Genomic DNA, 72,089 nt, shown 5'->3' with positions numbered 1-72,089 from the left:
CAGATTATACACCACCACTAGGGGGAGATCACTACATACAGATTATACACCACCACTAGGGGGAGATCACTACATACAGATTATACACCACCACTAGGGGGAAATCACTACATACAGATTATGCACCACCACTAGGGGGAGCTCGCTACATACAGATTATACACCACCACTAGGGGGAGCTCACTACATACAGATTATACACCACCACTAGGGGGAGATCACTACATACAGATTATTCACAACCACTAGGAGGAGATCACTACATACAGATTATACAGCCACCACTAGGGGGAGCTCACTACATACAGATTATACACCACCACTAGGGGGAGATCACTACATACAGATTATACACCACCACTAGGGGGAGATCACTGCATACAGATTATACACCACCTATAGGGGGAGCTCATTACATACAGATTTTACACCACCACTAGGGGGAGATCACTGCATACAGATTATACACCACCACTAGGGGGAGCTCATTACATACAGATTATACACCACCACTAGGAGGAGATCACTATATACAGATTATACACCACCACTAGGGGGAGCTCACTACATACAGATTATACACCACCACTAGGGGGAGCTCACTACATACAGATTATACAGCCACCACTAGGTAGAGCTCAATACATACAGATTATACACCACCACTAGGGGGAGCTCACTACATACAGATTATACACCACCACTAGGGGGAGCTCACTACATACAAATTATACGCCACCACAAGGGGGAGCTCACTACATACAGATTATACACCACCACTAGGGGGAGCTCACTACATACAGATTATACACCACCACTAGGGGGAGCTCACTACATACAGATTATACACCACCACTAGGGGGAGATCACTACATACAGATTATACACCACCACTAGGGGGAGATCATTGCATACAGATTATACACCACCACTAGGGAGAGCTCATTGCATACAGATTATACACCACCACTAGGGGGAGATCACTATATACAGATTATACACCACCACTAGGGGGAGCTTACTACATACAGATTATACACCAACACTAGGAGGAGCTCACTACATACAGATTATACAGCCACCACTAGGGGGAGCTCACTACATACAGATTATACATCACCACTAGTGAGAGATCACTACAAACAGATTATACACCACCACTAGGGGGAGATCACTAGATATAGATTATACACCACCACTAGGGGGAGCTCACTACATACAGATTATGCATCCACCACTAGGGGGAGTTTACTACATACAGATTATACACCACCACTACAGGGAGATCACTACATACATATAATACTTTACCGCTAGGGGGAGCTCACTACATACAGATTATACATCACCACTAGGGAGAGATCACTACAAACAGATTCTACACCACCACTAGGGGGAGCTCACTACATACAGATCATACACCACCACTACAGGGAGATCACTACATACATATAATACATCACCGCTAGGGGGAGGTCACTACATACAGATTATACATCACCACTAGGGAGAGATCACTACAAACAGATTATACACCACCACTAGGGGGAGATCACTACATACAGATTATACACCACCTCTAGGGGGAGATCACTACATACAGATTATACACCACCACTAGGGGGAGATCACTACATACAGATTATACACCACCACTAGGGGGAAATCACTACATACAGATTATGCACCACCACTAGGGGGAGCTCGCTACATACAGATTATACACCACCACTAGGGGGAGCTCACTACATACAGATTATACACCACCACTAGGGGGAGATCAGTACATACAGATTATACACCACCACTAGGGGGAGCTCGCTACATACAGATTATACACCACCACTAGGAGGAGCTCACTATATACAGATTATACACCACCACTAGGAGGAGATCACTACATACAGATTATACACCACCACTAGGGGGAGATCACTACATACAGATTATACACCACCACTAGGGGGAGATCAGTACATACAGATTATACACCACCACTAGGGGGAGATCACTACATACACATTATACACCACCACTAGGGGGAGCTCACTACATACAGATTATACACCACCACTAGGAGGAGATCACTACATACAGATTATACACCACCACTAGGAGGAGATCACTACATACAGATTATACACCACCACTAGGGGGAGCTCACGCCATACAGATTATACACCACCACTAGGGGGAGATCACTACATACAGATTATACACAACCACTAGGGGGAGATCACTACATACAGATTATACAGCCACCACTAGGGGGAGATCACTACATAGAGATTATACACCACCACTAGGGGGAGATCACTACATACAGATTATACACCACCACTAGGAGGAGCTCACTACATATAGATTATACATCACCACTAGGAGGAGATCACTACATACAGATTATACACCACCACTAGGAGGAGATCACTACATACACATTGTACACCACCACTAGGGGGAGCTCACTACATACAGATTATACACCACCACTAGGGGGAGCTCGCTATATACAGATTATACACCACCACTAGGGGGAGATCACTACATACAGATTATACACCACCACTAGGGGGAGATCACTACATACAGATTATACACCACCACTAGGGGGAGATCACTACATACAGATTATACACCACCACTAGGAGAAGCTCACTATATACAGATTATACACCACCACTAGGAGGAGATCACTACATACAGATTATACACCACCACTAGGGGGAGATCACTACATACAGATTATACACCACCACTAGGAGGAGATCACTACATACAGATTATACACCACCACTAGGGGGAGCTCACGCCATACAGATTATACACCACCACTAGGGGGAGATCACTACATACAGATTATACACAACCACTAGGGGGAGATCACTACAAACAGATTATACAGCCACCACTAGGGGGAGATCACTACATAGAGATTATACACCACCACTAGGGGGAGATGACTACATACAGATTATACACCACCACTAGGAGGAGCTCACTACATATAGATTATACATCACCACTAGGAGGAGATCACTACATACAGATTATACACCACCACTAGGAGGAGATCACTACATACACATTGTACACCACAACTAGGGGGAGCTCACTACATACAGATTATACACCACCACTAGGAGGAGATCACTACATACACATTGTACACCACAACTAGGGGGAGCTCACTACATACAGATTATACACCACCACTAGGGGGAGCTCGCTACATACAGATTATACACCACCACTAGGGGGAGATCACTACATACAGATTATACACCACCACTAGGGGGAGATCACTACATACAGATTATACACCACCACTAGGGGGAGATCACTACATACAGATTATGCACCACCACTAAGGGGAAATCACTACATACAGATTATGCACCACCACTAGGGGGAGCTCGCTACATACAGATTATACACCACCACTAGGGGGAGCTCACTACATACAGATTATACACCACCACTAGGGGGAGATCACTACATACAGATTATACACCACCACTAGGGGGAGATCACTACATACAGATTATACAGCCACCACTAGGGGGAGCTCACTACATACAGATTATACACCACCACTAGGGGGAGATCACTACATACAGATTATACACCACCACTAGGGGGAGATCACTGCATACAGATTATACACCACCTATAGGGGGAGCTCATTACATACAGATTTTACACCACCACTAGGGGGAGATCACTGCATACAGATTATACACCACCACTAGGAGGAGATCACTATATACAGATTATACACCACCACTAGGGGGAGCTCACTACATACAGATTATACACCACCACTAGGGGGAGCTCACTACATACAGATTATACAGCCACCACTAGGGGGAGCTCAATACATACAGATTATACACCACCACTAGGGGGAGCTCACTACATACAGATTATACACCACCACTAGGGGGAGCTCACTACATACAAATTATACGCCACCACAAGGGGGAGCTCACTACATACAGATTATACACCACCACTAGGGGGAGCTCACTACATACAGATTATACACCACCACTAGGGGGAGCTCACTACATACAGATTATACACCACCACTAGGGGGAGATCACTACATACAGATTATACACCACCACTAGGGGGAGATCATTGCATACAGATTATACACCACCACTAGGGAGAGCTCATTGCATACAGATTATACACCACCACTAGGGGGAGATCACTATATACAGATTATACACCACCACTAGGGGGAGCTTACTACAAACAGATTATACACCACCACTAGGAGGAGCTCACTACATACAGATTATACAGCCACCACTAGGGGGAGCTCACTACATACAGATTATACATCACCACTAGTGAGAGATCACTACAAACAGATTATACACCACCACTAGGGGGAGATCACTAGATATAGATTATACACCACCACTAGGGGGAGCTCACTACATACAGATTATGCATCCACCACTAGGGGGAGTTTACTACATACAGATTATACACCACCACTACAGGGAGATCACTACATACATATAATACATCACCGCTAGGGGGAGCTCACTACATACAGATTATACATCACCACTAGGGAGAGATCACTACAAACAGATTATACACCACCACTAGGGGGAGCTCACTACATACAGATTATACAATCACCACTAGGGGGAGCTCACTACATACAGATTATACAGCCACCACTAGGGGGAGCTCGCTACATACGGATTATACACCACCACTAGGGGGAGCTCGCTACATACAGATTATACACCACCACTAAGGGGATCTCACTACATACAGATTATACACCACCACTAAGGGGATCTCACTACATACAGATTATACATCACCACTAGGAGGAGATCACTACATGCAGATTATACACCACCACTAGGGGGAGATCACTACATACGGGTTATACAGCCACCACTAGGGGGAGCTCGCTACATACAGATTATACACCACCACTAGGGGGAGCTCGCTACATACAGATTATACACCACCACTAGGGGGAGCTCGCTACATACAGATTATACACCACCACTAGGGGGAGCTCGCTACATACAGATTATACACCACCACTAGGGGGAGATCACTACATACACATTATACAGCACCACTAGGGGGAGCTCACTACATACAGATTATACACCACCACTAGGAGGAGATCACTACATATATATTATACACCACCACTAGGGGGAGCTCACTACATACAGATTATACACCACCACTAGGAGGAGATCACTACATACAGATTATACACCACCAGTAGGGGAAGCTCACTACAAACAGATTATACACCACCACTAGGGGGAGATCACTAATTACAGATTATACACCACCACTAGGGGGAGCTCGCTACATACAGATTATACACCACCACTAGGGGGAACTCGCTACATACAGATTATACACCACCACTAGGAGAAGCTCACTATATACAGATTATACACCACCACTAGGAGGAGATCACTACATACAGATTATACACCACCACTAGGGGGAGATCACTACATACAGATTATACACCACCACTAGGAGGAGATCACTACATACAGATTATACACCACCACTAGGGGGAGCTCACGCCATACAGATTATACACCACCACTAGGGGGAGATCACTACATACAGATTATACACAACCACTAGGGGGAGATCACTACATACAGATTATACAGCCACCACTAGGGGGAGATCACTACATAGAGATTATACACCACCACTAGGGGGAGATGACTACATACAGATTATACACCACCACTAGGAGGAGCTCACTACATATAGATTATACATCACCACTAGGAGGAGATCACTACATACAGATTATACACCACCACTAGGAGGAGATCACTACATACACATTGTACACCACAACTAGGGGGAGCTCACTACATACAGATTATACACCACCACTAGGAGGAGATCACTACATACACATTGTACACCACAACTAGGGGGAGCTCACTACATACAGATTATACACCACCACTAGGGGGAGCTCGCTACATACAGATTATACACCACCACTAGGGGGAGATCACTACATACAGATTATACACCACCACTAGGGGGAGATCACTACATACAGATTATACACCACCACTAGGGGGAGATCACTACATACAGATTATGCACCACCACTAAGGGGAAATCACTACATACAGATTATGCACCACCACTAGGGGGAGCTCGCTACATACAGATTATACACCACCACTAGGGGGAGCTCACTACATACAGATTATACACCACCACTAGGGGGAGATCACTACATACAGATTATACACCACCACTAGGGGGAGATCACTACATACAGATTAAACAGCCACCACTAGGGGGAGCTCACTACATACAGATTATACACCACCACTAGGGGGAGATCACTACATACAGATTATACACCACCACTAGGGGGAGATCACTGCATACAGATTATACACCACCTATAGGGGGAGCTCATTACATACAGATTTTACACCACCACTAGGGGGAGATCACTGCATACAGATTATACACCACCACTAGGGGGAGCTCATTACATACAGATTATACACCACCACTAGGAGGAGATCACTATATACAGATTATACACCACCACTAGGGGGAGCTCACTACATACAGATTATACACCACCACTAGGGGGAGCTCACTACATACAGATTATACAGCCACCACTAGGGGGAGCTCAATACATACAGATTATACACCACCACTAGGGGGAGCTCACTACATACAGATTATACACCACCACTAGGGGGAGCTCACTACATACAAATTATACGCCACCACAAGGGGGAGCTCACTACATACAGATTATACACCACCACTAGGGGGAGCTCACTACATACAGATTATACACCACCACTAGGGGGAGCTCACTACATACAGATTATACACCACCACTAGGGGGAGATCACTACATACAGATTATACACCACCACTAGGGGGAGATCATTGCATACAGATTATACACCACCACTAGGGAGAGCTCATTGCATACAGATTATACACCACCACTAGGGGGAGATCACTATATACAGATTATACACCACCACTAGGGCGAGCTTACTACAAACAGATTATACACCACCACTAGGAGGAGCTCACTACATACAGATTATACAGCCACCACTAGGGGGAGCTCACTACATACAGATTATACATCACCACTAGTGAGAGATCACTACAAACAGATTATACACCACCACTAGGGGGAGATCACTAGATATAGATTATACACCACCACTAGGGGGAGCTCACTACATACAGATTATGCATCCACCACTAGGGGGAGTTTACTACATACAGATTATACACCACCACTACAGGGAGATCACTACATACATATAATACATCACCGCTAGGGGGAGCTCACTACATATAGATTATACATCACCACTAGGGAGAGATCACTACAAACAGATTATACACCACCACTAGGGGGAGCTCACTACATACAGATTATACACCACCACTAGGAGGAGATCACTACATACAGATTATACACCACCACTAGGAGGAGATCACTACATACAGATTATACACCACCACTAGGGGGAGCTCACGCCATACAGATTATACACCACCACTAGGGGGAAATCACTACATACAGATTATACACAACCACTAGGGGGAGATCACTACATACAGATTATACAGCCACCACTAGGGGGAGATCACTACATAGAGATTATACACCACCACTAGGGGGAGATCACTACATACAGATTATACACCACCACTAGGAGGAGCTCACTACATATAGATTATACATCACCACTAGGAGGAGATCACTACATATAGATTTTACACCACCACTAGGAGGAGATCACTACATACACATTGTACACCACCACTAGGGGGAGCTCACTACATACAGATTATACACCACCACTAGGGGGAGCTCGCTACATACAGATTATACACCACCACTAGGGGGAGATCACTACATACAGATTATACACCACCACTAGGGGGAGATCACTACATACAGATTATACACCACCACTAGGGGGAGATCACTACATACAGATTATACACCACCACTAGGGGGAGATCACTACATACAGATTATACACCACCACTAGGGGGAAATCACTACATACAGATTATGCACCACCACTAGGGGGAGCTCGCTACATACAGATTATACACCACCACTACGGGGAGCTCACTACATACAGATTATACACCACCACTAGGGGGAGATCACTACATACAGATTATACACCACCACTAGGAGGAGATCACTACATACAGATTATACAGCCACCACTAGGGGGAGCTCACTACATACAGATTATACACCACCACTAGGGGGAGATCACTACATACATATTATACACCACCACTAGGGGGAGATCACTGCATACAGATTATACACCACCTATAGGGGGAGCTCATTACATACAGATTTTACACCACCACTAGGGGGAGATCACTGCATACAGATTATACACCACCACTAGGGGGAGCTCATTACATACAGATTATACACCACCACTAGGAGGAGATCACTATATACAGATTATACACCACCACTAGGGGGAGCTCACTACATACAGATTATACACCACCACTAGGGGGAGCTCACTACATACAGATTATACAGCCACCACTAGGTAGAGCTCAATACATACAGATTATACACCACCACTAGGGGGAGCTCACTACATACAGATTATACACCACCACTAGGGGGAGCTCACTACATATAGATTATACATCACCACTAGGGAGAGATCACTACAAACAGATTATACACCACCACTAGGGGGAGCTCACTACATACAGATTATACACCACCACTAGGAGGAGATCACTACATACAGATTATACACCACCACTAGGAGGAGATCACTACATACAGATTATACACCACCACTAGGGGGAGCTCACGCCATACAGATTATACACCACCACTAGGGGGAGATCACTACATACAGATTATACACCACCACTAGGGGGAAATCACTACATACAGATTATGCACCACCACTAGGGGGAGCTCGCTACATACAGATTATACACCACCACTACGGGGAGCTCACTACATACAGATTATACACCACCACTAGGGGGAGATCACTACATACAGATTATACACCACCACTAGGAGGAGATCACTACATACAGATTATACAGCCACCACTAGGGGGAGCTCACTACATACAGATTATACACCACCACTAGGGGGAGATCACTACATACATATTATACACCACCACTAGGGGGAGATCACTGCATACAGATTATACACCACCTATAGGGGGAGCTCATTACATACAGATTTTACACCACCACTAGGGGGAGATCACTGCATACAGATTATACACCACCACTAGGGGGAGCTCATTACATACAGATTATACACCACCACTAGGAGGAGATCACTATATACAGATTATACACCACCACTAGGGGGAGCTCACTACATACAGATTATACACCACCACTAGGGGGAGCTCACTACATACAGATTATACAGCCACCACTAGGTAGAGCTCAATACATACAGATTATACACCACCACTAGGGGGAGCTCACTACATACAGATTATACACCACCACTAGGGGGAGCTCACTACATACAAATTATACGCCACCACAAGGGGGAGCTCACTACATACAGATTATACACCACCACTAGGGGGAGCTCACTACATACAGATTATACACCACCACTAGGGGGAGCTCACTACATACAGATTATACACCACCACTAGGGGGAGATCACTACATACAGATTATACACCACCACTAGGGGGAGATCATTGCATACAGATTATACACCACCACTAGGGAGAGCTCATTGCATACAGATTATACACCACCACTAGGGGGAGATCACTATATACAGATTATACACCACCACTAGGGGGAGCTTACTACATACAGATTATACACCAACACTAGGAGGAGCTCACTACATACAGATTATACAGCCACCACTAGGGGGAGATCACTACATAGAGATTATACACCACCACTAGGGGGAGATCACTACATACAGATTATACACCACCACTAGGAGGAGCTCACTACATATAGATTATACATCACCACTAGGAGGAGATCACTACATATAGATTTTACACCACCACTAGGAGGAGATCACTACATACACATTGTACACCACCACTAGGGGGAGCTCACTACATACAGATTATACACCACCACTAGGGGGAGCTCGCTACATACAGATTATACACCACCACTAGGGGGAGATCACTACATACAGATTATACACCACCACTAGGGGGAGATCACTACATACAGATTATACACCACCACTAGGGGGAGATCACTACATACAGATTATACACCACCACTAGGGGGAGATCACTACATACAGATTATACACCACCACTAGGGGGAAATCACTACATACAGATTATGCACCACCACTAGGGGGAGCTCGCTACATACAGATTATACACCACCACTACGGGGAGCTCACTACATACAGATTATACACCACCACTAGGGGGAGATCACTACATACAGATTATACACCACCACTAGGAGGAGATCACTACATACAGATTATACAGCCACCACTAGGGGGAGCTCACTACATACAGATTATACACCACCACTAGGGGGAGATCACTACATACATATTATACACCACCACTAGGGGGAGATCACTGCATACAGATTATACACCACCTATAGGGGGAGCTCATTACATACAGATTTTACACCACCACTAGGGGGAGATCACTGCATACAGATTATACACCACCACTAGGGGGAGCTCATTACATACAGATTATACACCACCACTAGGAGGAGATCACTATATACAGATTATACACCACCACTAGGGGGAGCTCACTACATACAGATTATACACCACCACTAGGGGGAGCTCACTACATACAGATTATACAGCCACCACTAGGTAGAGCTCAATACATACAGATTATACACCACCACTAGGGGGAGCTCACTACATACAGATTATACACCACCACTAGGGGGAGCTCACTACATACAAATTATACGCCACCACAAGGGGGAGCTCACTACATACAGATTATACACCACCACTAGGGGGAGCTCACTACATACAGATTATACACCACCACTAGGGGGAGCTCACTACATACAGATTATACACCACCACTAGGGGGAGATCACTACATACAGATTATACACCACCACTAGGGGGAGATCATTGCATACAGATTATACACCACCACTAGGGAGAGCTCATTGCATACAGATTATACACCACCACTAGGGGGAGATCACTATATACAGATTATACACCACCACTAGGGGGAGCTTACTACATACAGATTATACACCAACACTAGGAGGAGCTCACTACATACAGATTATACAGCCACCACTAGGGGGAGCTCACTACATACAGATTATACATCACCACTAGTGAGAGATCACTACAAACAGATTATACACCACCACTAGGGGGAGATCACTAGATATAGATTATACACCACCACTAGGGGGAGCTCACTACATACAGATTATGCATCCACCACTAGGGGGAGTTTACTACATACAGATTATACACCACCACTACAGGGAGATCACTACATACATATAATACATCACCGCTAGGGGGAGCTCACTACATACAGATTATACATCACCACTAGGGAGAGATCACTACAAACAGATTCTACACCACCACTAGGGGGAGCTCACTACATACAGATCATACACCACCACTACAGGGAGATCACTACATACAGATTATACACCACCTCTAGGGGGAGATCACTACATACAGATTATACACCACCACTAGGGGGAGATCACTACATACAGATTATACACCACCACTAGGGGGAAATCACTACATACAGATTATGCACCACCACTAGGGGGAGCTCACTACATACAGATTATACACCACCACTAGGGGGAGATCAGTACATACAGATTATACACCACCACTAGGGGGAGCTCGCTACATACAGATTATACACCACCACTAGGAGGAGCTCACTATATACAGATTATACACCACCACTAGGAGGAGATCACTACATACAGATTATACACCACCACTAGGGGGAGATCACTACATACAGATTATACACCACCACTAGGGGGAGATCAGTACATACAGATTATACACCACCACTAGGGGGAGATCACTACATACACATTATACACCACCACTAGGGGGAGCTCACTACATACAGATTATACACCACCACTAGGAGGAGATCACTACATACAGATTATACACCACCACTAGGAGGAGATCACTACATACAGATTATACACCACCACTAGGGGGAGCTCACGCCATACAGATTATACACCACCACTAGGGGGAGATCACTACATACAGATTATACACAACCACTAGGGGGAGATCACTACATACAGATTATACAGCCACCACTAGGGGGAGATCACTACATAGAGATTATACACCACCACTAGGGGGAGATCACTACATACAGATTATACACCACCACTAGGAGGAGCTCACTACATATAGATTATACATCACCACTAGGAGGAGATCACTACATACAGATTATACACCACCACTAGGAGGAGATCACTACATACACATTGTACACCACCACTAGGGGGAGCTCACTACATACAGATTATACACCACCACTAGGGGGAGCTCGCTATATACAGATTATACACCACCACTAGGGGGAGATCACTACATACAGATTATACACCACCACTAGGGGGAGATCACTACATACAGATTATACACCACCACTAGGGGGAGATCACTACATACAGATTATACACCACCACTAGGGGGAAATCACTACATACAGATTATGCACCACCACTAGGGGGAGCTCGCTACATACAGATTATACACCACCACTAGGGGGAGCTCACTACATACAGATTATACACCACCACTAGGGGGAGATCAATACATACAGATTATACACCACCACTAGGGGGAGATCACTACATACAGATTATACAGCCACCACTAGGGGGAGCTCACTACATACAGATTATACACCACCACTAGGGGGAGATCACTACATACAGATTATACACCACCACTAGGGGGAGATCACTGCATACAGATTATACACCACCTATAGGGGGAGCTCATTACATACAGATTTTACACCACCACTAGGGGGAGATCACTGCATACAGATTATACACCACCACTAGGGGGAGCTCATTACATACAGATTATACACCACCACTAGGGGGAGATCACTATATACAGATTATACACCACCACTAGGGGGAGCTTACTACATACAGATTATACACCACCACTAGGAGGAGCTCACTACATACAGATTATACAGCCACCACTAGGGGGAGCTCACTACATACAGATTATACATCACCACTAGTGAGAGATCACTACAAACAGATTATACACCACCACTAGGGGGAGATCACTAGATATAGATTATACACCACCACTAGGGGGAGCTCACTACATACAGATTATGCATCCACCACTAGGGGGAGTTTACTACATACAGATTATACACCACCACTACAGGGAGATCACTACATACATATAATACATCACCGCTAGGGGGAGCTCACTACATACAGATTATACATCACCACTAGGGAGAGATCACTACAAACAGATTCTACACCACCACTAGGGGGAGCTCACTACATACAGATTATACACCACCACTACAGGATGATCACTACATACATATAATACATCACCGCTAGGGGGAGGTCACTACATACAGATTATACATCACCACTAGGGAGAGATCACTACAAACAGATTATACACTACCACTAGGGGGAGATCACTACATACAGATTATACACCACCACAAGGGGGAGATCACTACATACAGATTATACACCACCACTAGGGGGAGATCACTACATACAGATTATACACCACCACTAGGGGGAGATCACTACATACAGATTATACACCACCACTAGGGGGAGATCAGTACATACAGATTATACACCACCACTAGGGGGAGCTCGCTACATACAGATTATACACCACCACTAGGAGGAGCTCTTTATATACAGATTATACACCACCACTAGGAGGAGATTACTACATACAGATTATACACCACCACTAGGGGGAGATCACTACATACAGATTATACACCACCACTAGGGGGAGATCAGTACATACAGATTATACACCACCACTAGGGGGAGATCACTACATACACATTATACACCACCACTAGGGGGAGCTCACTACATACAGATTATACACCACCACTAGGAGGAGATCACTACATACAGATTATACACCACCACTAGGAGGAGATCACTACATACAGATTATACACCACCACTAGGGGGAGCTCACGCCATACAGATTATACACCACCACTAGGGGGAGATCACTACATACAGATTATACACAACCACTAGGGGGAGATCACTACATAGAGATTATACAGCCACCACTAGGGGGAGATCACTTCATAGAGATTATACACCACCACTAGGGGGAGATCACTACATACAGATTATACACCACCACTAGGAGGAGCTCACTACATATAGATTATACATCACCACTAGGAGGAGATCACTACATACAGATTATACACCACCACTAGGAGGAGATCACTACATACACATTCTACACCACCACTAGGGGGAGCTCACTACATACAGATTATACACCACCACTAGGGGGAGCTCGCTATATACAGATTATACACCACCACTAGGGGGAGATCACTACATACAGATTATACACCACCACTAGGGGGAGATCACTACATACAGATTATACACCACCACTAGGGGGAGATCACTACATACAGATTATACACCACCACTAGGGGGAAATCACTACATACAGATTATGCACCACCACTAGGGGGAGCTCGCTACATACAGATTATACACCACCACTAGGGGGAGCTCACTACATACAGATTATACACCACCACTAGGGGGAGATCACTACATACAGATTATACACCACCACTAGGGGGAGATCACTGCATACAGATTATACACCACCTATAGGGGGAGCTCATTACATACAGATTTTACACCACCACTAGGGGGAGATCACTGCATACAGATTATACACCACCACTAGGGGGAGCTCATTACATACAGATTATACACCACCACTAGGAGGAGATCACTATATACAGATTATACACCACCACTAGGGGGAGCTCACTACATACAGATTATACACCACCACTAGGGGGAGCTCACTACATACAGATTATACAGCCACCACTAGGGGGAGCTCAATACATACAGATTATACACCACCACTAGGGGGAGCTCACTACATACAGATTATACACCACCACTAGGGGGAGCTCACTACATACAAATTATACGCCACCACAAGGGGGAGCTCACTACATACAGATTATACACCACCACTAGGGGGAGCTCACTACATACAGATTATACACCACCACTAGGGGGAGCTCACTACATACAGATTATACACCACCACTAGGGGGAGCTCACTACATACAGATTATACACCACCACTAGGGGGAGATCACTACATACAGATTATACACCACCACTAGGGGGAGATCATTGCATACAGATTATACAACACCACTAGGGAGAGCTCATTGCATACAGATTATACACCACCACTAGGGGGAGATCACTATATACAGATTATACACCACCACTAGGGGGAGCTTACTACATACAGATTATACACCACCACTAGGAGGAGCTCACTACATACAGATTATACAGCCACCACTAGGGGGAGCTCACTACATACAGATTATACATCACCACTAGTGAGAGATCACTACAAACAGATTATACACCACCACTAGGGGGAGATCACTAGATATAGATTATACACCACCACTAGGGGGAGCTCACTACATACAGATTATGCATCCACCACTAGGGGGAGTTTACTACATACAGATTATACACCACCACTACAGGGAGATCACTACATACATATAATACATCACCGCTAGGGGGAGCTCACTACATACAGATTATACATCACCACTAGGGAGAGATCACTACAAACAGATTATACACCACCACTAGGGGGAGCCCACTACATACAGATTATACACCACCACTACATGGAGATCACTACATACATATAATACATCACCGCTAGGGGGAGGTCACTACATACAGATTATACATCACCACTAGGGAGAGATCACTACAAACAGATTATACACCACCACTAGGGGGAGATCACTACATACAGATTATACACCACCACTAGGGGGAGATCACTACATACAGATTATACACCACCACTAGGGGGAGATCACTACATACAGATTATACACCACCACTAGGGGGAAATCACTACATACAGATTATGCACCACCACTAGGGGGAGCTCGCTACATACAGATTATACACCACCACTGGGGGGAGCTCACTACATGCAGATTATACACCACCACTAGGGGGAAATCACTACATACAGATTATACACCACCACTAGGGGGAGATCACTACATACAGATTATACAGCCACCACTAGGGGGAGCTCACTACATACAGATTATACACCACCACTAGGGGGAAATCACTACATACAGATTATACACCACCACTAGGGGGAGATCACTGCATACAGATTATACACCACCACTAGGGGGAGATCACTGCATACAGATTATACACCACCTATAGGGGGAGCTCATTACATTCAGATTTTACACCACCACTAGGGGGAGATCACTGCATACAGATTATACACCACCACTAGGGGGAGCTCATTACATATAGATTATACACCACCACTCGGAGGAGATCACTATATACAGATTATACACCACCACTAGGGGGAGCTCACTACATACAGATTATACACCACCACTAGGGGGAGCTCACTACATACAGATTATACAGCCACCACTAGGGGGAGCTCAATACATACAGATTATACACCACCACTAGGGGGAGCTCACTACATACAAATTATACGCCACAACAAGGGGGAGCTCACTACATACAGATTATACACCACCACTAGGGGGAGCTCACTACATACAGATTATACACCACCATATTCAGCCACCACTAGGGGGAGATCACTACGTGGAGATTATACACCACCACTAGGATGAGATCACTAAATACAGATTATAAAGCCAACATCTAGGGGGAGCTCACTACATACTGATTATACACCACCACTAGGGGGAGATAACTACATACAGAATATACATCACCACTAGGGGTAGATCACTACATACAGAGTATACACCACCACTAGGGGGAGCTCCACATATACAGATTATACAACCACCACTAGGGGGAGCTCACTACATACAGATTATACATCACCACTAGGAGGAGATCACTACATACAGATTATACACCACCACTAAGGGGAGCTCACTACATACAGATTATACAACAACACTGGGGGGAGCTTACTTCATACAGATTATAACCCACCACTAGGGGGAGCTCACTACATACAGATTATACACCACCACTAGGAGGAACTCACTACATACAGATTAAACACCACCACTAGGGGGAGATCACTACATACAGATTATACACCACCACTAGGAGGAGATCACTACATACAGATTATACACCACCACTAGGAGGAGATCACTACATACAGATTATACACCACCACTAGGGGGAGCTCATTACATACATATTATACACCACCACTGTGGGGAGATCACTACATACAGATTATACACCACCACTAGGAGGAGATCACTACATACAGATTATACACCACCACTAGGGGGAGATCACTACAAATAGGTTATACACCACCACTAGGGGGAGATCACTACATACAGATTATACACCACCACTAGGGGGAGCTCACTACATACAGATTATACACCACCACTAGGGGGTGCTCATTACATACATATTATACACCACCACTATGGGGAGATCACTACATACATATTATACACCACCACTATGGGGAGATCACTACATACAGATTATACACCACCACTAGGGGGAGCTCACTGCATACAGATTATACATCACCACTAGGGGGAGCTCACTGCATACAGATTATACACCACCAATAGGAGGAGCTTGCTGCATACAGATTATAAATCACCACTAGGGGGAGCTCACTACAAACAGATTATGCACCACCTCTAGGGGGAGCTCACTGCATACTGATTATACATCACCACTAGGGGGAGCTCACTACATACAGATTATACACCACCACTAGGGGGAGCTCACTACATACAAATTATACAGCCACCACTAGGAGGAGCTGAATACATACAGATTATACATCACCACTAGGGGGAGATCACTACATACAGATTATACATCACCACTAGGGGGAGATCACTACATACAGATTATACACCACCACTAGGAGGAGATCACTACATACACATTATACACCACCACTAGGGGGAGATCACTACATACACATTATACACCACCACTAGGGGGAGATCACTACATACAGATTATACACCACCTTTAGGGGGAGATCACTACATACAGATTATACACCACCACTAGGAGGAGATCACTACATACAGATTATACACCACCACTAGGAGGAGATCACTACATACAGATTATACACCACCACTAGGGGGAGCTCATTACATACATATTATACACCACCACTGTGGGGAGATCACTACATACAGATTATATACCACCACTAGGAGGAGATCACTTCATACAGATTATACACCACCACTAGGGGGAGATCACTACATACAGGTTATACACCACCACTAGGGGGAGATCACGACATACAGATTATACACCACCACTAGGGGGAGCTCACTACATACAGATTATACACCACCACTAGGGGGTGCTCATTTCATACATATTATACACCACTACTATGGGGAGATCACTACATACATATTATACACCACCACTATGGGGAGATCACTACATACAGATTATATACCACCATTAGGGGGAGGTCACTACATACAGATTATACACCACCACTAGGGGGAGCTCAATACATACAGATTATACATCACCACTAGGGGGAGATCACTACATACAGATTATACACCACCACTAGGGGGAGCTAAATACATACAGATTATACACCACCACAAGGGGGAGCTCACTGTATACAGATGATGATTTCTGCAATGACTTAATACTTAGCTCCCTCTGGTGGCATTTGCATGAAGCTACAATATTATTTTTGCTGATTAGTCATCTTTTTCTATGCAGCGTTTGTGCTTTGGGGCTCTGGAGGAAGACCCACTACTCAGGCTGGAGACATTGTCAGTAGGGTTATTGTTTTGGAAGCATCCACAGCCCCTCCCTGGCGGGTTCACAAACTTGTTTGTATCATAGTCTGGTCTGACCTGTTTTATCAGATCTAGTTGTGTCAGAATTAACACACATCAAGATAATATTAGAAAACTTTCCAGGATTTTACAGTAAGTTCTGGTTGGCGGTAAGTGACTGGAGGGCTTGTAGGGTGCAGTCACTCATTATACATGGTGCCTGGAACAATAATAATAATCTAAAAATAATATTAGAAATGATAATAATTTCATAATAATATTATAATAAATTATATGTATAAAAAAGTAATAATATTAAAACAAATTATGGTAACAATAGTATTAGAATAATACTAATTAATGGAAAATCTACTCCACTTGTGACCACATGGTGGCGCTTTGTCATTGTAGGATGGAGCTTGTGTTTTGTATTGACCTGCTATAAAAATATGAGGGGATAGCGCTCCCCCTCCAGGTGCTGTGGCCCCTCCAGGTGCTCTCTCCTATGCCAGGAGCAATGGATGCAGATTTTAGGACATGTTGTGGTTTATAAAATCTATTGATCTTCTTTTCTTTTTTGGAGTTTAATCACTTGAATCCAAATTCCGATACAAACCTGTAAAATTTATGGGGTCATAAAAAAGTGGAACCTGTGAGCAGGTGTGACCATACCTCCCAACATTTGTGAAAGGGAAAGAGGGACAAAATGGCGGCACGCGTAGCACACGGCACACCCCCAGTCACTCCCTGGCCACGCCCCAAATTTTAGCCATATTATAATAATATAAATCATCTCAATAAAAAAAAAAAAAATTGGGATTTGAAGCCAGAACCTGCAGTGTCCATGTACAATAATGACACAGCGCCTCAACCAACTGAGCTATAACCTCTGTGATTACCTAGGTGTAGAATTTTGGTAACTAAGAATGGGCCATTATGGGCCATTATGGGCCATAATAATACATGCTTTGTGTTTTGTTAACTAAGAACTATGACTACTTCTACACTGTGACACAGATTTAATGCCTTGGTATATAGAGAGGGATCTTCTCAGCGTCTATTGTAATTATTGAGACTATTATTATTATTATGGAGATTATTATTATTTTTACTATTATTAATAATCATCTCCATAATAATAAAAATAATAAAATTTATAATAATAATAATAGTCTGAATAATTAACATAAATAACCTCTGAGAAGATCCCTCTCTATAGATCAGGGCAGTAAGTCTGTGTCACAATGTAACAGTGGCAGATAACACTTCTTAGTTACCAGAAATCCTTAGCTCTGTATCATTGGGCTTGTAGCTCAGTTGGTAGAGGCTCCTGTCTGCAGTGCAGAGGGTCACAGGTTTGAGTCTCAGCCTGGGCAAAACTTTATTTAAGTTATGGTATGGTCACACCTGCTCACAAGTTCCACTTTTTTATGACCCCATAAATTTTACAGGTTTGTATCGGAATTTGGATTCAAGTGATTAAACTCTGGGGAAGCCCTGGAGACCATATATGGACAGATGCTGATCTGACCTGAGGACGTGGTCCCTGCTCTCTCCGCTAAGCCGACACTTCTCTGAAAAGGATTCCCTGCCCGATGTCTGCTCTGGGGAACCCTAGGAGATGCAGTGACCATATATGGACAGATGCTGATCTGACCTGATGACGTGGTCCCTGCTCTCCGCTAAGCCCGACACTTCTCTGAAAAGGATTCCCTCCCGATGTCTGCTCTGGGGAACCCTAGGAGATGCAGTGACCATATATGGACATATACTGATCTGACCTGGTGACGTGGTCCCTGCTCTCTTCCCTGCCCGATGTCTGCTCTGGGGAACCCTAGGAGATGCAGTGACCATATATGGACAGATGCTGATCTGAGCTGATGACGTGGTCCCTGCTCTCTCCGCTAAGCCCGACACTTCTTTGAAAAGGATTCCCTCCCGATGTCTGTAGAAGCCATTCTGTACTGTGAGTTCAGGCTTTCAAAGTATTTACTATGCGGACACAGTGCCGGGACACAGCGGGACCTGGGGGGAAAATCTGTGACAATATCATAGCTGCCCGTGACGCGGGGCAGAGGTAAGAAAAACGGGACTTTCCCGGCAAAATCGGGACGGTTGGGAGCTATGGGTGTGACTATGCAGACTACAGCAAGTGCTAGGTATTGTCCCGAGAGAGATGTGTAATCAGACCTTTGTGTATGTTGCTAGTAGCAGCAGGACTGTGAAAAATGGATTTATATTCCAGTAGTGTAGCTTCTCCAAGTGCACTGGAGGCGTGTCCTCACACTGCCGTGCTCTGTGCTCGCTGAAGCTAGTGCTAGGTATTATCCCTGGAGAGATGTGTAATTAAACCGTTTTGTATGCGGTTAGTAGCCGCAGGCCTGTGAAATAAGGATTTATGTAACTTCTCACAGTGTCCTCACACTACTTTGTTCTGTGTTCTCTGCTTGGGATTGCTCTACAGCCCTTCCTATCAGCTCAGAGAGACTTATGTAACACCTGTTCCACTTGGAGAAGCTACAGTCCTTGAATATAAATGCATTTTCTCACAGTCCTGCTGCTACTAACAACATAATGGGGCACATTTACCGCCGGCTTTCCATAATTTTTTTCCGATTTGCGCCAAATTGCCCCAGGATTTTGGCGCATGGAATCGGATTGTGGCGCATCGGCGCCGGCTTTCACGTGGCAGAAATCGGGGGCGTGGCCATCGGAAAACCCAACAGATTCGGAAAAAACATGGAATTTAAAAAAAAAAAAATTGTGTCTCAAAAATAGCACTCACATACACCGAGACGGAGGAGGTGAATTCCGGTGGACTTCAGTGCAGCAGCGACACCTGGTGGACATTGGGCGAACGAACTTAGTGAATCCCGGCAGAACCCGAATCAGCGTCGGAGAACGCGCTGCTGGATCACGACTGGACCGGGTAAGTAAATCTGCCCCAATGTTTTGAAAAGATGCTTAATTATATGTTTTGTGTATATTTTAAGTAGCAACAGGAAAGGGAAAAATGAATTTATATTCCAGCATTTTAGCTTCTGAAAGTGCACTGTGGGCGTGTCCTCACGCTGTTGGGTATTGTGCTTTGTGCATTGAACAGCTAATCAGCTCCTCCCCTCTGCTCCATGTGACTGCTGTAATATATAACCAGAAGCCTGCTACATCTTTTACCTAGGGAAAAAACAAGGAACTGTAAAGCAGCTCAACACATAAAGGCAGATTTACTTACCTGGTTCTGTCGCGATCCTGCGGTGCGTTGTCCGACGAGGATTCGGATTCGATTCATTAAGGTCAATGCATCCAATTTCAAGCAGGTGTCGCTGCTGCCCCGAGGTCCGCCGGAGTTCACCTTCTTCTTCCTGGTGCATGTGAGTACTTGATCTTGCGACACAAATCGTTTTTTAAATTCCGCGTTTTTTCCGAATCCGTTGGGTTGTCCGACGCCTGCGCCCCCCGATTTCTGTTGCGTGAAAGCCGGTGCCGATTCGCCACAATCCGGTCTCATGCGCCAAAATTCTGGAAAATATTCGAGAAACCTGACGAAAGTGTGGCGTTCGGACCCTTAGTAAATGAGCCCCATAGTGCCAAGACCACAGCTGGATTGTAGATCCTCCAAGTACATAGGGGTTGTCCTCACACTGCTGTGCTCCAAACTCTCTGAATAGAACCTCTTCATTCTGCTCTGAGTAAAAGCCATTGCAGGTTTCCATTTGAATACAACAGCTGTCAGCCCTTTCTTGTGTCAGGGTCAGAAGCTTTCACCCAGAGCCCTTCTTCAGGCTCTGTGTCCGATATTGGGGATGTAGATATAAAAGGAGCGATGACATAAGTGGAATGCAGATATCTACAAACTGAAGTCTAGACACTTGTCCGACCCGAAGACTATGCACCAAGATGATGGATCTGCCGTCATACCGACCCATCATGGGCCCGCAGGCCGCGCACCTGCTGTGTCACAAGCTAGTGCAATGCTTAGTACAAGTATCTAGATTGTTAGATCTTACTTTTAAAATTTGGTATTGTCCCTATATTATCACATACTGGGGGATGTGATAACGCGCCAAACTTTAACCAAAATCACTACTGTCTCCCGGCAGACCCCAATGACAACTTCTCCTGAGAACTGCCCACATTCTTTACCGGGCCCGATTCCATTTTCACGTTATATATATTTTACTTCCGTCTTCCCACAAGCCATATCTTTTTTTATTTTTCTGTTAACTTGTTATCTGAGGGAGCAGGACCAAATTAAGGTCGGTGGGGGCCCTTGAGCGCAAAATCTGGGGGAGGTCCGCACTCAATGTAGCATACATTTCCCCCTGCTCGCTATCTATCCACTAGTCATGTGACCCTGGGAGTGTGATGTCACTGAAAGGACGGGACCTCCTGCTCACTATCCACTAGTCATGTGACCCTGGGAGTGTGATGTCACTGAAAGGATGGGACCTCCTGCTCACTATCCAGTAGTCATGTGACCCTGGGAGTGTGATGTCACTGAAAGGACGTGACCTCCTGCTCACTATCCAGTAGTCATGTGACCCTGGGAGTGTGATGTCACTGAAAGGATGGGACCTCCTGCTCACTATCCACTAGTCAGGTGAACATTGAAGTGTGATATCACTAAGAGGACGGGACCTTCTGCTCAGTTTCCCTGAGTCATGTGACCGTGGGAGTGTGCCACTGTGCTACTGGCTACTGGGGGCCCCCTCTAGGTTGAAGGGGGCCCTGGGGTGCGTGCCCCAGGAGCCTTGTGGCATAATTTGTCATTCCTGGTGGCACCATTTTATATTTTATTCCATGTTTAGAGAAGCTGGGAAAAAATATGCTTATCCTGTGTGGTTCACATGACACCTTCCCTTGAGATACCAAACTAATATGGGTTTTATATAGATATATTTAAAAGAAAATCTTTTGAACAAAAAATGTTGCCATACTTGACACCAATAACTTTTTTCTACTGTACGGAACATTGTTTTGTTTTTTTTGTTTGTTTTTTTTGCAAAATAAGCTGATGTTCTCATTTCTAACATTTTGGGGACTGTACGACCTTTTGATCACTTTTTATTAACTTTTATAAGTGTTGCAAATTGGCAAAAACAATCACGACCAGAAATAATTGTATTGCAGTACATTGTGAATATACCGCGTCTATATCACAGTCTGCCTCTGGCAGACCGTATTACAGGATGCCGGGTGACAGCTTTGGGAAACTTTAACAGTCATGGCAACCGATCGGTGCACTCCGATGAAGTCGGGGAGGGGGCGCATATCGACCATCCAGGATGGTGGTGGCCCAGATGAAGCGCTGTTAGAGTCCATCTGCGGTTCCTAACAGGTTAACTGCCGCGATCAGTGTCAGTGCCGATCATGGCCGTTACCGGCAGTTAGACTTTGAATTCAAATACAGACTGTCCCCGGGTTACATACAAGATAGGGTCCATAGGTTTGTACTTAAGTTGAATTTGTATGTAAGTCAAAACTGTATATTTTAGAATTGTAGCTCCAGACAACATTTTTTTTTGCCCCAGTGAAAATCGGAGTTTCAAAATTTTTTGCTTTAATGGGACCTTTATTATCACTAAAGCTTCATTACAGACACCTTACAGCTGATTATTGCAGCCTGGGACTATAGTAACATCCAGAGAGCTTCGTCATAGGTCATAGTCTGTATCTAGGGGTCGTCTGTAAGTCGGGTGTCCTTAAGTAGGGGACTGCCTGTAATTCAATAATCAAATACATCATGAGTGTAAAAGGTTTTATTGTGTTTGCTCACCATGTACAAGTTACAAAAGTTTTTAGGGCACATTTTGCAGCTTTGGACAATTTTTTTTTTAAAATGAGGATCAAGAAAAACCCATTTTCAATAATTCAACAACATAAATTATTCAACAAAAATAAAAACCTGGATACATTTTAGGCATAGTAGTCGTAATGTGAGATGTGGTTTGGGTCCTACATGTTGGCGTCTTCATTTTTGGACAATCTTTTTCGATAAATCCTATTAGGCATCAAACATTTCCTGGAGACCTGCTCACAGGGGGTGCTTGATCTAAAAAGACAATCCCTTTAAGATGATTTTTTTTTTAAGAATGAGAAACTATAACTATAATAACCAGTTTGGACTATACCGATTCGTCACTAAGGGCAACAATACCCAATAAGACCTAATTTATGTGTACTATGAATACTCTCCTAGTACAGTACCAGATATTATAGCATGTTTTTTTTATCATACATTGTAAAAACCTATACATGGTGGATGTACAAGGCTCCACCATACCAGCAGCCTAACATTGAACATTAAAAAAAACACAAAAGTAGCAAATTAATAAAATTTTTAGAACCATTATGGCCCTTTAATTCAGGGTTGTAAGTAACTCTCAGCATTAGCTTACCTTAAAAAATCTTAATCCTTTATGTAAATTTAATATGTAATTTTGTGTAAATTTAATATAACACTGATATATTCTTATGTGTCAATTTATTTATTTAGATTAGGCTCCACCCCCGAGGAGCTTACAATGTAAATATAACTTTATTACCAAAGACCCTGGGGCCAGAGTGGCCTCTCTCTTTAACTGATAATATTAAGTGCTGTAAATGATTGGTAGTGTGTCAATCTAAGTCAGATACCCAAGGGGCCTCTCTTAACCCTAAATCTCTCATATGTGCCTCTAAAACGAGGCCAGATCCAGGTGTTTGTAGGCCTTAAGGCAACTGGCTGGTCTATATAGCTTGACATGTTTATACTAAAGTATTGGACCAACCAAATCACAAAGGGTCCTGGCCTCTTCTCAGTTAAACCTGTCGCTAATGGTAACCCCACCTCTGAGGAGCTACCTCTTTGCAACCTCTTTGTAGTCAGAGAAGGATGCTTTCTAATACTCAGCCCAAGGGTGGAGTGGGGTAATCAAACATATAAATCTGGTTCTGGACCCAGGACATCAGTTCTAGAGTTAGGGTTGACTAAACTGTGGACAATTCCTTTAAGTACTTGCAACAGTGGTCATTATGTATGTGATATGTGCAGTTTTCATGCATCGAAACGACACATGGACACCATGCGAAGGACGGCTTCATCGTATCTAGTGATTTTATTCCAGTGCAACCAGATACCTCAACCAACCTTCAGCACAGTCATCTGTATTATTCTACATATAGTATTATTAGATATAAACATATATATATAAATGGCTACAATCGCCAGCACCAGGTCATTACATGTTAAGTAAGATAAATTGATAGAGAATGTGAAGGAATTACTAAAGTCTTTGACCAAAGTTGAGTAGAGGAGATGGAGAACATTCGAGAAGACCTTGGTTTCCAAAAATTTTACATGGTCTATTTGAAACTAATTCAACATAACACATTTCTATCTTAAAAAGTCTCTTTGCTTTAAACTTGGAGGTTGGGAATAAGAAATATCAAGGACTGACACATATGTCAACCTTAACCTTGATCCTACTTGAGAACTTTCAACCAAACACTAAACTAATGCTCCAGATTTCAATGCAGGGAAGTTCAACCATATTGGTAAATCACCAATAGACAACTCTAGCGGTGAGTTATCTCATTTTAGTAAAGGATTGGGCATGTTGAAATTCAACAGGACCTTCCTTCAGTTGGGGGAGAGTCAACACATCGCCATTCACAACAGTAGTCAAATCAATGGGTTTGGCCAAACATCAACGTGTAGGACCACCCTTAGCCAGGACTTCACCTTGACACTGACTGAAGGTAAATAAATTGAGATTTTGGCTGACCCCCCCCCCCAAAAAAAAACCTGAATCTGAAGCTGAAATAGATTGAGAAGGCCAACCTCAGGAGCAAATGATCCATTCTATATTGAAGAAGCATTATGATAATTGGGCTCACAGAACTGTGAACTGTGCAACCCAAAGTCCTTCATCTAAGTTCAAGCTTGTATGGTGTATGAAGTGCAATTGTACAACATCACCTAAGCTACTGTAACATCTCCATTAGATATCATCTTTAGATTTTTTTTTTTAAAGAACCTAAGCTGCCATTTCATACCACATCTGGTCCTGATAAAACCCGAAATTGGTCATCAGTTGGCCAACATCTACTTCCATCTTCCTAGGAGGTAACTTGTCACGAAACCAATGTGCATGGGGGGCCCTTGAAGGGGCCATGGCAAATTTTGGTTGGTCCCATCCTTCATTTTATCTACTAAAAATCTTCATTGTTAGCAATTAAAGGGTTAGGGTTAATCTAAGGGTCATGTAAAAGGATTGTGCTTAATCATAATCCAAAAATTTGGCCAACAAGACAATGGGGCAAATTTACTTAGCTGGTCCAGTCGCGATCCCCGATTCGGACAGTCCGACGAGGATGAAGTCCGGCGCGATTCATGAAGATCGTGCGCCCGAGTTCCTGCATCCGTCGCTTCCCCACGGAGGTCAACCGGTGTTCACCTCCTTCTTCCCGTTGCTTGTAAGTGCGTGTCTTGCGATATAATTCTAAATGTTAAATCCGGCGTATTGTCTGAATCTGTTGGGTTGTCCGACGGCACGCCCCCCCGATATCTGTAGCGTGCAAGCCGGCGCCGATGCGCCAAAATCTGATTTCGTGCAACACAATCCCCAGCGTGATGCTGCGCCAAACGGAAATCGTTGGGAAACCCGGCGAAAATATGCTCCATGGACCCTTAGTAAATGAGCCCCAATATGTTTGGTGTAACTTCAGTGCAAATATTCTTAATAGGAGCATCACATTGTCATCTGAAATTCCTACTAAATATTCAGAAAACATTTTGAAGAGCTTTAAAATTTTAAAAATAATCTTTAAACCTCTAATTACAGGAATTTTCTTGGAACCAAGGATCACATTCTCTATCAAAAAAAAAAAAAAAATTGGACGCTCCAACTTTGTCAAAAGTGCAAAGTTTTTTCTTCTGTGAGCCAAGTCCTCATAGCAGCCCTGGACAGATGTCATTCATTGGAAGTTCTCTTTTCACTCGGCAACAAAATTACCCACAAACCCCAGTTTTAGTGGTAAATAAATTAGTAGGTCCTATGTTATTAAATAACATGATCTGGAGATGACGTCTAAGACGTCCCTCGTGTTCCTCACAAGTCTTTCTTGTCTAGTTGCTGCTTAATCTTCTGCCGTAGATAAAAGGCGGTAAGGGACGTGCAGAAAATGAGAAGGAAGAACGAAAGGCAAGAAATTTGGGTTGACGTTGGGCTGTACCGTGCTGTGAAGTGTTCATGCCTGTCCTTGTAGTCTAGTAGCACGGCTTCCAACTGGGACAGAGTGCACAAACCTAAAAACAGATGAAAAATTTGGTGGCCGTGACCAATGATATCGCATCCACCAGGGAAAAATTTCTCCGGGACGGGACAAGAGAAGAAGTAGGAGCTAATAACAAAGAAGAAAATCTGGAGAGAATGGTACCAAACAGCCCTGTCCGAGCACTCATCCATAGAACAGACTATAATCCGGTGAACCACTGGGCTGATGTCCAAGACATAAGCCAACCCGGCAGGGACAACCTGGCAGACCTTCCTCATTACAGGATACGGCCTCTCGTAACGATATTTGGCGTAGCAGCAACCCACACAGGACATCCACCCTAGTAAAGCAGCCCCTGGCAAGAAGAAAGGCCAGGCTTTGTCATACCAAGCTTGGTGAGAACTGTAGTAGTAGTGGGCCAAGGCACTTCCATACTGATAAGTGCTGACCCCAACATAGTCCATGAAGTAGAAAGTGTAATGGGCCAACTCAGATTTGGACTGGAGCAAGTGTGCTAGTATACTGAATGTGAGATAGGTCAATGAGGCCAGGACATATAAGACTAGGGGTATGGATAATGCGCTCCAGGTGAATGTTTCAGTCTCAATGAAAGCTCGAAACCTCAAGAGAACGGCCAAGGCCACCAGAAGATGAGTCCAGACATTCACCGATTCATTGTGCTTCTGGAAAAGGCTAAGAAAGTAATACTTCCAGTCTTGGTCTGTCGGCCTATATCCAGTTTGGATGTAGGGTTCTCTGAAGAGGTTGGGGACATCAGAGTCCTTGAGCGTAGAAGGCATCTTCTTGAGGAGGCCACTCTCCAGAAGCTTGGGTAAGCGGCGTAGCTGTTGAGCACTGATGGACAACGTGCTGATACATTCCAGGATGGCTGTGGTCATTGCCGAAGACTTGAGGTTGATTGAGGTCAATGTAATCTGATTTCAACCTAAAATAAAGAAGAAAACCTGATTAGTCGACTAGAAGGAAAACCATCTACATGTAAGACTGACCAAGATGGATGCTTGATGGCCGTCTGATTCAATCACATCTTACATTACATTTAAGGCTGAGGCATCTTTCCACCACTTTTCATGACTAATTTATGGAGATTCTCCAGGAGTGAAGGCTTTTAGCATTGATGTGAGGCTAGAAAACCATGGAAATAATAAATGGCAACAGCAGTAAGTAATCATCTTTGCCTTTAAGTAACACTAAGGCCCGAGGCCCAACTTACATTACATAAGGGCGAGGTCCTGCTTCATAGTTCATAGACATAAAGATCTTCATACATATATCTCATAATAATGGTGCTTCAAAAAATGTCCATATAACAGTATCATGTGCTGGTCAAATAATACCGCCATACAGTGCCCTAACATTAGAGTCATGCTATATGCATAAAATAGCCCTGACTGTATGGTGTCTAAATCATATAGCCTGCAGACCCCTAAATGACATGTGCATTGTATAAATTACATGGCACCTAAATAATACCACTATACAGTACCCTAATAATAGTGCTATACTCCTTGCATACAACAGGTTAAATGATACGGTGCATGATTAACATGACCATACAGAGCTCTAATTATATTGCCATACAATAAATGTATTGTATACATAATAAATAATACCCCCATACAATACTTTATGTGATACCACTTGTAGTCTATAAATAAAACTAAATTTTGCCTAAATAATACTTCTATACTGTGTCCTAATAATGGTGCATTACTATGCCCATGGTACCTAAATAATGCCACCATTTAGTGTCCCAATAACATGTGCCATACTATGCAAATACAATACATCAAACTGTATGATACCTTAATAATACCACCAAACAGTGCTCTATAGTGATAAAGCCTATGGGGGGTATTTATCCAGTGCCGGTATATGGTAGCCCCGTGGCCCCCGATACATCAAGGGGCTACACGAGAGTCAAGAGACGCCCCATACCGAAACAATGGTCCGTTGGCCACACCCCCATCACGCCCCTCCATGCCCCCCTGTCGTAGAGGTAGCGGAAATAGAAAAATGCAAGTGCAAGCAGTACGCTAACATTTACAATTATTTCAGGGCTTCTGCGCCACTTTTGTAGTATAGAAGTCCTGGCAAATACCACCCCAGCAACCAAATACTGCATTCAGACTAGGCAATAATGCTAAAGACTCCGGAGCAGATCCAAAACCTGGAGACCCAAGAGCAGACAAATACTGGAGACCCCAGAGCAGACAAATACTGGATACCCCAGAGCAGACAAATACTGGAGACCCCAGAGCAGACAAATACTGGAGACCCCAGAGCAGAAAAATACTGGATACCCCAGAGTAGAAAAAAACCAAATAAATCCTCTCTTTTCCTGGCTCCTCTTCTCCTCCCTGCACTACAGCTGCTTCCCTCCTCTATGTGCCGCTCTGCCCTGTGTCCTGTGCTGGTTTTATGCCCAAGCAGAGCAGAACTGCACCAGGAGCAGGAGAGGACCCAGGAGCAGTACAGTACAGCTGACATGTACTTACCCCTCCAGGGTCCTCTCCTGCTCCTGGGACCATTCTGCTCTATATCCTTAACCCAACGCAGGAGTGAAGCTCCTCAGATACAGATTAGAGGAATAATGGACTGGGAAGGAATCCCCGAAAACAGGACTGTGGAGTCAGTCATGACATCAGAGTCGTTGAGTCGGTGACCATTTTGGTCAGGGCCGGCACCAGTACTGGGCATACCTGGGCATGTGCTGGGCCCAGTGCTGCTGGGGGGGGCACATAAGGCTGTACATAAGGAATTCAAGTGTGTAAGGGGGGCTGTATCTAATGGATCCATAGGGGTGAAGGGGCACTTATATAAAATAACTATGAGGGGGCTGTTTGGGATGATAAACTAGGGAACAGGAGACTGTTATAGTTTCTTAATTTTCAATGCCGCCCTCAGTCAGATTCAAAGTTAGGGAAACTGAGGAGTTGGAGTCAGAAGTTTGGCTTATAGACCCCAATGCCCTGATTGTGTTATACTAGGCACACACAATAGAACAAACTAAATAATACACCATAGTGTGCCCTAGTTATGGTGCCATAGTATGTACAGACAATAGACCAAGAAGAATAGTGCCTGAATAATACCGCCATACAGTGCCATAATGACAGTGTCATACATTGCTCAAATAATAGACAATGCTCTACAGTGTCATACAATACCATGGTAATGGCGGCTGTCAAACACTGCACTTCCTTATCTACCGCCCTGTGGTGACTGTTTGTTGCTTTGTTCCCTGAGTGACTGCGCCTGTTATTACAAGTACATGATGTATTGTTCTGTATAGGTTATATTTTGTTGCAGGAGCTGATGGACCATTGTTCTCATCTGTACCACTGGACTCATAGATTGGCAATAGGGAGGTCCACTGTACTCAGCAGCACCACAGGGCTCATTGGTTAGCAATGGTTATGTGTCACACTCCTCAGCTGCACTACCAGACTGGGCCACTGCCCTGAGCTGCACCACTGGACTCAGTACTTTGTAATGGACTGGGTGACTATTCATGGGTTTGAAATGGGCAAGGCTACTGTCCTTGTCTGCACCACTGGACTCATTAGTTGTAGTATCACTGTCCTTGGCTGCATCACTGGACTCATTAGTTGTAGTATCACTGTCCTTGGCTGCATCACTGGACTCATTAGTTGTAGTATCACTGTCCTTGGCTGCACCACCGGAATCATTAGTTGTAGTATCACTGTCCTTGGCTGCATCACTGGACTCATTAGTTGTAGTATCACTGTCCTTGGCTGCATCACTGGACTCATTAGTTGTAGTATCACTGTCCTTGGCTGCACCACCGGAATCATTAGTTGTAGTATCACTGTCCTTGGCTGCATCACTGGACTCATTAGTTGTAGTATCACTGTCCTTGGCTGCACCACTGGACTCATTAGTTGTAGTATCACTGTCCTTGGCTGCATCACTGGACTCATTAGTTTGTATTCAGGAGAGCTACTGTCCTCAGCTGCACCACTGGACTCATCAGTTTACAACTGACAGGGCCACTGTCCTAGGCTGTACCACTGGACTCTTTAGTTGGAGTATCACTGTCCTTGTCTGCACCACTGGACTCATCAGTTTGCAATGGGGTGGGCCACTCTCTTCTGCTGTACCACTGGACTCATTAGTTTGCATTCAGGAGGGCTACTGTCCTAGGCTGCAGCACTGGACTCATTGGTGACCAAACGGGGACGTTTTATTTTAGATCTATTTTAGGGTGTAATTGCCACTTAAAGGGGCGGCCAGCAATTTATTTTATATTATTACACTCCAGCTATAGTCATTGTTGCTTCCATTTCCTTTTAAATCCTTAAAATCCTGAATTTTGGAATCTTCGCCTGATGGATGCAGCTACATACAGAAATTCTTCCATCTCATTGGCTCATCCCTTAAGGGACTTCTGAGAGATTGTGACCCTTCTCATCTGCTTAGTGGTGTAGCAGAGCTGAGGCATACTATTTGTATGCTGGGTGTAAATACTGGGAGTTGTAGTCCCCCAGACACCGGTAGCACCTTCCCTTATCTGCAGATTATTACCAGTTCTTTTCTATTGGAATGTGGAATCTTCAAGTCCAAACAAACTGAGCTCTGCTACATCTCTATATGGATTATGCCACCAGAGGGAAAAGTTATACTACTGCGATTCCTCCTCTCTAGGACAACAGTAATGCACAGCGCTAAATAGTTCAATGGCAAACTGAGCTCTGCTGAGTTTGTCACATTGATGGTCTACCTACATGTTTGTCATGGGAAGGTATCTTAACTAGGGTCATAGCATGTATTGTAACATGTACTGTCGCTCTAAGGAGGTCAATGACAATCTCAGCTCTGCTACTCCTGTATGTATATATCTATATACATGGGATGTCTATAGGGTATGTTATCTTACCTGTCTGGTATAGGTCCCCCTCTGGTCCTTGCTGGCAGAGCTCTGCGCCCAGGTCTCAGCACCCGCCTGCCTTTATCAGCACCTGAGCGGTAACCAGGCAGGTCCTGGGTGTGGGTGTCACACACAATGAATGACACATTATGTAAATCTGTCACTTGCCCGGAACTTTCTAAGACTTGTCCTCCGCTGACATTCCTCCGCTCTCTCAGAATTCTCTTCTGCATACTTTGTATTCCACTTCCTCTTCAATCCCAAGATCTCCGCTTGCTGTCACCAAATGCAGAAAATCTCACTTCCATCAAGAACCATAAACCGTATCTCTACATCATCCAAAGGGGAATTCTGATACACTGTAACAAACCCTGATCGAAGCGCTAGTCTTCTCAAGATCTCTGCTCACTATCAGTGAATAGAAGTATCTTGCTGCCACCCAAAATCTTAAACTATATCCCTATCTCAACCAAAGGGGAACTCTGATACGCTGTAGAGAGCCCTCCAGCTTTGATACCTAGTCAAAAAACTAGTAATATAACCATTGCAAGATCTCTGCTTGCTGTCGGTCAATGCAAAAGGTCTTGTTTTCATCAAAAAATATAAACTGTGTCACTATCTCATTCAAAGGGGAATTCTGATACACTGTAACAAACCCTGCACTGTGATACCTGATCAAAACACTAGTATTAGAACATTCCCAAGATCTCTGCTCATAATCAGTGAATGGAAATATCTTGCTTCCACCCCCAAATCTAAAACTAAATCCCTATCTCAACCAAACGGGATCTCTGATACACTATATGTGGTCAAAAACTAATTATAGATCTCAAGATCTCTGCTTGCTGTCAGTGAATGCATTCACTCAAGGGGGAATACACTGTAACAAGCTCTGGAGCTGTGATACCTGATCAAAACACTAGTATTAGACCATTCCCAAGATCTCTGCTTGCTGTTAATAAATGGAAAATATATATTTTTTATCCAGAGCCTAAAACCCTGATACACTGTAACGAGCACTGCAGCTGTGATCTCTCTGGAAAACACTTGTATTATTACATTCCCAAGATCTCTGCTTGCTGTCTGTGATTGCAAATGTCTTGTTTCCATCAAGAACCTAAAACCTTCTCCCTATTTGTCCAGTGAAAGATCCCTGATACACTGTAACAAACCCTGCAGCTGTGATACTATATGAAAATGGCACATGGTAGAATTGGTCCCTGTTACAGATTTTGAATAGGGGTCCATTTACTCCTCTGTTTCTGACAAAAGTTTGTCCCAGAATTACACCATGACCCCCCCTACTACTACCTCCGCTGAAATCTGTGACCACAGCTCAGCTGCAATGTCTATTGGAGCCTGAAGAGGGCCCCACTGCAACCACCTCTTATTAAGGCAGAGATCAGAGGTGCAACAACCATGAGGCGAATTGAGCCTCTTGCCTCAGGCGGCAACACCTGAAGCAAAATGGGGGGGGGGGGCAGCATCAGGGGATGCTACAAAGCAGGACCTGACACTTAAAATTGTGTCTCTTCACATGTTGAAGATGTCTTCTTACGGGTCAAATCAGGGACAATGCTGTGTATGGCGGTATTATAATAAGCTTCCGGTTATAAAAATCAGTTATGATCAGTAATCAAACTTTACAGCGCCATAAAGTGAGCAGGAGTAAAGGCTGATACCACATTTATCTGCCCTATACTGAGCCACTATTTAAAAGTAGAGCAACTGTTGTTAACGTCAAAAAGTTGCTTATTTTTCTGTAAGCCCAAAAAATCCTGATGCGATCTCAATTTTTCCCATTTTTTTTTTACCGATTCCTTGCAAACTTTTATAAAATGTAATTTAATTTTTTTTTTAATCTGTAACTATTTTTGTAGTGTCTCCCAAATATAAATATATAACATTTTAGGAAAAAACACAAACTGGACTCCTCCTACTGTTTTAAGACTTTATCCAAAAATTATGTAGCCCCTCCCACTTCTTCCTGCTGTTCCTCCCCTGCTTTAGAGTCCAAAAATCAGTTTTGTACTTTTTTTTTACTCTCAATTTACTCTTGAAGAAGTTGTAATTCCATCCAATTTTTATAGCTGGATCTCTGATCACATTTATCAGTTTTCAAATTTTACTGCACCTACTTTACAGTTCCGCCCCTGCCTAAACCTTTCTGCCCAACATATTGTAAATTACCATAGTCTTTTCACTGCCCCACCCTTGCATACACTAGCCAGTCCTAAAATAATATCACTCCACGTTAAATTTTCACTTCTTAATCCCTGCTCACATATTTAAGTTCAAACCTTAGAAAACTCCACCCACTTTTTCATGGTCCCACCCCTGCTTACATTCAGCAGAACAAAAATACGTAACTTTACCTGCAGTTTTCCCACTTACATAATTTTTGGCTGATAAAACTTAACTAATAATACATACTTTTTTCACAGCTTCCTTCGTGCTTAAACTTCGGAATCCATAAATGTAACTCCACCCCTGCTTATACCCATTTGTCCAGATTGCCCAGAGATGCATATTTTTTTTCTCACTGCCCAAGACTGCTTATTATTTTGTATCCAAAGATGGTGTAACTGCTCCCATGTTTTCTTTACATTACCCCACTCCTGCTTACATGTAGCCCAAATATTTTGAAACTCCTCCTACTTTTCTTTGCACCACCCCTGCTTACATTTATAAGTTTAAAATAGAGCACTTTTGATATTGAATCACCCCTTTCAAAGTTATGTTTACACTTATATGGCAATGGACAACATTAGCTTCCACATTTCCTAAATTGGCTGATAACAGGGAACAATCGATATTCCAGGAGAGTGTCCCTTTAAGAAGTTAGTGTCTTCCCCCAGTCTTGTAGGTTCATGAAGGTCACACAGGAGATATAGGAGTGGTGGTTATTAATGCTGCAGAGTCGGGGTGGGGCGCGCATCCTGAGGATCTCCAGAAATAGGATCAAATGGGAATCCCAGTTCAAACTGGAATCAGCGGTTTCACAAGGATCCGCACAGGGGGACACAAAACTTTCCCAGGATCCTGAATAACACAGTAGATCACGAATGTTAGACAGGAACAGGGGCAAGAACCAATACATAGCAAGACAGATACTATTGAGTGGGAAAACTCTATAATAATGACTACCCAGCTTTCCCAGGTTCCTGAGAGGCCAATCACCTGGCATATGATACCAGAACATACTAACAGGTGTTTGGCTGGTGAAGACAACTCTTGGCTCTGTAATGCAGACCATATTAGCTGTAACCCAACTTTCCCATGCCCCTGATTAACAGTTGGGCTAGATATATTAGAATATATGATGTATAACTTTATAGATACAGTGATCTGCCATTTAATAACTAGATGATAATCTGTACAATGGTAGTGTTACTGGATGTAACCTAACTTTCCCAGGCACCTGATAGGAAAACCTTCCTGTAGATGGCATCTACCTGCTATCACTAGGTCTGGAGAAGATGCACACCTATTGGTGAGGAGTATAATGGTAGTCATAGTAAGTGTGACCCAGCTTTCCCAGGAACAGATACAAAGATACAGAGTGGAGGTCGCAGATGGTGCGGTGTGAGCTGCGGGAGCCGGGCGTGTCTGCTGCATTCCTGCATAGGGTTTATAATGGAGGAAGTGAATGTTATTAGCAGCCAGATATTACACTCACTATATTCTCCGCTGTTAAGATTAAAGGGGAAGTGTCTCCCACCGGATTTGTAACCATGGCAATTCCGGACACTCTGATCTCAGCATCTTTACCAAGGGTATTAGTCAGTGGGAGCTGCCTGACAAGTAGGAGCCACCATACAGAGCTCAAATAATACTAACATACATTACTCAAATAATACCACCATACAGTGCTCAGATAATACTACCATACAGAGCTCAGATAATACTACCATACAGTGCTCACATAATACCACCATACAGTGCTCAGATAATACCACCATACAGTGCTCAGATAATACTACCATACAGAGCTCAGATAATACTACCATACAGTGCTCACATAATACCACCATACAGTGCTCAGATAATACCACCATACAGTGCTCACATAATACCACCATACAGTGCTCAGATAACACTCCCATACAGTGCTCACATAATACCCCATACAGTGCTCACATAATACCCCATACAGAGCTCGGATAATACCACCATACAGTGCTCACATAATACCCCATACAGTGCTCGGATAATACTACCATACAGTGCTCGGATAATACCACCATACAGTGCTCACATAATACCCCATACAGTGCTCACATAATACCACCATACAGTGCTCACATAATACCCCATACAGTGCTCACATAATACCCCCATACAGTGCTCACATAATACCTCCATACAGTGCTCACATAATACCTCCATACAGTGCTCACATAATACCTCCATACACTGCTCACATAATACCCCCATACAGTGCTCACATAATACTACCATACAGTGCTCACATAATACCACCATACAGAGCTCACATAATACCACCATACAGTGCTCAGATAATACCACCATACAGTGCTCACATAATACCACCATACAGTGCTCAGATAACACTCCCATACAGTGCTCACATAATACCCCATACAGTGCTCACATAATACCCCATACAGTGCTCACATAATACCCCATACAGAGCTCGGATAATACCACCATACAGTGCTCACATAATACCCCATACAGTGCTCGGATAATACTACCATACAGTGCTCGGATAATACCACCATACAGTGCTCACATAATACCCCATACAGTGCTCACATAATACCACCATACAGTGCTCACATAATACCCCATACAGTGCTCACATAATACCCCCATACAGTGCTCACATAATACCTCCATACAGTGCTCACATAATACCTCCATACAGTGCTCACATAATACCTCCATACACTGCTCACATAATACCCCCATACAGTGCTCACATAATACTACCATACAGTGCTCACATAATACCACCATACAGAGCTCACATAATACCACCATACAGTGCTCAGATAATACCACCATACAGTGCTCACATAATACCACCATACAGTGCTCAGATAACACTCCCATACAGTGCTCACATAATACCCCATACAGTGCTCACATAATACCCCATACAGTGCTCACATAATACCCCATACAGAGCTCGGATAATACCACCATACAGTGCTCACATAATACCCCATACAGTGCTCGGATAATACTACCATACAGTGCTCGGATAATACCACCATACAGTGCTCACATAATACCCCATACAGTGCTCACATAATACCACCATACAGTGCTCACATAATACCCCATACAGTGCTCACATAATACCCCATACAGTGCTCACATAATACCCCCATACAGTGCTCACATAATACCTCCATACAGTGCTCACATAATACCTCCATACAGTGCTCACATAATACCTCCATACACTGCTCACATAATACCCCCATACAGTGCTCACATAATACTACCATACAGTGCTCACATAATACCACCATACAGAGCTCACATAATACCACCATACAGTGCTCAGATAATACCACCATACAGTGCTCACATAATACCACCATACAGTGCTCAGATAACACTCCCATACAGTGCTCACATAATACCCCATACAGTGCTCACATAATACCCCATACAGTGCTCACATAATACCCCATACAGAGCTCGGATAATACCACCATACAGTGCTCACATAATACCCCATACAGTGCTCGGATAATACTACCATATAGTGCTCGGATAATACCACCATACAGTGCTCACATAATACCCCATACAGTGCTCACATAATACCACCATACAGTGCTCACATAATACCCCATACAGTGCTCACATAATACCCCATACAGTGCTCACATAATACCCCCATACAGTGCTCACATAATACCTCCATACAGTGCTCACATAATACCACCATACAGTGCTCACATAATACCTCCATACACTGCTCACATAATACCCCCATACAGTGCTCACATAATACCTCCATACAGTGCTCACATAATACCTCCATACAGTGCTCACATAATACCACCATACACTGCTCACATAATACCCCATACAGTGCTCACATAATACCACCATACAGTGCTCACATAATACCCCATACACTGCTCACATAATACCTCCATACACTGCTCACATAATACCACCATACAGCGCTCACATAATACCACCATACAGTGCTCACATAATACCACCATACAGTGCTCACATAATACCACCATACAGTGCTCACATAATACCCCATACAGTGCTAAGATAATACCATCAGTGCCTAGAGTGTACCACTCACTACTACTCAGATAATACCACCGTACAGTTATTGAGTAATACTACTGCACAATACACATAGTAGTCAGGGAGTTAATAAAACTCTGCCAGTAGCCACCACTAGATGGAGCTCTCTGGATCAATAAGTCTTATATATTGTGTATTTATGCAGCCAGCTCCCCCTATTTTAGCAGCAGCTGTTACTGGAGACTTTTCCAGTGGTCCCCGAGACCTCCTCCATATTATAGCAATGGTGACAAGTATTATGGAGCTGCTTTCCCCCAGAGAGAGCTCAGAAATATTAACCCCTATACTTGTCTGAAAACAGCCGACACCTATCATCGGCACTGAGCTAGTATAAGGCTACATTGGTATATACCAGTATGTATCTGGTCTGCATGATGTTAAAGGGGCAGAAATTTTCAGGGGCTCTGTGCATCCCTATAGGCGATGTTCTGCAAAAAAAATGGAGCTCACTGAACCCTCATTTTCTAGGTTGTTTGAAACCAATCAATCTTTCATGATTCACCCAAAAAACCTCTTCAAATTGCCCCCTATGAGATAAATTTGCATAAGCCCCTCCCTTTAAGATCTTGGGGTAAAGGGAATGTAGGGGGCATTAATTATTGCGATCAAGTATATATTTAAAAGACATATTTAATGACTTCTTCTAAGTGTGTAAAGAGATCTGTCTTCTCCCGTGTCCTTCTCCCAGCTCTGCCTGTCTGTAAGGAGTCTGTGCTGCAGCAGCTCTCCCCCACTGATACCATAACTAAAGACTCTGTGGCTAATTTGCCATCATTTTCAATATCTGTGCTTGCTGTTGTGAGCTCTACAGCATGTTTGAATATGCCCAACCCCATTAAGGCATGTAACAGTATAGGATGTCCCGCTCATCTCCTTCTCACTGCTCTGCCTGTCTGTAAGGAGTCTGTGCTGCAGCAGCTCCCCCCGACTGATAACATAACTAGGAAACACCACGTCCTCCCTCTTCAGTGGAATTTTTGTGTTGACACAAGACTAGAAGACCCAAGTGTTTTATAGATTTTTGCACGTTATATAACCCTGCGGTGGTGGAGGGGTGCGGTATGTTTGTATTACTATGCGATAACAGCGGGGGAATGCAGCGAGATGGAAATCTCTGCATTGTAATATCTAAGGTCATGTGATGTCATATGGGTGCAAGGTGCTGGCTGTAGGTCAAGGTGCGCTGCACAATATCACAGTGTGATCCTATCCAAAAAAATCGAGTGTCGTCATATAGTGTCTATATAGCTCTGCAATACAGCTGCATACTGTAATAATAATGCTACACCATACTGCAATATACTCTACAGCTGATAAATAATGCTGCTACACACTGTAATGTGCCCAAGCAATACCTACATACAGTATGTATGCCATATAGTGCCAAAATAATACCACAAAACATACAGTACTGAAATAATACGTTAGTAATGCACAGTGTTCATATCGTACCTCCATACAAAGCTGAAATATTACCGCAGTATAATGTAGAAATAATAGCACCAAACACTACTCAAACATTTCCATCACTACCATATAGAGCTGAAATATCAACACAGTATAAAGCTGTAATAATACACCACACAGCACTCATAAAATAATATTATTTTATTATATAATATTAATATTAAACACCAACATACAGTACTCAAATAATACTCCCATACATTGGGGCACATTTACTTACCCGGCCCAGTCGCGATCCAGCGGCTCGTTCTCTGACGAGGATTCGGGTTCTGCCGGCATTCACTAAGGTCCGTGCCCCCAATATCCAGCAGGTGTCACTGCTGCGCCGAGGTCCTCCGGAGTTCACCTTCTTCGTCCTGGTGCATGTAAGTGCTGATCTTGCGATTTTTCCGAATTTGTCGGGTTGTCTGATGGCCACGCCCCTGATTTCTTTCGCGTGAAAGCCGGTCCTGATGCGCCAAAAGCCCGGGGCAATTCGGCGCAAATCAGAAATCGCCGGGAAACCCGACGAAAGTGCGCAATTCGGACCCTTAGTAAATGAGCCCCATTGCTAGAATGTCATTTCAGCAGACTATGCATGTACAGTGCCCCATACAATATCTAAAAATAATACCACCTACCAGTGCTCAAATAATACCACTACGTAGAGTGAAAATAATATCTCCATACAATGTTCAAATAATGCCACCATGCGCCGATTTAAAAATACCACCACAGGAGTGTTCATGGAATACCGCCATACATGCTCAAACACCAACATAAAGTACTCAAATAATACCACCATGTAATGATCATAGATTACCACCATACAGAGCTGAAATATCACCGCAGCACAAGGCTCAAATAATACCGCCACCCAGTACTCAGATAAATACACAAAGAGCATTACGACGTTATTAGAAAGCTCTGTGTATAAAAAGTGCCAAGCAGTACATAAATAATACAGCTATACAGTTCTTAGTGTGGCACGTTTTATTTTATTTGTATATGTCCCCCATGATTTGTAAAGCGCTACGGAATATGATGGCGCTATATTAATAAAGCGGTGGTTATCAGAACATCTGCACGTGGTACTTTTGTTATTTTTTTTTTAGAACCGTGGAGAGGTTTTCCATATGAACTATGTAATATCCCACACCTGGCATAAAGGGACCAAGTACAACTAATCTCTCAAAGCTTTACAAGTCCACAAATATAGTTATTGCCCAAAACTACTGGTAATAATTGCATTTTTCTCCCCTCTAGAGATGTAACGAATGACCAAGGTGACACAAAGAGTCAGACTAGGGTCCTCTGGATCTTTTTGCATGCAGTCTCCATGTGTGAAATCTCTCTACAGCACACAGATGGCTGAGCTGCTCATGTAGCAGAGCCAAACAGGCTCCCAAAGAGACAAGCCAGCCTAGCTGACCTATAGGACCAGGGCTGGTTCTACATGCAAGGATTATTGACTACACTAAATCCAGCCAATAGACAGACCTGCTAGCCACAGGAGAAACTAATTGCCAGTCCGTAGTTTGCTGCTGTTTCTAATGTTTGCCACTGGAGACCAGTGCGGCTGCGCAAGGGAAGAGTTATTGCGCATGTGCAAGACTTGCAGACAGTCAGGTGACATCACCCGCTGAGGGAGGAACAGAGCATGAGGGAGCATGATTGCTTGATGAGGGGATGGGTGATGTAAGTCCATCTCATTACCATATTTTTATTAAGTGCATTTCTCAGAAGAACTGCCCCAGTCTTTATAATGCTCGCACATAGCCCCAGTCATTTTAATGCCCCCACTCTTAATACTGACCCAATCATTAAAATGCCCCACAGTGCCCCAGTCTTTGTAATGCCCCCGCTCTCAAGAACTGTAAGTTGATTTGCACAACGTTGCCTCCGTCTGATCCCTGGATATGGCTGTCACCACCACGGGCTCCCCATCCATTACCCAGGGACTCATCCTACAGACACCTCAAGTGTGTATATATATCTATATACAGAGGTTATGGTCAATCATATCTTGTCCTGGTACCTGTGGGTAGTGGCCACTGTCACATTGGACCTCAGGGAGAACCAGTACATGAGCCTCTGCCTCCATATGTCTTGCACACACCACCTGGAGTGTACCCGACTGTATAAGAAGGGTACACACGGACTGTTGGTGTCCATAGTTTTTAGTCAGGCATAAAAAGGGTTAAGCATGCACTTTAGGAAGTGGGTGGGATGTTCTGTGCCCCACGGGCAGAGTTTTTCCCCTCCCTCTCCCAGCATAAAAGGGTTGTGGTCTAGAGTAGCCCTCTTTGAACTTCACCTCAAGCTTGGCATAGCTGTGAGCAGAATTGGAGACAGTTTTCCTGGGGTGCTTTCCTGCCAGGTATCATGGGCGACCCCCTTATCGCGGCCCTGCGGGACCGTGTTAGGAGAGAGGGTGTAGGATGGCTTTCCCAGATAATTTCTGCGGCGGTTATGCCCCCGCCTGAACCCCCTGGCCCATCTCGGCGGTCCGCGCGCTGCTCGCGGCCGCCGTCGCGTCTGAGCCCGTCACCACCCTCTACCCCCGCCTCTCACTTACCTAGGTCCGGTGACCGGGGCGGGGGTTCGCGGTCCAAATCTGTCGCACGCTCCAGGAGCAGAGCGACACTCCGCGCAGGCGCCGCTGCGCAGCCGCATCCTGCCACGCTGGTAGCTCCGCCCCCTATGACGTCACTTCCGCCCGGGCCCTCCGCACTTCCGGTCACTCGCGGGCAGCCGCCATTTTGCGAGATGGGCACGCAGGCGAGCTCTCCTGCCTCCTCGGAGGACCTGAATGCTGCGGCGCAGCCGCTTCAGTTAGCGGTGCCCGAGGTATCTCAGGCACCTATTCCGCCCCCATGCGAGCTGGAGCAGAGGCAGCTGCCGGCCCACACCCCCGTAGGTGTTGGGTCCCCCCCCCCACCGGCGGCAGCATTAGTCCCCCCTTTGCCTCCAGTGGCGGCCGCTGCTGTTATGGGACCCCCAGTCAGAGTGGACAGGGTCCGCAGCGCCCGCTATAGATCTAGCAGGTCCCGCTCTATCTCGCCCGCCCGGGAGGATCGCAGGCGGCGACGCCGCGACTCCGCGGAGCGTTATTATTCCGACAGGAGCAGACGTTCCAGATCATCTCGCCTGTCGCGGCGGTCCAGATCCTCCAGATGGCGATCACCGTCATCTTCAGACATGTCATCCAGCAAATCCGAGGTGCCTGGGTCTCGTGGCCGGGAGCGGCCGCGTAGGGACCGCAGGGGATCTTCAAGGGTCCAGAGTGTGGATCAGCAGTCGGTCTTACCTACAGTACCAGCTCCATCCGCCAGTGCTCCAGTGGCAGCTTCAGGATCTGGTGAGTTTCAGTTCGCAGGTGCGTGGGAAAAGGGTGATGTGGGTCAGTCGGGGGTGGGGGGGGAGATATTGCAGACTATAAAATCACTGTTGGATAGGATCCCCCCCGCTGGCGCGGCGCCTGCTCCCCCTGTCACCTCTGCTCCACGTCCGGCAGGGGTACACAAGGACTCAGTTTTCTGTGCAGTCAGCCCGCCGGGTTCGCATTTAGACCAAGAGGTAAAGGAGAAGATTTGGGCAAATGCCTATTTGGACATTTGGACTTTAGTTACAGCAGATCAGCACACTGTGGATAGAGAGAGGAGAGTTTGGTCCGAGAAGCCTCAGGAGCGCAAGCCTAGGGTTGCAAAAACCATAAATAATTGGTTGCAAGCGTTTATGGTTCTCGGCTGTGTTATGGGTGAGAGGCATCCTGAGCGTTGCGCTGAGCTTTTTACGTACATGGACGTGATCTATACGTCATATAAGACGCACGGGGGGTCAGCGTGGTGGCTCTACGATGAGGATTTTCGTAAACGCTTAGCATTAAATCCAGAGATAGGATGGGGGGTAAAGGCAGCGGACGTATGTCTGCGCTTCATGGTCTCCCCGAAGACCCCCTTTCAGTCAGCGGCCACTTCCGCTTCCGCAAATTCCGCGGCCGCGGGAGTGGCCGTTCGTAGACCAGGAGCATGTTGGCTCTTCAACGAAGGCCATTGTAAATTTTTCGGCTTGTGTAAATACAAGCACGAATGTTCCTCTTGCGGCGGTTCACACGCCGCCTTGCGATGCACTCGCCCCACCGTCAAATCGGGTAGAACAACTACACCCGGTCAAGAACACAAGGACCCCGGTGAGCGTAGCCGCGATGGGGCCTTGGCTAGACAGGTACCCTAATAAGTCGGATGCAGCTGCCCTGCGTGGGGGTTTCACGTTTGGCTTCTTTATTCCTTTTTCTTTGGAGAGGTCTGGGTTTTTCGCGGATAATTTAAAGTCTGCCCGTGAATTTCCAGACGTTCTGAGGGACAAGGTATACAAGGAAGTAGCTTTAGGACGCATGGTTGGTCCATTTTCCTTCCCCCCCTTTTCCAATTTTCGGGTGTCTCCGCTGGGGGTGGTGCCAAAAAAGGAACCGGGTAAGTATCGCCTGATACATCACTTGTCGTTCCCAAAAGGCTCCTCTGTGAATGATGGTATGCAGAGGAGTCGTCAGTTACGTACGCGTCATTCGACAGGGCCGTCTGCTTTTGCGCGATGCCGGCCGGGGGGCGTTTATGGCTAAATCTGACATTGAGTCGGCATTTCGCTTACTTCCAGTTCATCCCGACTGCTACCATTTGTTGGGGTGCTGTGTTTACGGTCAGTATTACTATGACGCATGCTTACCTATGGGGTGTTCTATTTCCTGTCGTTATTTTGAAATGTTTAGTTCTTTTTTGGAATGGGCAGTGTGTCAGGAGTCGGGACTCCGCTCCGTCACCCACTACCTTGACGATTTTCTTTTTATTGGCCCTGCGGACAGCCCAGTGTGTTCTTTTTTGTTATCCACTTTCCGTTTTCTCATGCAGTGTTTCGGGGTCCCCCTTTCGGAGGAGAAGACGGAGGGTCCTAGCCAGGTTATCACTTTTCTCGGGATAGAGTTGGATTCCGTGGCTATGGTTTTCCGTCTTCCTTCTGAGAAGCTTGAACGTTTGCTGTCGGTGGTCGATGGGTTTTGTTCTGTGCGCAGGGTCACTCTCCGGTAGGTCCAATCCCTGCTCGGAATGCTGGTCTTTGCGTGCAGGATAATGCCCATGGGGCGGGTTTTTTCCCGCCGTTTGTCTCTTGCCACAAGAGGTGTGACTAAGCCTCACCATCACATTCGTATCACCCGATCCCTTCGTGAGGATTTGATGGTGTGGCGGAGTTTTCTTCTGTCCTATAATGGTCAGACTTGTTGGCTGCCTCCTCCGGTTTCCAACTCCGAGATGTCTTTATTCACAGATGCGGCCGGTTCGACGGGTTTTGGGGCGGTTTTTCGCACTGATTGGTGCGCCGCCCCATGGCCGGTCGAGTGGCAGGAGTCTGGTCTATGCAGGAACCTGACTCTTCTGGAGTTATTTCCCATTGTAGTTTCTGTCGAGATTTGGGGACCGGAGATGGCAAACCGAAGCATATGTTTCTGGACGGATAATTCTTCTGTGGTTTATTGCATTAACAAATTATCTTCTTCCTCTCTACCAGTGCTATCTCTCCTTCGTCATCTGGTGCTACGTTGTTTGCAATACAATATCGTTTTCAGGTCCCGTCATGTCCCGGGAGTTTTGAATACTGTTGCTGATTCTTTATCTCGGTTTCATTGGCAGGAATTCCGGTCCCTGCTGCCGTCGTCCCTCCCGGAGGGGCGGGAGTGTCCGTCCCTGCTGTGGGACTTAGTCCAGGTTTGATGGCCTTGGTGAGGGCGTCTTTGGCCCAGGCAACGTGGCAGCAATATGGTTCGGCTTCGCAGCAAAGGCAGGCGCCGTCTGTTTGGGTATTAGGTCATTCCTACGTTTTCTGGGCAGCGCAAAGAGCGGAAATACGGCCTGGCGGCAGAAATCTTGGTTTCCAAAGAATTAACCTGCATTGGAGAGGGATTCGGGGCCTGAGGTGGTCTCAGGTTCTTCCGGAGGTCGTAAATATCAGTGGCTCTGCAACCGGCCCAGTCATTTTGTGATACATGCTGGGGGGAATGATTTGTGTCTTACCAGGGCTCCCGAGCTGCTCACTTTGATGCGTTCTGATATTGAGAGGCTGTCCTCTTTTTTCTCTGAAATGGTCCTAGTGTGGTCCGAGATAGTCCCAAGGGTGGTATGGCAAGGGGCGAGGGATTCGGGGGCCGTAGATCGGGCCAGGCGGATAGTTAACGCCCGTATGGCCAGGTTTGTTAGATCACGTTTTGGTGTCGTGGTTCGGCACAGGCAGCTTGAAGGGGACAATGCGAATTTAATGAGGGAGGACGGAGTGCACTTAAATGACATAGGCCTCGACATTTTCTTGTCGGGCATTCAGGATGGAATTGAACAGGCTCTGTTTTTGTTGGGTGGCGGTCGGAGTGCAGTATAGGAGTATACTGCCCTCCTTGTGGCGGAAAAAAGGAGATGAGCGTGTACCAGGTGGACGACTTGCCAGCCGGGAGTCCGGCTGGGCATACCGCTCCTGGTGGTGGTGTGAAAAATGTTTACCGTTGGTGCCTTACAAAACCTGATGGTTTAAAATTGGAAAACTGTTTGCCACAAGGATGTGCCATTAAAATATGCTGTGACCGTTTTTACACCCAACAACAAGCCTCTGCCTCCGCTTATTTGAAGGTTATGTTTTAGTTATCAGGTTGCCAAAAGTGCAATCTATAAGTTATTAAAGAGTTTACGGGTTTACTACCAATAGTCTGCTGGTCCCCATAGCGAGTACCGCGACATCAGCGTGCCCTAGGCCACAACCACCAGGCACTCCGGTATTCTGGGCCCCGGTTGCCTCCAGGCCCCAAAAAAAGTCTAGGCCCCGGTGGGGGATGTTGCACTTCCCAGACGCAAGGGGTTTTTCAACTCCCCTTGTGAGGTGGCAAGCTTGTTATCCAACCAACATTGGCCACACAAATACATCTTCCTTCTCAGATATTTAAGCAGCTGCTTTACCATTACCAAATACTTGAGGTCACCCTTCAATTGATCAGGCTCTGAAAAAAACGTATTGAACGGAGGTGGGTTTTTTGGTTTTGCAACATTACGTTAACCCTGTGTTGGCAGGGATGTTGCAAAATGACCCCTTAAGTGATTGCAGTATCCCATTAATGTGTGGTGCCCTCTAGTGTCCGGGCCCCAGGATTCATTATAAGGATATTATGCCCTGCCTGTTATGGATGTTACACTGAGGCCTAGGAGCCAGGTGCCTGTTATGGATGTTACACTGAGGCCTAGGAGCCTGCTGCCTGTTATGGATGTTACACTGAGGCCTAGGATCCTGCTGCTGTTATGGATGTAACACTGAGGCCTAGGAGCCTGCTGCCTGTTATGGATGTTACACTGAGGCCTAGGAGCCTGCTGCCTGTTATGGATGTTACACTGAGGCCTAGGATCCTGCTGCTGTTATGGATGTAACACTGAGGCCTAGGAGCCTGCTGCCTGTTATGGATGTTACACTGAGGCCTAGGAGCCTGCTGCCTGTTATGGATGTTACACTGAGGCCTAGGATCCTGCTGCTGTTATGGATGTAACACTGAGGCCTAGGAGCCTGCTGCCTGTTATGGATGTTACACTGAGGCCTAGGAGCCTGCTGCCTGTTATGGATGTTACACTGAGGCCTAGGATCCTGCTGCTGTTATGGATGTAACACTGAGGCCTAGGAGCCTGCTGCCTGTTATGGATGTTACACTGAGGCCTAGGAGCCTGCTGCCTGTTATGGATGTTACACTGAGGCCTAGGATCCTGCTGCTGTTATGGATGTAACACTGAGGCCTAGGAGCCTGCTGCCTGTTATGGATGTTACACTGAGGCCTAGGAGCCTGCTGCCTGTTATGGATGTTACACTGAGGCCTAGGAGCCTGCTGCCTGTTATGGATGTTACACTGAGGCCTAGGAGCCTGCTGCCTGTTATGGATGTTACACTGAGACCTAGGAGCCTGCTGCCTGTTATGGATGTTACACTGAGGCCTACGAGTCTGGTTACACCCCTGATCCTGCGCCAGGATCTGTAATCTAGGTAGATACTTCTAGAAACTTCTCTGACTGCTGTGCACACAGGTTTCCTCCCAGAACATGATGAGTGGGAGGGCGCGGACACAAGGAATGTCTTGAAAGAACTTTCTATATGGAGCATACACAGTTGCTGGGTGACCATTGTCACAATAGATCCTGGTCACCAATACAACTACTATTTAACCCTTCACTCTCCTGGGGTTTTAAATAACTCCCCAAATTACCCTAAGATTAGAAGAAGTTGTACGTATTAGTAAATGTGATGTTTAGGTGTTTTGCTATGGACAATTCAGTCCTTCAGGAAAGTTGGGTGACAGCTACGACAGTGATCTGTAACATGGATTATATTATTGGTTGTGATCCAGCTTTTCCAAGGTCCTAAACAGCAGTTTATGAAGTGAAATGGGAAGCAGGGATGTATTATTGTATAATAGAGCCGATTAGCCCTGTTGGAATTACTATGATGGTGTTATTTGTTGTCACCCCACTTAAAGCCCCCTCACATCGTGCCCCCCATGAGCTCCCCCTCTTATTGTGCCCCCAGCAGCATTTTCTCATATTGTTCCCCCAGCATCTCCCCCTCTTATTATGTCCCCCTCTTACTGTGCCCCCCAGCAGCTCTCCCTCTTATTGTGTCCCCTTCTTACTGTGCCCCCCAGTAGCTCTCCCTCTTAATGTGTCCCCCTCTTACTGTGCCCCCCAGCAGCTCTCCCTCTTATTGTGCCTCCCTCTTACTGTGCCCCCAGTAGCTCTCCCTTTTATTGTGTCCCCCTCTTACTGTGCCCCCCAGCAGCTCTCCCTTTTATTGTGTCCCCCTCTTACTGTGCCCCCCAGCAGCTCTCCCTCTTATTGTGCCTCCCTCTTACTGTGCCCCCCAGCAGCTCTCCCTCTTATTGTGTCCCCCCCTTACTGTGCCCCCCAGCAGCTCTCCCTCTTATTGTGTCCCCCTCTTACTGTGCCCCCCAGCAGCTCTCCCTCTTATTGTGTCCCCCTCTTACTGTGCCCCCCAGTAGCTCTCCCTTTTATTGTGTCCCCCTCTTACTGTGCCCCCCAGTAGCTCTCCCTCTTGTGTCCCCCTCTTACTGTGCCCCCCAGTAGCTCTCCCTTTTATTGTGTCCCCCTCTTACTGTGCCCCCCAGTAGCTCTCCCTCTTATTGTGTCCCCCTTTTACTGTGCCCCCCAGTAGCTCTCCCTTTTATTGTGTCCCCCTCTTACTGTGGCCCCAGAGCTGCCATTATACCCATTGCATTATCAGTGTATGTGCGGACATAGTTGATGTCCCTCCTAGAGACTAGTCCAGAATCTCTGTGTGGCCATAAACAGTTCAGATTTTTCCAGGACACTTCCGTAAATAGCTCTGCAAAAGGGGCGGGGATTCATCCAATTCATCCAAATTAATTCAGACCTGTAAATGAAGTGAGACCCCCTCTCCCCCCATCAGAGACAAAAAAAATTAACCTAAGTTTCTCTGCAACCATTTACCTTTGACCCAGAACATAAAACCCTAACCTTGGGTGTTGTATTATCCATAGGACCCTGATGCTGGGCCCTGAAGGACACAATGGGGCAGATTTACTTACCCGGTCCATTCGCGATCCAGCGGCGTGTTCTCTGAACAGGATTCAGGTCCGGAAGGGATTTATGAAGGTAGTTCCTCCGCCGTCCACCAGGTGGCGCTGCTGCACTGAAAATCATCTGAACGTGCCGGAATACACCGAGCTGGACCAGGTAAGGTAAGCGCTTCCCAAGCGACACATTTTCGGTTTTTAAATGCGGTGGTTTTTCCGAATACGTCGGGTTTTTGTTCGGCCACGCCCCCCGATTTCCGTCGCTTGCATGCGAGCGCCGATGCGCCACAATCCGATCACGTGCGTCAGAATCCCGGGGCAATTCAGGTACAATCGGCGCAAATCGGAAATATTCGGGTAACACGTCGGGAAAACGCGAATCGGGCCCTTAGTAAATGACCCCCAATGTTGTCCTGTGGCTATAGAGCTTCGTTGTTCCTACTAACACTACGACTCCTATAGTTACACCACTAAGTGCCTCCTTGTGAGGTAGACCTCCCTCAGGTGACTGCTCCCCTGTGAGCCTAATACCTTTGCCCTCTATATTGGGTCCTTGTACCTGTGGTAGTGGCCACTGTCACATTGGACAAGCACATTACCACCAATGCTACATGATAGTGCAATCTGTAAATGTGACGTGCCCGCAGTGTAACAATGGGTTAAGCTGTAACAGTCTGCAGCTTCCCGGGGGAAGGGGAAGTGGTTGGGCAACCTGCGTTCTTCTAGCATCTTCCCCCAGAGGACTCCGCTCCCATAGCTCTCACACATAAACTGTTTACGCTCCAGCTAAACAAAGCGGATGGCTTCCCCCCCTCCCCTCCAACCATACACGATAAATCGCCAACCGCAACCCGTTACCACAACAAATATACAGGAAGAGGACATCTCAGCCTGCTCCGTAATGTCCATCTGATGGATTATGATTAGACGCACATCTGGTGGTCTGCTCTGTAATGTCCTGTTTGAGTCACAGTAACCTAGAGCCAGTGCAATAGGGGTTAAATTGTCCCCATTGATCACTGTCCATTGCTGGCTGGTCAAAGGGGGTCCGCGTGTGCCCAATAATCCCAAAAAGGCTGAATGTTCATGTGTGTAAAAAATCCCAAATTTGCCATGATTGTCCCAATTTTTAAGGGATTTTCTGGTACTCCTATAGCCATGGCTACTATTGATAGTGATTCGGAGCCACAATTAGAGCTGTGGCTTCCAGATCCAACTGGGTCCAGCCATGTAACTCTGTATTAAAACAGTGTCAAACAGATGATTGGTGCAGTGGGGTTTAGCTCCCACTTTGGTGGTCCCTCTACGCAAGAAAGAACCAGGAATGAAATTAAATAAATTATGAGATGGGTCTGGGGTCTGGGGTCCAGTATAACATCTTACTGTTCTCTTCTGATCTGGGATCAGAGTTATGCTATTTGGCCTGGGGTCTGAAGTATGGGTCATAGGGTCTAGGGTCCTAAATAAAAGATTGGAGTGGAAAAAAAATTGGATCTGGTCTGGCTTCTACATTACGGGTTGTGGCATGGGCTGAATAATCAGTTTGTCTGGGCTCTCAATGATAGGGTTTTGTTAGACCTGAATTATGGGATCTTGTATGGGCTCTGAATAATGCTATTAAGTTTTGGGGTCTGCATTTTGGGATCTGGTCTTGGTTCTGAATTATTGGATCTAGTCTTGTGGTTTGGGGGTCTGAATCATTGGATCCGGCAGCATTCCTGCCTAGTGAGTGGGGGCTGCTGCTGGACATTTTACTGAGTAGAGGCTGCTGCTGGACATTTTACTGAGTGGAGGCTGCTGCTGGACATTTTACTGAGTGGAGGCTGCTGCTGGACATTTTACTGAGTGGAGGCTGCTGCTGGACATTTTACTGAGTGGAGGCTGCTGCTGGACATTTTACTGAGTGGAGGCTGCTGCTGGACATTTTACTGAGTGGAGGCTGCTGCTGGACATTTTATTGAGTGGAGGCTGTTGCTGGACATTTTACTGAGTGGAGGCTGCTGCTGGACATCTTATTGAATGGAGGCTGCTGCTGGACATCTTATTGAGTGGAGGCTGCTGCTGGACATCTTATTGAGTGGAGGCTGCTGCTGGACATCTTATTGAGTGGAGGCTGCTCCTGGACAAATTATTGAGTGGAGGCTGCTGCTGGACATCTTATTGAGCGGAGGCTGCTGCTGGACATCTTATTGAGTGGAGGCTGCTGGACATCTTATTGAGTGGAGGCTGCTGCTGGACATCTTATTGAGCGGAGGCTGCTGCTGGACATCTTATTGAGTGGAGGCTGCTGCTGGACATCTTATTGAGTGGAGGCTGCTGCTGGACATCTTATTGAGTGGAGGCTAGACGGTATCTTAATTAGGGTGTCTGCTGCCGTGCACTATGTATAGGTGTATGAGTATGAGTGGTACGGTGAGTACTTGACATGTAGCATTTATGTGTATTTTCAAGTGTAATATGTTGTCTGAGTTCTGTATCATGTCTGGTCTGGGTTCAGAATTTTTGGATCTATCCTCTGAATTATGGTACCTGTTCTGGGGTCTGATCAGGAATATAGGAGTTATCCAGTATACACTACATTTGTCCACACCCCCCTGTATGAGCCGCACTCCTTTGAAAGTCGACATATCCAAAAAATGATCGAATCCTCTTAAAAACATCATGTAAGAAGGACCCTAGAGCTCTACATCTGAACCATGAGGTGCTGCCACCTGCAGGATGGGAAGAGACACTGCATTTATGCTAGAAAAATGTTTTCTTGATCATTAAATTTCCCAAATATGTCAATTTGTTTACGACAAACATATTGTTATTTGCGGGGTTTGATGTTTTTCAGTCTGGTACAAATAGAAATAAGACAGGACATTCCGGCCGCAGGACCATGAAGTCATCGAACACTCACCATGAGACAACGGGGTATTGTCTGAGGCTTCTCCTATCTGAGGAATAAGATACAGACATGAGTGTTCCAGAAATACGGCACATGACAAGGCACCGAGGACCCGAACCAGCCAAGAAATCCTCACATTGTAGACCCCTGACCCACTGTAACTATCCTATAGGTAACCTGATGAAGGTCTGACCACTGGGACCCCCTCTAGTGATCATAAAAATGGGGGGCCCCTTAAGACTCCCAAAGTGTCCCATCTTAGTGGCACTTTTAGGGGACAATATTGCATAAATAGTATTGCCCTACATCACAGAGTCTACAATGTGTCATCCTGGGTCTGTATGTGGTTTGGTTACATTGTAACAATGAAGACACATTCCTCCTCTATTCCTCAGAGACTCATTAGCCTCTCGTTACCTTTCATCGATGTAATGACTCCAGAGATGGAGGTGAAGTGTCCATTGTCTGTGGCTTTGGAGTTACTCCACCTAAAATACAGGACCCCTCTAATAGTGTTATTCCTGTATCCCAGCGCAGCCGCTTTCTAACTATAATCCAGAGGTTTAGAAGAGGCTGAGGTGTTGTCACAGTCCCTAATCCTTAGGAAGGTTTGTTGTCCTATTGTATCAACTCCCATCAACACACTACATTATCCTTACCATCAGTGGTCATATTTAGGTACTGTATGGCACTATTATGTAGGCAATGTGTTATTATTGATGGCACTATTATGTACACACTGGTGGTATTATTTGGGTACTGTATGGCATTATTATGTAGATACTGTTTGTATTATTTGGGTACTATGTGGCACTATTATGTAGACACTGGTGGTAATATTTAGGTACCTTATAGTACCATTATGTAGGCACTGATGGTATTATTTGGGTACTATGTGGCACTATTATGTGGGCACTGGTGGTATTATTAGGTACTGCATGGCAATATTATGTAGGCACTGGTGGTATTATTAGGTACTGCATGGCACTATTATGTAGACACTGGTGGTATTATTTATGGCACTATTATGTAGGCACTGGTGGTATTATTAGGTACTGCATGGCAATATTATGTAGGCACTGGTGGTATTATTAGGTACTGCATGGCACTATTATGTAGACACTGGTGGTATTATTTATGGCACTATTATGTAGGCACTGGTGGTATTATTAGGTACTGTGTGGCACTATTATGTGTAGCCCTCTATATCCATGTCTATTATATGGTACTTTATGGCACAGTTATTGTTGTCTGTATGGCAACATTGTATTATGACGCCTCAGTACAGTATCACATTACACAATATTACAGTATATCTTTGGTGGTATTATTTAGGCACTATATGGGGCTTTTATTTCTTTCCCAGTGGCTCTATTACATGGTTTGTCTATAGTAGTGTTATTTGGCAGCATATGGCATAATTATGGCTTTGGCTCCTGTCTATGGTAATTATTAGCGTCATATTATTTTGTGGATGTTCTACCAAAAAGTGACTTGTTTTCCCATCATTTTCCCATGAAGTATTTAGTAATTAGGGACTGATAGAATATTCTCTCTCCTGGTGCCTGGGATGTAAGTCATCAGCACAGCAGGGAATCCATTTACATCTGACATGTCACACAAGGAGCTATTGGAGTCCCTACAGACTGATGTTATATATGCATTCATGAAGGGCGTCAAATTTTAATCAAAGAAAGTGGAATTTTTGTGCTCCGGGATAATTTAATGTTTCGTTTGGTTCATGAATAGAATGGCTGAACTGCAGTTAAGACTGACACACACCGGGACAGCAGGATCAGAGTTGGGGCACATTTACTAAGGGACCGTAGACCGCATTTTGGTCGGGTTTCCTGACTTTTTCCGTTTCGCATTAAACTGGGGTTTTTGGCGCATGCGATCGAATTTTGCCACAATCTCGCTGACTTTCAAGCAACACAAATTGGGGGGCGTGGCCGTCGGACAACCCGACTGATTACTGGAAGCTGTATACAGTGATTGCTGGGGGAGCTGTATACAGTGATTGCTGGGGGGCTGTATATAGTGATTGCTGGGGGAGCTGTGTATAGTGATTGCTGGGGGAGCTGTATACAGTGATTGCTGGGGGAGCTGTATATAGTGATTGCTGGGGGAGCTGTATACAGTGATTGCTGGGGGCTGTATATAGTGATTGCTGGGGGAGCTGTGTATAGTGATTGCTGGGGGAGCTGTATACAGTGATTGCTGGGGGAGCTGTATACAGTGGTTGCTGGGGGGCTGTATATAGTGATTGCTGGGGGCTGTATACAGTGATTGCTGTGGGCTGTATATAGTGATTGCTGGGGGCTGTATACAGTGATTGCTGTGGAGCTGTATACAGTGATTGCTGGGGGAGCTGTATACAGTGGATGCTGGGGGGCTGTATATAGTGATTGCTGGGGGCTGTATACAGTGATTGCTGGGGGAGCTGTATATAGTGATTGCTGGGGGAGCTGTATATAGTGATTGCTGGGGGCTGTATATAGTGATTGCTGGGGGAGCTGTATACAGTGATTGCTGGGAGAGCTGTATATAGTGATTGCTGGGGGAGCTGTATATAGTGATTGCTGGGGGAGCTGTATACAGTGATTGCTGGGGGAGCTGTATACAGTGGTTGCTGGGGGAGCTGTATACAGTGATTGCTGGGGGAGCTGTATATAGTGATTGCTGGGGGAGCTGTATATAGTGATTGCTGGGGGAGCTGTATATAGTGATTGCTGTGGAGCTGTATACAGTGATTGCTGGGGGAGCTGTATACAGTGGTTGCTGGGGGGCTGTATATAGTGATTGCTGGGGGCTGTATACAGTGATTGCTGTGGGCTGTATATAGTGATTGCTGGGGGCTGTATACAGTGATTGCTGTGGAGCTGTATACAGTGATTGCTGGGGGAGCTGTATACAGTGGATGCTGGGGGGCTGTATATAGTGATTGCTGGGGGCTGTATACAGTGATTGCTGGGGGGAGCTGTATATAGTGATTGCTGAGGAGCTGTATACAGTGATTGCTGGGGGAGCTGTATATAGTGATTGCTGGGGGAGCTGTATATAGTGATTGCTGGGGAGCTGTATATAGTGATTGCTGGGGGGCTGTATATAGTGATTGCTGGGGGAGCTGTATACAGTGATTGCTGGGGAGCTGTATATAGTGATTGCTGGGGGAGCTGTATACAGTGATTGCTGGGGGAGCTGTATATAGTGATTGCTGGGGAGCTGTATATAGTGATTGCTGGGGGGCTGTATATAGTGATTACTGGGAGATATATATAGTTATAGGGGGCTGTATATAGTTATTGCGGGGGGCCTTTGTATAGCGATTTCTGTTCCCTGTCTGGACTACATTTAATGGGGGGCCCTCACCAGATTTTGCGCCCAGGGGCCCCCACCAGCCTTAATCCGGCCCTGCGTGCACCTGTGTGATATAACGAGCCGCGCACCTGTGTGATATAACGAGCTGTGCACCTGTGTGATATAACGAGCCGCGCACCTGTGTGATATAACGAGCCGCGCACCTGTGTGATATAACGAGCTGTGCACCTGTGTGATATAACGAGCCGCGCACCTGTGTGATATAACGAGCTGTGCACCTGTGTGATATAACGAGCCGTGACCATGGTCAGATTTCTGTCCACTGGAAATGAAGATAGCTTTCTATAAAAAAAAGACAGCAAGCAGACATCTAGAAAACCATGAGATATTGATACAGAAAGTACAGGCAGTCCCGGGTTACGTACAAAATAGGTTCCGTAGGTTTGTTCTTAAGTTGAATTTGTATTTAAGTCGAAACTGTCTATTTTATAATGGTAGATCAAGAAAAAAAAAAAAATTTTGCCCCAGTGACAATTGGAGTCTCAAAATTTTTTTGCTGTAATTAGACCGAGGATTATCAATAAAACCTCATTACAGACACTTTTAAACTGATTATTGCAGCCTGGGACTATAATAAAGCACCAGAATTTCACCAGAGGTCACAGGGGGCATAGGGGTCTGTCTTTAACTATGGGTTGTCTTCAACTATGGGGTGTCCTTAAGTAGGGGACCACCTGTATATTGGAAAATTGGAGAACTATTTGTAATTCAAACAATAATATTTATTTGCTGAAATGGGAACAACCCCTGTAAAGTGTCCTAAAGCAAGCAGCTCTCTCTGCCTCATTCAGAGCGAGAAGTCCCAGCAAAATGTAAAACACCAAACAGCTTCTTTAAAACATATGTTGTATCATCAGTCCTTAACCTCTGTCTGGGATGGGATCTTGATAATTGTAGTGGCTGGTATGTGGTCTGGTTTATTTCACAGGTTCTAAGAGTTGGGTATTAATGAGAGTTGGGTTTGGGGGGGGGGGCCTCAATGTTACGGGGAGATGAGAGTGGATCAGAGAAAGGGGAGAGATGATAACAGGGGGCCCACAATAAGAGGGGTAGATAGCAGGGGGCCCAGAATTTGAGGGGGGAAGATAGGGGCCACAATAAATGGGGGATATGAGAGTGGACCCACAATATAAGGATTAAATGAGGGGTCACAATATGAAGGGGAAATGAGAGGGGCCACAATATGAGGGGGAAACACTATGGGGGTCATTTGCTAAGGGCCCGATTCGCGTTTTCCTGACATGTTACCCGAATATTTCCAATTTTGGCGCACGCGATCGGATTGTGGCACATCGGCGCCGGCATGCGTGCGACGGAAATCGGGGGGCGTGGCCGAACGAAAACCCGACGTATTCGGAAAAACCGCCGCATTTAAAAATGGAAAATGTGTCGCTTGGGACGCGCTTACCTTCACTTGGTCCGGGTCGGTGAATTACAGGGCATCCGGATGCTTTTCAGCGCAGCAGCGCCACCTGGTGGATGGCGGAGGAACTACCTTGATGAATCCCGGCCGGACCCGAATCCACCGCAGAGAACGCGCCGCTGGATCACGAACGGACCGGGTAAGTAAATCTGCCCCTATGAGAGGCCACAAGTAGTGAGAGCATTTACTCTACAGACTTTTGGCCAACAACAGTAAGTCTTATATAATATTCTCATTTTTGATAGGGTTTTCCATGACTGTAGTCCACAACATCAATAAACACTTAAAAAAGTTCAGTCCCTTTGTAATGACTCTATACTATGACTATATAATGGATGAGCTTCACTTTTTTAATTGAAATAATGAAAATAAAGGGGCACATTTACTTACCCGGTCCCTGCGCGATCCCCGATCTGGACTGTCCGACGAGGATGAACTCTGTCATGATTCACTAAGATCGTGCGCCCCATATCCTGCATGTGTGGCTTCCCCGCTCAGGTCCACAGGAGTTCACCTTCTTCTTTCTGGTGCAGGTAAGTGCTTGGCTTGCGACACAAATTTAAATGTTAAATCCCGCACGTAGTCCGAATCCATCGGATGTCCAATGCCCCCCCCCCCCATTTCTGTGTCGCGATTGCGACACAAAATGATCGCGTGCCACACAATCCCCGGCACGATCCCCGAAAAGTTGGGAAATCCGCAAAAATGCGGACGCGGGACCCTTAGTAAATAAGCCCCATTAACTTTTTGTTGATGTTCTGATCTATTGAGGAGCTTCTGTATAACAAGACGAGAAGTTCCCAGGGCTCCTTCCTACAAATTGGGGCTTATTTACTAAGGGTTCCGTGGCAGCATTTTCTGCGGGTTTCCCAACTTTTCGGGGATCGCGCCAGGGATTGTGTCGCACGCGATAGGAATTTGGTGGATCGGCTTTCATGTGACAGAAATCTGGGGGGTGGGCCATCGGACAATCTGACGCATTTGGACAAACCACACATTTCACATTTAAATTGTGTCACAAACCGAGGACTTACATGCACCGGGAAGAAGAAGGTGAACTCCGGCGGACCTGAGCGGGGAAGCGACACATGCAGGATATCGGGCGCATGCTGGTAGTGAATCGTCTGGGACGCACCTCGGGAATCACGCAGGGACGGGTAAGTAAATCTGCCCCATTGTGTTCTGTTCTGCAGGGAAACTTTTTGCCAAAATTGTAAAGGACACAAAAAACTTTTTCCCATCTTTTTCTCTAGCGCACACATAACTTTTTATAATTTGTTGTTTACAGATTTCTTCTGGTTGTTCTGGAGCCGGTTCTGCTCAGTAACATAGTTCCCAGAATTTCCTCCTACCTGGAGCCATCAACAAATGTGTTCCTTGTTAACGTTTAACTTCCCTGATGCGGCTGTGGATTGGACACGCTCATCCAGCTGCTGCCATACTGACTCCTGTCACGTGGCACCCTGACCCGCTGTCTGCTGAACAGGACTAAATGTAGGGATCAGTAGAGTTTTGTGAAATTTAAATTTTACTGTATAGAACTTTCAGATTTCTTGCAAACAATCATTATAGTTCTGGGGTTCTCCATACGCGTCCTGCACCACATTTATTAAAGGCTTAAGACACTTTCCCCACTGGTCCAACAGAGGAGTGTGGCCTTTTAAAAGGGGCGTGGCTTCACAGGGAAAGTCCATGGGCCGAAAATTATGCAAATGTGCCTACTTTGCGGAATTATTGTTAACTCTAACCAATGGCGCGTGTCTGTATGAATCTGAGAGGTGTGTCCATGACTGTATGAGTCCGAGAGGTGTGTCTATGTGCCAATGAATCTGAGAGGTGTGTCCATGACTGTATGAGTCTGAGAGGACCAATCACCTGTCAGGATTATGTATAGGAAGCGTCTAAATGATATATTTGGAACAGAATATATTTATTACATGAATACCACCCATGGGTTAATCCTTAGTAGTTCTCATTGGTGTTCCCACATCTGACACATAACATACCGCCACCCCATGTGCTGCGCCACCCCATGTGCCCAATATCAAAGACTTCCAGCTATTCCTTTATACACAACCTTCCCCGGCCGGAGTTGTCACAGCAACTTCCCAATTGTCACTTCAAAGGTGGATGTTACGGAGCAGCTAGGAAGGGGCTGGAGTTAATGAGGAGACGTGTATTTGCGGATGTGACAGCCGCCTGCTGACAGGGGAAGCCGTGTTTGAAGAGAGACTCGGGGAAGACTTTGTACTGTATATCACAGTGTGAACGCGGGTCTCCCATCATTACACGTCTACCCCACAAGGAAGTCAAAGGCTCCTGCAAAGTAACCTGCAAATTCACTCAATCAATCCCTTTAAAAAGATCCCTTTAAATCTTGAAGCACTCTACAATATTGATATATTAAAGGGAGACTCCAGCCTAAACTGTTGCTGCACCCAGCGCTGAGCCTAAGGGGGACAAATACAGCACAAAAAGACAGATTCCCAGCATCATGCTCTACCCCCTAAGGCAGGGATGGCGAACCTATGGCACGCGTGCCAGAGAGGGCACGCAGAGCCCTCTCTGCAGGCACGCGTACCATCTCCCCATCTCCCCCGATACCTGCGCGCTCTGATGCCTGCGCGGCCCGGCACTCCGTCTGCGCGGCCCCGGCGCTCCGATTCATGCGCGGCCCCGGCATTCCGCTTCCTGCTTGTTAGCGGCGCGCCGACGTCTGCGCGGCCCCGGCGTCCCGCTGCCTGCGGGGTCGCAGGGTCCTGGCGCCCGATGCCTGCTGCCTGGCTCCTGTGCTCCGGCGGTGACGTCACCGCATCCTCGTCTGCACTTGAGATGGCGCGTTTCGGCTGCTGCACCTGGTAAGCCCCTCTGTGTGTGTCTGTCTATACTGGGGTGGTGGTGGGGGATGAGGCCCTATTTCTATCCTTGTGTGGGGGATGAGGCCCTATTTCTATCCTTGTGTGGGGGATGAGGCCCTATTTCTATCCTGGGGCTGGGGATGAGGCCCTATTTCTATCCTGGGGTGGGGGATGAGGCCCTATTTCTATCCTTGTGTGGGGGATGAGGCCCTATTTCTATCCTGGAGTGGGGGATGAGGCCCTATTTCTATCCTGGGGTGGGGGATGAGGCCCTATTTCTATCCTGGGGTGGGGGGTGAGGCCCTGTGTCTATACTGAGGTGGGGGGCCATACACGGAGCTACAGCCGCAGTACACAGCCATACACGGAGCTACAGCCGCAGTACACAGCCATACACGGAGCTACAGCCGCAGTACACAGCCATACACGGAGCTACAGCCGCAGTACACAGCCATACACGGAGCTACAGCCGCAGTACACAGCCATACACGGAGCTACAGCCGCAGTACACAGCCATACACGGAGCTACAGCCGCAGTACACAGCCATACACGGAGCTACAGCCGCAGTACACAGCCATACACGGAGCTACAGCCGCAGTACACAGCCATACACGGAGCTACAGCCGCAGTACACAGCCATACATGGAGCTACAGCCGCAGTACACAGCCATACACGGAGCTACAGCCGCAGGCAGTAATACAGTATTCATCACTATATTAGCTTCTAGTATAGTGTTATTATTGGTAATATGGGCCTTTCTATAGTGGTCTTTATAACCAGAATTATGCTATTTATGTGGTTGTAATGGTGGCCTCATGATGTCAAAGTGTTATTTGTCTCTTGTATAGTGGTATTGTGGCGCTTTTGGGCTAAATTGCTGTGTTGGCACCTTGCGATAGAAACGTCGGCTTTGGTTTGCAGTTTGGGCACTCGGTCTCTTAAAGGTTCGCCATCACTGCCCTAAGGCAATATCATAGGCAGATAGCATTTTTGCATGAAAATTGCCTGAACCGCGATCAGGGTTGGCACCGTGGTATAGGGTGGGCACACTGGGCGTTTGTACGGGGCACAGTACAGGGGGCTAAGGAAACAAAAAAGTGACAGTAATAAAACAGCCACTGAAATGATTACAACCCTTTCCCCTATTAGACATGTAGACATGTAGTATTATTACTTGTCCACTAGTTTGCAGTTGTATTAATTATGCATTATGTGGTGATACCTGGTGGGTGCTGTATACTATTATATTAGTATATAATTGGTATATATTATTATATTATATTATTTGTGTACAGCATTATAATGATATTGTACGTATTATTTGCCCATGTATAGTTTGGGCACTGTATAGCAGTACTATATTTACAGTGTATGGGAGTATTTTGTGTAGAATAGAGTATCCTGCGGATGTAATAGCTGAGCAGGACAATTATACATGTGTATTGAATTGGGGATTATTTGTGTACAATAATGTAATATTACAAATACATTGTATGGCAGTATTATGTGGGTACTGTTTGGGAGTAGTATGTGTTTATTGCATGGAGATTTTATGTGGGAACTATTTGTGTCAAGAATGGGAATTTCTTGGGGTACAGTAGTGTAACATTACTCAGACATTGTATGGTAGTATTATGCGGGTACTGTACGGTTGTATTATTTGTGTATTACAAAGAAGTACCATATATACTCGAGTATAAGCCTAGTTTTTCAGCACAAAAAAATGTGCTGAAAACCCAAACTCGGCTTATACTCGAGTAACTCACCTTTCTGGCTTCTCCCGCTGCTGGCTAAATACTGGGGCAGAGGGCTGGCTATATACTGGGGCAGAGGGCTGGCTATATACTGGGGCAGAGGGCTGGCTATATACTGGGGCAGAGGGCTGGCTATATACTGGGGCAGGGGGCTGGCTATATACTGGGGCAGGGGGCTGGCTATATACTGGGGCAGGGGGCTGTCTATATACTGCGGCAGGTGGCTGGCTATATACTGGGGCAGGGGGCTGGCTTTGAACTGGGGCAGGGGGCTTGCTATATACTGGGTATATAGTGTGAGAGTATTAGACCATTATCTTTGCATAGTATTGGGTATTGTCACTACTGGATGGAATTAAGCAAGTTCTAACCATTCCATGATCATGGCAACATTCAGAGAACTGAATAATAAACATACTCAGGGATCAGACATAAAAGTCTGCTGGAGCTTACAGTAAGTTTCTATCTCACCCCAAGTGCTTTATTCACATAAGTACAGGCCATTACTTCTCCATAATGTCATACATGATACTACTGATGCTTCAGATCAATAGAGTGAAGCAGAAAAAGAGCCTGCTGCAGCTAATAGTAAGTTTCTATCCCATTTCAGAACTAGCTCAGTACAGGCCAGTGCTTCGCTATAATTTCATATGTTATCCAGCCTATTAAAATTGTCCTGTTTGACCTTGTTGATGCTTTGTATTGAGAACTAGAGCGCAGATCTCCTCTACTTTCTATGTGGAGTGTATGGGAGACATGATAGCAGCTAGTCTCCAGCCCCCAGGCAAAATTTCAAGATTTGACTTATTGGGGTTTATATAAGACAAATGTTCCCCATCAACCAATCATAATATGTATTCTACAGTACCAGAAGATACGGATCATCCTGCGTTCAGGGTTTGAATGCTCTGTAAATTGCATAACTATGACCAGTCAGGATTTAGAATAAGAAGTTGTAATAGGATCTGATCATCAGGACCTAAAGGATGATAATGGAATTTGAGTAATTTAGCAAGAGTTATTTGCTAAATAACTTTAAAGTTATTTCATGTATGCATACAGTGGCTGCACCAGCAGCAGAATAGTGAGTGCAGCTCTGGGGTATAATACAGGATGTAACTCAGGATCAGTACAGGATAAGTAATGTCATGTATGTACACAGTGGCTGCACCAGCAGCAGAATAGTGAGTGCAGCTCTGGTGTATAATACGGGATGTAACTCAGGATCAGTACAGGATAAGTAATGTCATGTATGTACACAGTGACTGCACCAGCAGCAGAATAGTGAGTGCAGCTCTGGGGTATAATACAGGATGTAACTCAGGATCAGTACAGGATAAGTAATGTCATGTATGTACACAGTGGCTGCACCAGCAGCAGAATAGTGAGTGCAGCTCTGGAGTATAATACAGGATGTAACTCAGGATCAGTACAGGATAAGTAATGTCATGTATGTACACAGTGACTGCACCAGCAGCAGAATAGTGAGTGCAGCTCTGGGTTATAATACAGGATGTAACTCAGGCTCAGTACAGGATAAGTAATGTCATGTATGTACACAGTGACTACACCAGCAGCACAATAGTGAGTGCAGCTCTGGGGTATAATACAGGATGTAACTCAGGATCAGTACAGGATAAGTAATGTCATGTATGTACACAGTGACTACACCAGCAGCAGAATAGTGATTACAGCTCTGGGGTATAATACAGGATGTAACTCAGGATCAGTACAGGATAAGTAATGTCATGTATGTACACAGTGACTGCACCAGCAGCAGAATAGTGAGTGCAGCTCTGGGGTATAATACAGGATGTAACTCAGGATCAGTACAGGATAAGTAATGTCATGTATGTACACAGTGGCTGCACCAGCAGCAGAATAGTGAGTGCAGCTCTGGTGTATAATACGGGATGTAACTCAGGATCAGTACAGGATAAGTAATGTCATGTATGTACACAGTGGCTGCACCAGCAGCAGAATAGTGAGTGCAGCTCTGGAGTATAATACAGGATGTAACTCAGGATCAGTACAGGATAAGTAATGTCATGTATGTACACAGTGACTGCACCAGCAGCAGAATAGTGAGTGCAGCTCTGGGTTATAATACAGGATGTAACTCAGGCTCAGTACAGGATAAGTAATGTCATGTATGTACACAGTGACTACACCAGCAGCACAATAGTGAGTGCAGCTCTGGGGTATAATACAGGATGTAACTCAGGATCAGTACAGGATAAGTAATGTCATGTATGTACACAGTGACTACACCAGCAGCAGAATAGTGATTACAGCTCTGGGGTATAATACAGGATGTAACTCAGGATCAGTACAGGATAAGTAATGTCATGTATGTACACAGTGACTGCACCAGCAGCAGAATAGTGAGTGCAGCTCTGGGGTATAATACAGGATGTAACTCAGGATCAGTACAGGATAAGTAATGTCATGTATGTACACAGTGGCTGCACCAGCAGCAGAATAGTGAGTGCAGCTCTGGAGTATAATACAGGATGTAACTCAGGATCAGTACAGGATAAGTAATGTCATGTATGTACACAGTGACTGCAGCAGCAGAATAGTGAGTGCAGCTCTGGGTTATAATACAGGATGTAACTCAGGCTCAGTACAGGATAAGTAATGTCATGTATGTACACAGTGACTACACCAGCAGCACAATAGTGAGTGCAGCTCTGGGGTATAATACAGGATGTAACTCAGGATCAGTACAGGATAAGTAATGTCATGTATGTACACAGTGACTACACCAGCAGCAGAATAGTGATTACAGCTCTGGGGTATAATACAGGATGTAACTCAGGATCAGTACAGGATAAGTAATGTCATGTATGTACACAGTGACTGCACCAGCAGCAGAATAGTGAGTGCAGCTCTGGGGTATAATACAGGATGTAACTCAGGATCAGTACAGGATAAGTAATGTCAGGTATGTACACAGTGACTGCACCAGCAGCAGAATAGTGAGTGCTGCTCTGGAGTATAATATAGGATGTAACTCAGGATCAGTACAGGATGTAATGTCATGTATGTACACAGTGGCTGCACCAGCAGCAGAATAGTGAGTGCAGCTCTGGGGTATAATATAGGATGTAACTCAGGATCTGTACAGGATAAGTAATGTCATGTATGTACACAGTGACTGCACCAGCAGCAGAATAGTGAGTGCAGCTCTGGAGTATAATACAGGATGTAACTCAGGATCAGTACAGGATAAGTAATGTCATGTATGTACACAGTGGCTGCACCAGCAGCAGAATAGTGAGTGCAGCTCTGGTGTATAATACGGGATGTAACTCAGGATCAGTACAGGATAAGTAATGTCATGTATGTACACAGTGACTGCACCAGCAGCAGAATAGTGAGTGCAGCTCTGGGGTATAATACAGGATGTAACTCAGGATCAGTACAGGATAAGTAATGTCATGTATGTACACAGTGACTGCACCAGCAGCAGAATAGTGAGTGCAGCTCTGGAGTATAATACAGGATGTAACTCAGGATCAGTGCAGGATAAGTAATGTCATGTATGTACACAGTGACTGCACCAGCAGCAGAATAGTGAGTGCAGCTCTGGAGTATAATACAGGATGTAACTCAGGATCAGTACAGGATAAGTAATGTTTGGTATGTGCACACTGACTGCACCAGCAGCAGAATAGTGAGTGCAGCTCTGGGGTATAATATGGGATGTAACTCAGGATCAGTACAGGATAAGTAATGTCATGTATGTACACAGTGACTGCACCAGCAGCAGAATAGTGAGTACAGCTCTGGGGTATAATACAGGATGTAACTCAGGATTAGTACAGGATAAGTAATGTCATGTATGTACACAGTGGCTGCACCAGCAGCAGAATAGTGAGTGCAGCTCTGGGGTATAATATAGGATGTAACTCAGGATCTGTACAGGATAAGTAATGTCATGTATGTACACAGTGACTGCACCAGCAGCAGAATAGTGAGTGCAGCTCTGGAGTATAATACAGGATGTAACTCAGGATCAGTACAGGATAAGTAATGTCATGTATGTACACAGTGGCTGCACCAGCAGCAGAATAGTGAGTGCAGCTCTGGTGTATAATACGGGATGTAACTCAGGATCAGTACAGGATAAGTAATGTCATGTATGTACACAGTGACTGCACCAGCAGCAGAATAGTGAGTGCAGCTCTGGGGTATAATACAGGATGTAACTCAGGATCAGTACAGGATAAGTAATGTCATGTATGTACACAGTGACTGCACCAGCAGCAGAATAGTGAGTGCAGCTCTGGAGTATAATACAGGATGTAACTCAGGATCAGTGCAGGATAAGTAATGTCATGTATGTACACAGTGACTGCACCAGCAGCAGAATAGTGAGTGCAGCTCTGGAGTATAATACAGGATGTAACTCAGGATCAGTACAGGATAAGTAATGTTTGGTATGTGCACACTGACTGCACCAGCAGCAGAATAGTGAGTGCAGCTCTGGGGTATAATATGGGATGTAACTCAGGATCAGTACAGGATAAGTAATGTCATGTATGTACACAGTGACTGCACCAGCAGCAGAATAGTGAGTACAGCTCTGGGGTATAATACAGGATGTAACTCAGGATTAGTACAGGATAAGTAATGTCATGTATGTACACAGTGACTGCACCAGTAGAATCCTATAAAGTAAGATAGATCTGCAGTATTATAAACCTGAATAAATGATATTTGATATGTGACAGTAAACCTTATAGTGGAGTAGGAGTCTTATAAGATGATCAGATATTATCTCTAACACCTCCGAGCTTCTCGGTATTGAGAGATGAGAGATAAAGTGGAAATCATGGGGGAAGGGAGTTTTCTGGGCTCTTTTCTGCAATGGCCTCTGCTCAGGCTAAAATGGATGATACCAGGGAATAATAGCTTGCATGAAATTGAGATGCTTGCTTGTCTTATGGCTTGGTAGGGGTTGTGATTATCTCCTATTATGTGGTTGTTATGACTGGTTATGACAACTTTTCCCATGCCCCAAGGTTAAGTAGAGCGGACAGCTGTCCGGGGGACCCCCATACAGTCCTATCTGCTGAGGACCTCTGATTCTCATTAACTATGCAGATTTGCATTAAAATCACAAACTTATAGATTTGATTCAAATTTCCCCCAAACAACATGGCAACATAGAGAAAACATTATAACTCACAAAGGAACTGGACCACACCTGCCCCAGAACATCTTCCTGCGTGAACCAAATGAATGATTGAGTAATGATGTTCTGCAGCAGCAGGGAGCACACACACCATCGCAAACATACAACACGGGAATGAGTGATATGAAGACAACAAGTGTCTTGGAGCAGATGCGAGATGTAATGGAGGAGAACAACAATAATCTGCCTGGTTCACACTGACATCGCTGACATGAGAAGTGTGAGACAAGGGGTACAATACCTTCCCGCTGTACCGGCAGAGTTCGGGCTGACCCTCCAGGGGCTGTCAGATTGGGCTAAGTAGCCAGGCTGAGTGTTCAGCCAGAAGCAGATAGCAAACAGGGTGTGTTTAGGAGAAGTGAGACAGAAGAGGAGGCGGGAGGAGGCAGCAGCGGATCACATCACCACCAGATACAATGTAACACAATCCACAACTTCCTTATAGCATCATAACACTGCTGGGTACACTGCCACACTGTACACAACTACCGCACTACAAACATCTACAGATCTACAACTGTAACAAACTGTGTCATGACCAGTGTGACTCCATGTACAACTCCTCATCTGTTACATATCACTACCAGACACATTATAACACAATCCACAACTTCCTCATAGCATCATCACACTGCTAGGTACACCGCCACACTGTACACAACTACCGCACTACAATGTAACAACATATGAGAGTCTCTAACTGTAACATGTTACTAAAAGCAACAATGTAACACAATACTAAAGCAACAAATTGTATAATCTTATGGCAATATACACCATGACTCCATGTACAACTCCTCAAGCATAACATATCACCAACAGATACAATGTAACCAACGTATAGATGGCTCCAACTGTAACACATTACTAGCAGCATCAATGTAACAAAATACGAAAGCCCCAGAATGTTCATGTTACAGACGGATACAGTGTAACTCCAAGTACAACTCCTCAACTGTAACACATCACCAATAACTGTCAGGATCAGCGGTAGTGGATCCTCTGGACCACCGCGGACGAAGATGTAAGGCGACACCTGAGATGGGAGTCTAAGTGGTACCCGATTTTCACCAGAGCCCGCCGCAAAGCGAGTTGGACTTGCTGCGGCGTGGTACCACCAGGTCGTTCCACAAGAGTGGCTTTGTCCATGGTGGCGGCCAAGGCGAGGTTGAGACAGACAGCACGGAATCAGAATCGGGAACGTAGCGGATGTCAGGACAGGCAGCACGGGATCAGAGTCCGAAACGGAATCGAGGTCACAACGGGAAATCACTATAAACGCAGAGGACATAGAAACAAGCTTTCTTAATGGCAAGGAGGCACAAATATCAGGCAGGGGACACAGGAAGGGGCTGGAATGTAAGCAGAACGGGTGTCAATTATCGGCGCATTGGCCCTTTAAATCTCAAGAAGCCAGAACGTGCACCCTAGGTTGCGGGAATGCGCGTTCCGTACTGCCGGCTTCAGCGCTGGATGGAGGCAAGGTGAGCGATCCGGCGGGGGTCCAAGAGTGCGGAGAGGGGCATGGGTGTGTCTGCGACCTGGGACGTGAGTAGCAGGGGCACCAGTGACAGTAATACAATCCTGCAACACAAAACTGCAAAAATTTACACAATACAAAAGCAAGAAACTGTATCATTTTACAGCAAGATACAGTGTGACTCTATGTACAACTGCTCATCTGTAACATATCATTACCACATACAAAGTACAACAATCCACAACTTCATATTACTACAGTATACATATTGCTACCGTGTACATATTACTACCATATAAAGTGAAACACAATCCACAACTTTCCAACGGCATCATAACACTGTTAGGTACACGGCCACACTGTACACAACTACCGCACTACAATGTAACACCATATAAAAGTCTCCAACAGCAACAACATAACACAACACAATAGCCCCAAACTCCAAGTACAACTCCTCAACTGTAACACATCAACACCAGATAGATTGTAACACAATATAAAGATTTCCAACTGTAACGCGGCACCATAAGCATCGAGTTAACATAATATACAAATCTTCAATTATAACATCACAACCAGATACAAAGTAACATAAAAGTCTCAATTGTAATACATCATTACGGGCAGTAATATATCGCTACCAGATACAATGTAACACAATATAGAAATCCCCAACTTTACCACTGTAGTATATAACAATATAAAAGTTTAAACTGTAACATGTCTCTATTCGAAAAATGTTACAGCCGGATAGTGTGTGAGTCCATGTACAACTCCTCAATTGCAGCATATTTCTACCAAATACAGTATAAAAACACAATCCACAACTTTCCCAAAGTATCATAAACACTGCAATGTACACCGCACAGTATACACCGCTACCGTACTACACCGTAACAACGTATAAGAGCCTCCAACTGTAATATGTTACTAACAGCAACAATGTAACACAGTAAGCAACAAACCTTTTCATGTTACAACCAGCAGGACTCCTTGTACAGCTCCTCAACCATAACATATCACTGCCAGATACTGTGTAACACAATATAGAAGTATAGAAGATGTAACATGTCATACCACAGTCTCCTGCTATCAGATACAATGCTACACAGCTCAAACATTTCTGTCTTTTGTACTGTAGTGTAACATAGCACAACAATCAGGTACAAGGCTATACAAGGCTACGCGGACTAAGGGTCCGCGGATCGCACTTTAGTTGGATTTTCCACCGTTTTCGGGATTTGCGCCGCTGTGACAGGTATTTAACTGGGGATTATGTAGCACGCGATCGGATTCTGGCATGACTGCACTGGCTTTCATACGACAGAAATCGGGGGTATGCCATCAGACGATCCGACTGAGCGCGGGATTTAACTTTCAATTTGTGTCGCAAGATCAAGCACTTACATGCACCAGGAAGAAGATGGTGAACTCCTCCGGACCTGAGCGGGGAAGCGACACATGCATGATATCGGGCGAATGATCTTGTGAATCGCGGCAGAGTGCATTCCGGTTGGACAATGCACTTTCGGGGAACGCGTCAGGACAGGTAAGTAAATGTGCCCCAATATTTAGCTCCAGCCCTGAGGTTTACAAATACAGAAGCAGTTTTAAAACTAAATGTATCATGTTTCTGCAAAGTTCTGACTTTAAACATGTCCAGTTCAAGATATTCTGGAAGGTCCTGGTCCATTAAGTTTAGCTTTCTCTTAGTATAAAGTAGAGTTTGTATATGTCGTAAGCAATAGGTCATATATTTTACTTCCTCTATTGTAAATATCCAGTTCAAATTTTGCCCCTGAGGAACTCTGCCAGTCTCCAAACCTAAAGCTCATAGATACAAAATCTACATAATACATTTTACGTCCATTATACATGCCTAGTTCAGACTCCACCCCTGAGGAGCACTTTTAGTTTCTACCCCTGAGTTAAGCAAATACAACATTCCTTAAAAACATATGTATTTTATTTCTGTGAATTCTCACTTATATACATTTGGCTTCTATAAGACATTTCTAGTTTAGAAAATCCTGGAAGCTTCAGGGCCTTGAAAGGAACAATCGAGTCACGGCTGATTAATTGAATTCTTCCTTGTGCAGGGCCTGCTGGGAGGAGGAGCTGGACTCTAGGTTCTAGGAATACAATGAAAATGAGTCCTGCTCCTCCGTTCAGGTCCTGCACCATACATCAAGCAATTAGCTTAGATTTACGTGTTCCTTTAAGTTCAGCTTTCTCTTAGGATACTATTGGCTTCATGCATGTTGTAGGCTATAGATGCATGTCATACTTCCTCTATGTTTAATAACCTCTTGTACTGTGGCTCTCTATAGA

At 45.2% G+C, this 72,089-nt stretch overlaps 1 protein-coding gene across 2 annotated transcripts; it reads right to left on the bottom strand.

Moving 5' to 3' along the window:
- Positions 1 to 24,961: 24,961 nt before the first annotated feature.
- PAQR8 (progestin and adipoQ receptor family member 8) lies at positions 24,962 to 68,634 on the bottom strand. 2 transcript variants are annotated; one of them, XM_072143795.1, is made up of 2 exons: positions 68,517 to 68,634; positions 24,962 to 29,421 (listed from the first exon to the last, which is right to left on the bottom strand). In XM_072143795.1, the coding sequence occupies exon 2, from the start codon at positions 29,372 to 29,374 to the stop codon at positions 28,310 to 28,312; it is 1,065 nt and encodes a 354-aa protein (XP_071999896.1). In that variant the 5' UTR covers positions 29,375 to 29,421; positions 68,517 to 68,634; the 3' UTR covers positions 24,962 to 28,309. The 2 variants fall into 2 exon arrangements, with proteins under 2 accessions (XP_071999896.1, XP_071999897.1); XM_072143796.1 differs by lacking the exon at positions 68,517 to 68,634 and adding an exon at positions 33,397 to 33,511.
- Positions 68,635 to 72,089: the final 3,455 nt, after the last annotated feature.

The sequence above is a fragment of the Engystomops pustulosus genome, chromosome 3 (genome assembly GCF_040894005.1).
Source record: "Engystomops pustulosus chromosome 3, aEngPut4.maternal, whole genome shotgun sequence".
Taxonomy (NCBI): domain Eukaryota; kingdom Metazoa; phylum Chordata; class Amphibia; order Anura; family Leptodactylidae; genus Engystomops; species Engystomops pustulosus.
The sequence above is the reverse complement of the archived record's forward strand: the minus strand, read 5'-3'. Positions and strand labels throughout refer to the sequence as shown.

Bases quoted from the DNA above. Each gene is read 5' to 3' on its own strand.
- PAQR8 (XM_072143795.1), bottom strand. From the start codon at position 29,374: ATGACCACAGCCATCCTGGAATGTATCAGCACGTTGTCCATCAGTGCT.